Source organism: Eurypyga helias, unplaced genomic scaffold, assembly GCF_000690775.1.
Source record: "Eurypyga helias isolate BGI_N326 unplaced genomic scaffold, ASM69077v1 scaffold7898, whole genome shotgun sequence".
In the NCBI taxonomy this organism is placed as follows: domain Eukaryota; kingdom Metazoa; phylum Chordata; class Aves; order Eurypygiformes; family Eurypygidae; genus Eurypyga; species Eurypyga helias.
In genome coordinates this window covers 1-72,089 of record NW_010264999.1, presented here as the reverse complement: position 1 = coordinate 72,089, position 72,089 = coordinate 1, and the positions used below count along the sequence as shown (strand labels likewise).

At 42.5% G+C, this 72,089-nt stretch overlaps 1 protein-coding gene across 1 annotated transcript; it reads right to left on the bottom strand.

Moving 5' to 3' along the window:
* Positions 1–25,073: 25,073 nt before the first annotated feature.
* Positions 25,074–65,141, bottom strand: VEZT (vezatin, adherens junctions transmembrane protein; the record flags this gene model as incomplete). The annotated part of the gene is made up of 11 exons (XM_010156573.1): positions 25,074–25,648; positions 29,567–29,774; positions 31,512–31,612; positions 37,714–37,907; positions 38,475–38,806; positions 41,749–41,896; positions 46,893–47,030; positions 51,852–52,127; positions 55,085–55,260; positions 57,725–57,814; positions 65,001–65,141. Coding segments are annotated over 11 exons (2,379 nt in total), but the record flags the coding sequence as incomplete, so codon positions are not given.
* Positions 65,142–72,089: the final 6,948 nt, after the last annotated feature.

Below are 72,089 nucleotides of genomic sequence, written 5' to 3'. Positions count from 1 at the left end.
AGACGTTAGTGGAGCTGCACCGAAATGAAAATGTGAAGAGGATTTGAGTCTGCATAGATGCAGCTTCAGTACCAATTAAGGCATTAAAATGACTTCTTTCACCATGTCTTATTTATCCATTCCTTGAGAAACTGCTCACACAGCAACTATCAGTTCTGATTTGCGTTTGAAAAAGTTAGCATAGAAGGGGTCAAATCCTGGCCATCGCGAAGTCTTTGGGAAAACCGTGCAGCTCAGCACCAGCAGGATTTTTAGTCCCAGGAGCAAAGGCTGAATCTGAATTAAATATCTACATTCTATATGCAGAGAAGAGGAAGTAAGTAAGGGTGTTTTCTGACCTAAGTTTTCAGATTGTTCTTTCCTCCTGGAAGCCTGACCCAAAATCCTATTTGGGAAATCTGTGGAAAAAATGCATGTGTATTGCCTCCCTGTCTCACAGCATGGTCCTGTAGTTGGCCCCAGTCCGCTAATGGCAGGAGCACAAGATTTCTGGAAGCCAGGATTCCAGAAGATTATGACAAATCTATAAGGAGCTTGCACAGTGACTAGCCACCACCCCTATTCTTGCAACTATGAAGTCTAGTTTTATAAATTAAGGGAGCCGTTTCTTTTAAGAAAAGAGAAACAGCCGCAAAGAGAAACTGAGAAATTTAGAAGCCTCTGTCATCAAACTTACAGTGTAAAGAACCATTGCGACCTCCCCTGAAAGAGAAAGATAATTCAGCTGATTTCTTTAGGACTTGTTTAGAAGAAACGTTACTAGATTAATCGCTCAGGAAAAATTTACCACCTATTTAATTATGTAATTGTACCTCCCTTGTTGCTTCAGGGTTTAATGGATTCCTTTCGCCTCCTCAAATATGATATCGCTTCTGCAGATCGATTTACCGATCATAAGGGCTCCTTACTGGAAAAGAGACATAACGTAGCTCCTGGGATGTTTTTGGTATGTAAAAACCATTACAGTCAATTATTGAACTTTTAGTGCTGTTACTGTGATCTGATTACAAATGTGTGACTTTGGGATTGCCACACGTCATGGGTATTTGGGCCATCAGGAGAGCAGAATGCTAACTTTCCTGCTTCAGGGGTACTGACTGTTGCCCCAGCAGCCCCAACTCTTCTTTATCTATTAGCAGTTCAGGATTCACAGTGCATCAGGTCATACCCATTCCACCTGCAAGGGGCAAGAAGCATATGCTACTTGCCACATCACTGGAAAAGGAACACAATTTCTTCCTTGGGACTTTGTAGGTTAGATCTAGCCTTTTTCCTGCTTCAGCTGTGGCAGAGTCCTGAAGCATATCACAAAACAGCAGGGTTCAGCCTTTAGAAAAAGAAAAGACCTTTCCATTTCCAACATTCTGAGAAGTCCTCTTTGCAAATCAGGAAGAAGGCTGGGATGAAACACACAGTGAACTTAGTTTTAAGCACCCACATAGATTTCATATGTGGTCTTGAAACATTAGAATTTCTTGTAAGAGATGAATCCATAGGTGATTTGTTCGACTGAAGCTTTGCATGCAAAGCTTACGTTGCATGTTTTGAAATACATTTTTGTTGTAACACTGTGAAGAGAGGATTCTCCAGGTCTTGTTCACTTCTGCTGACAAGCTGTTCAGCTCTGTTGCAAGCTGTTATTAGGCTAAGAAAATGCAATCTCGTTTTGCATCGCACATAATCGCATTATAATTGGATTTTAATAAACCTCACATCTTCCTGTAAACACCTGCACAAACACTGTTTTGCTTGGTTATTGTTACTTTCTCCCAGTGTGAGAGAGCACCCACTAATTATTGCTTGGTTATTCTTTGTCTACCTACCTCCTAGTAATGGCGAGGAACAAGCACGGCTTCCTGTGGTTGCTCTGTGCGTTCTTAGTAGTGGCCAGGGCATCAGAACAGAGCACCTTTTAAATATTGTCTCATCTGAACTACTGTAAAATGAAGGCTATTCCTGCCAGTTAGGAACAAGCTATGCTTGCAACAAGAAAAACTTCTCTACATGACACCCACCTGTGATCAACTTCTGTGACCACTGGGTGACACCAGCAGCCTACCCGACATTCCTTAGCCGTGCAGAGTACCACAGAATATAAGTCTGAAAAAGATTACATTCTTTGCACAGCTTCTTTATTCCTGGTAATATTAATAACATTTTCTTTCCTCTCTGGTGGCAAAGTGATAGAAATAAATAGGAAAAACAAAAGGCAGAAAACCCCAAACTTCTCCCAAACCTACCACATGTAGTTTGCAAAGCTGAAGGAGATGAAGTGGGAAAACACCCTGTGGAATACACAATGAACTGGGGGCCTGTTGTAGAAAAGGGTGATGATGGCTTGCTTTAGTATGAACGACCCGCAGTTGATGAAAATGATTGTTAACAGCTCTGAGGAACTCAGGTAACCAATTACAGAGGTGCAGTCTGATTCTGTTCCATGTTACCTTTCTGCATTCCCATATGGAAATTATTTATTATTTTTGAAAGAAAAATCAGGACAACAAGCAGTTTTCTGTGGCTGCTAAACTGATGAATCCTTAGAACAGCTCATAAAGTATTTCTGTTTTAAAAATCATTTAAAGATGTTCTGTGGTATTTGTACAGCATTTTGGTTTGGGGTTTTTTATTTACTTCACCTGTAATTCACTGCTAGAAAGATTAGCCACCAGTACAAGCTCAGTTCCAGTCAGTACCTCGATACAGACAGATAGATGTGAAAGGTACAAAGGGAGCAAAACCTGAAACCTAACTAGCCTGTCAACATGGTCTTAATTACTGTTTTTAAAAACAGAACTGATAAAGGCAAGGTAGGTAGTTCTTTTGCTTTAACAAGAAACTAACCATTGTTTAAGGAAGAATGGCATTTGGTTTTGGGAGGAATGTGTTAATGGTCCTTTCTATCAATACACCTAATGTCTCTCAGCTGACAAATAATCAGTCCAAGAAAACAAGAAGTCCCAAGGTATGAGCCTATTTCACCTGGTTACAACCCCTATGACCTTTCAAAGGATACAGTGAACATCCTATACAGACAGAACCTTCTCTGCTGTTTCCAGGGAGGTATTGACCCCATCCTCAAGCAATTCCTAGTCAGACTTATCCAGCTGTTCCCGTGCTCAGCCAGAGCAGTTTCATCTACCAAGCGGAGCAGTAGCAATTTGGAAGTTTCACGCGTCTGCCTTTGAAGGGCCACACTTCACCAAAGCCGTACTGCAGGATACAAGCATTCACTGTGGACTGGGGGGCACTAAGGAAACCTGCCAGAGGTAGCAACTCCAGCTCTCCTTGTGTCATCTGCGTGCAGTGGTGTCTTGCAAAGGCCAGGAGAAAGATAAGCTGTCAAATGCAACTCTAGCCCAAGGCACAAATTGGAAAGGGTCAAAGCATTTTATACAGTCATTTCTAGAGCAGCTCAAAAGCAAAATGATAAATAATATTCAGAAGTTCTGGAACCTAGAACAGGCTATGGTTCTTCTTCTATTCTGTTGGACAACAGCACAACCTCCGCTGAAGAACTGGGACTGGCCTGATAGCAGCTTGGGCATAATAATCATTAAGAATGAAATGACTACATTTAGGGTAGAATGCAACTCTCATCTTTTTGCAGTTCTGAAAAATCAGCCGTGTCAGAGATGACAAAATTCCAGGTCACACGTGATTGTCTGGAGTGTTCAGAGCTGATCACAGAGCTCCAGAAGGATCGTGCAATGCTCAGTAATTGATAATCAATGGGTATATGAAATTCACTGTCAGTAAGTGCAGAGTAACTTCCATGGGGAAAAATGTCATTTATACAGATGCAAAGATGGACACAACAGCTCTTAACACTGAGGTGAGAGATCTAGGACTCTCTGTTGGCACATGCCTGAAAACTTCTGATCCGTTCTCTAACGGTCATAATGCAAGCAGAATGTTAGCTAGAGGGTAAATAAAACATTCTTGAGATTCTGGTACACAGCACGTGACTGCCTTCACCACATCTCAAAAAAGGATATCATGTGGAATGGCTGCTTGTATAAGGAAGGACTACATAGGGTAGCTTACGGAAGAGGCTAAGATGAGATACGAGAAAGCAAAAATGGTGTGGCAAAGGAATAATTAATTATTCATTATTTCTTAAAACACACGACTGATCAGGCACCAAGGAAGAGATAAGCAGCAGATCTAAACCAAAAGGAAGTTCTTTTTCTCACAGCACATCATTACATTGTGGAAGTCTTTGCCACAGGATGTTGTGCAGGCCAAAAGCGTCAGTGTGTTCAAAATGGAGTTAGATACGTTCCTGAAGTTTGGCAGCTATCAAATGTTATGGCCCAAAGTTTTTGGTTGAGGAAATCCCTGAATTGTTAACTGTGCATGGCTGCTATGGGTCACAAAAAATAGGTGTTTCTTATAAATGTTCTCCCAGTCCCCCCCAGCTACCAGCCACTCGCAGGGATGGGATCCTGGACAGGTTAGATGAGCCTTTGGTGTAATCCAGCAGAGCTGCTTTTATACCAGTATGTGCAAGGCTGTTGCTTTAATTTGGGTGAAACTTTAATCAAACGATTAGGGAGGATGAAAAATGCACAGAGTTCATGAGAAGAGGTTCTTTGCCTCTGAAATCATCCTCACCTACACATATCAAAGAATTCTGTATATATTTTAATTTGTAAAGCTTTGGTAAAGCAAAATGAATGTTCCCAGGTAGGGAAGGTCTCTCTCGAACTACATAAAAGTAGGATTAAAAATTTACTTTATTTTACATGTTTTCTTCTTGAGGCAGATAACTAATTTCCTCTGGTCATTGGGAATTTTCTCAGATGATCAGGAAAGAAACTTCAAAATGAAACACAGTTGTCCTCTGTGTCTAATGAGTCAAAGGCTACCCTTAGTACCCTTGGATGGACAGCATCCACCCTTAATTTCCTACTAAAATAACTTGTCCAGCTGAAGAAATACAAGTGAGTTTAAGAGAAGGAATTGATGGCTTCGAAGAATTAAGTTCAAGTTTTAATGAATGTATTAGGCAAGAAGGAAAAATTGTATGATATGAAACATTTGGTTTTAGACAGCTTTCTATATAGTCTTTTAGATGCCTGAAGGAAATCTTTTTACAGAAGCATTACAATAATGCAGTTGCTCCCAGGGGCAGTTGCTTCTCTCTGTTTGTGGCATGTATTTCCTGCCATACGGACAATCCCTCTTTCTCTCCCTGACTCCCATCGAAAAAATCTCCAGCCAGAACTTAATTCCTGTGCCTTCAAAATATTAGGGAGTTGTGTGTTTGAGGGGCAGGAGGCAGAAGGGAATAAAGTTTGTATTTTTCTTTGCAAGAAGTGACTTTGCAAAACCATTGTTTGTGCTGAGTTAAAAAAAACTTGCTGTTTGCTTTCCCGTAGGATTTTCATCCCTCCTTTTTCCAAAGGAGATGCCTTTTCTGTGTAGTTTCCAAATTGCTAATCATACGTTCTTTGTTACGACCTTACTGGGATAACAGACAGAGGAACCTGGCAATCACAAAGCACGGTGTGCTTACATACATACACACACTCACACGCTGCTCTGCCAGTCTAGGAATGAACTTAAGCCAATACACTCGCTTTCATCCAGCAGCGCTGCGCTGTAGTGGCATGATGGTAAATACCGCGAGGGCTAGCGGAGGGAAACTGGCACCAAGCGATTACATTGCTAGATGTATGATTACCTCCGGATCTGACTGCCTCAGCCCTAGCAGCACACTTACAAGGTTGCACTGTCCAATTTCTGGAGCATGCCAGACTGACACTATGATGCAACGTGGAGGAGAAGGCAACCTGAGGTCAAAACCAGATCCGTGGGTCTGGAAACGTGTTCCTGCACTTGAAGAATGCACCATGAGCTGCCAGAGTCACTTACGTTCACTGGGCTTTCACTGGCAGTGTGGCCACGTAGTCACAGGTGGAAGGCAGCACCTTTGGATTTCAATCCATTAGTCCAGGTCCTCTGTTTATCCCAAACAACAAAGGCAACTTGGCCCCTCCAGCAAGCAGCAGTGTGCCTGCTGTGTGCCACTGGTAACCTTCTGCGAAGTGTGAGACGCCGACAACGTCCCCAAATGTGCAAGGAAGCTAGAAGAGGAGAAACAAAAAGGAAACAAAGCGGGAAGTAACACCTGCTGCATTTGCCATTAGTGGTGAAATCCACACACACCTATAAACAGACAGCTGCAGAGAAATCAGCTGTCCAAGCATAGATGCAAGGCCTAGGGTGATGAGCAGGAGAATCCGCATTTTCTTCCCCCAGGATGCGAATATGCACAAAACTTCCGGAAAAGGTCAGGTGAAACCACAGCCTGACCTTAACCTGCCCCAAAGTTCCCAGCCAGTTCTGGCATGCATGTTTGAGGTGGGAAATGTAATAGAGATTTCATGAACTCCACTGGGGACTTCTTTATTGCTGTTCCCAGGCTACTGCAGGTTGAAAATCCCGAGACAGCGTGGTGGGAAGGGGCAGTACGCATTTATAACTGGTTGTGCAAGTCAAGCTAAGCTACCACTGTGAGAAACTTCACAGGGGAGGTTTTCATTATTCTTCTCCCTTGAAAAACAGGGCACTGCCCTGAAAAAGGTGAGGGAAAATCACACCAATCCATCTCATTCCAGCTGATCTTAGGATCCAAAGCTCTTTAAAGGAAGGCTGGGTGCTGTAATTGCGTTTGCCTTGCAGCAGACTAAAGCCTTGCCAGCTTCTTAAGTGCGCTCATTACAACACAGGCTGAACGCTGCGAGCTGATTCTGCAGCTTGTCAACAGCACGGAAGGAATTTGTGCTGCATCAGGCTCTTGAGTGAGCTTGGACTTCTCTGGATTCAAGAGCTGAATGGGAATCTTCTGGGAATATATTTCAAAACCGTTCCTGCCATTTTCTGCTGCAGATAACAAAGATGACAATGTTTTTAGTCATTTTTCTCCAGAAAAATAATGCTTATGAAATGACCCCAGGATGTGGAATCCTCTATTTATCCACAGAACCTGACAATACACACAGCAACTGTTTGTACAGTTTTCTGTTTCACAAACGTTATTCTGGAAAAGGACACAGCCAGGAATTTACAGGGTAATCGGTCTCCATACTTCTTCTACTCTTGACTTCTTCAAGAATGCTGGTTTGCTCATTGTGTGGCGACGAGGTACTTGTTTGCTTATTAACAATTAAACTCTTCATCACCTCATTCCAAATTATTCAGCCAAGCAGCCATCAAACAATAATAAATGTCTGTTACTGTCATCCTACCGAACAGGCAACTTCTGTTATCAGTTAGTCCTTTAGTCAAGGCAGTCCTCCTGCAGCGACAGTTCTTCATAGCCTAGGAGCAACCTCAAGCGGGCATCCAGCCTCGCCGTCTTCACCGGTACAAAATCAACTACATCAGTGCCATGACTGACACCAGAGATGGTACAGTCCTTTACAGACCTTTAGACAGCTGCCTGAATCGGTCTTCTAGAGCCTTTCACAGCCCCTGTATAAAAAGAGGCACTTTGATGGTGCAATTCATCTCCTTCCAACATATAATGGGAGTGGGTCAAATGAATCCCATGCGGGAAATGCCCGTCTCCCTCCTGTGGGATCCAGCCATAGGTTAGATAGATTCCACTCTTGCTACTTAACCTGTTGATAAAGACTTGGTGACAGAGAAGCCGTAATAGCCTTACAGGAGTACATCTGAATGCTTTATAGTCATATTGCTTGACAGCTTTTCCCATTTAATTTTTCTTCCTACAATTAATCCACTACTTCCAGCTCTGTTTACCATAGACACGGAAGACAGGCCTTTCTCTTTCTGTAGCAGGTAATTTCTTTTATTTCCCTCCTGTCTTCTATAACTATACTCCCACACTCAGTCTTCCCATCTGTATACCAGAGCCCGGTTTAGGCGACCTTTCTTTATAGGTCATATTTTCCCCTTGCTTTCCTGCAGATTCTTGCTGGTTCATACGCATTTGGCCACTCCAGCACTGCTGAGCTTGCAAGTTGTACTTGATATTTGACAGGTTAGATTCCTATTTGCACACCCTGCAAGGGTTCAGAGTTGTATGTCATCATCACCACAGATAATCTGTAACATGAAATGGACAGCTCAAGCACCTTGTTCATACATTACCAGGCCAAGAAGGGTGATACCACAAAACACTTTCAGATAACAAAGCTTTCATTAAATGCATTTCAACTCTGATGATTAAATTTAAATAAGATTTAGCATAATCAAATCTTTTTTACTTGAACATCTGAACGTACGTGCACATATACACATGAATTTGACAAGTTGCTTTTTTCTAAGGGGCAGTTTGAATCAACAGAATTGTTTCTATAGCATGAACATGTGAAGTTTGCTAATCTGCTTGAAATATTCCTAGACAGAAGGAAGCAGGAAATTAACCTCGAGAATGACCGTCTCGGTCAAAAAAGCCAGGCAAAGAGAACTTGTGAGGACTTGAAGACAGCCCAATTTTACTCCTCCAGTCAGCTGGAAAGACGCAGAAGGGCACATAAGGGGAAAAGTATGGGCTGCACTCCCAAAACCCCTCCTGTGGATTGCTTAATGTCTGTGTTTAATATCGAAAAGTTCACCTTCTCTGAAAGGCTAAAAGGAATCAGGACGGTGATATATATGCTTATAAAACCAACCTACTGTTGCCAATAAAAAACCCACATCTTTTATTTTGACTTTTAAAAAAATGTTCTGACATATTATTGCTCTGAAGTTCAGAATTTCATTAGTATTAACGTTCATCTTTGACCTTTCACCTTTTTATGTGGAAGAATTAGTCAGGGAGAAAAAAAATTTCCTCTTTGCCCTGGCTTGCTTATTATGACTCCCTCAAGAATTTCAGTCTGAGGCCATTTGCCAGAACTATGTTTAGCTCCGAGAGGAGAAAGAACCTCCCCGCACTCTAAAATGCCACCACCCAAACTTATCTCTTGGCTTTCACTAAAGACTTGGGGTTTAAAACGCTCTGGATTAAATTTACCCCAGTAGGGGTACAAGAGCTTTGCTATGCCAGTTTATACCTACTGAGAAAAGTTGACCTTCAGAGCTGCTTGCTAATGAACCTTCTTATTCTATGAATTCCTGGTGTTTTGGGAGTGAGCCGAGCCAGAAGGACACCCCCTGTAGAAGATAAAATTCCTACTCGTGGCGTAAGATACCAGCCTGTGAAAGTCACATGCTACAGGAGGCCATAATGAGGGTGACAGGAATTTGCAAAACACTGGAAAACTTTGACTGGTAACATTTACATATTATGCAAGCAAAGTAAAGCTTCAAGCATATTTGAATTTTATGCTTGAAGGCACAAATTGATTGCTCATGGTGGAAGGAATAATGAAATTCCTCCCTGTCATAACATCACAGAATCAACCAGGTAAATTGTTAGGGAAAGGGCTACATTCCTCTGACAGCGACTGGGATTGCCAGAGGCAGCCTTCTCATTTGTATTCACTTAGAAAGGTTTGAAGGCATTGAGTATTCATGCACCAGATCGCCTTTGGATCAGATTTATCTACCCCTCCTATCCGCCTCTCCGTTTTGCACAGCTGCAGAACGCAGAGGTATCGGAGAACAGCAGTCTCGTTTTCAAAGCATTCTGCAGGCAATCCTGCAGTGGCAGAGGTCCCTTCCCTCTCTGCTTGCTCTGGTTCTCATCATTAGCCACCAGGACACAGAGCCAGGGCTCTGAACAGAGCAACAAAACCTGTAGGCACCCCACCATGTTTCAGCGGTCGGACAATGCCAGTGGTTAAACGAAGCCGACACGGGAGGGGAGTTGGGTGTTGCTTGCCCATCCACGTGGCAGTGAAAGGTGCTCAAACTGGACAACATGCAAGGGCTTGCAGCAGCAAGAGGAAGCTAATTCAGATTATCTGTAGGGGGAAACCAAAGGCCAGAACAGACCAAGGAGTGGTGACCAAACTCCTGGCAGACGGAGTAAGACAGTAAGCTGGGCTGGAGGTGGCTGGAGGTTTCTTCTCCTGTTCCCCATGCTCCCACTGTAGGCAAGGAAAGAACATGCAGAATTGAGGGAGAATGGTAACAGAGATACGGAGGAGAAGTAGGAGAGGCTGGATGTCAGACTGGAAGGATCTGTGTAACGATAACTACTGGAGGGAAGGGGAGGTAAGACCAGTTACGGGAAGCAAGATGAGGCATTGATTGTGAAAAGAGTGAGAAGCAAGGAAAGAAACAGATGTACAAGTAAAGCAGGAAGAAGCTGAAAAGAGAATAGGAAAATCAAGAGAGCGCCAGGAAAGTCAGAACAAATGAACACAAAGAGTTTGCCTCAAGGGGAAAACACACACAAACTTGAAGGGGTACATATCGCCAGAGAATCAGGAGCTGAGCCCAAATGTTACTGTCATTTCCACCTGCTGACACACACTGGAACCGTACTCCGAGGAGAGCTGACAGGATTCCCGTTGTTATGATGCTGACACTGCTCACAACACCGACTTTAAGGAAGGGAGCGGAGAAATGAGGACCTGTGTCACAGTGTGCCGTGTTACACTGCTCATTGCTTCCAAATCTGCACTCGGGTAAACTGGGCTCTTCACAGTAACGGGACAAGCTACTTGACTGAAAGAAAAATGTCCGACTTGAGTAAAACAGAGGTGTCATAATAACTTTTGCCTATAAAACAGCAAAATGCATGATAGAAAATGTTTGGTTTTCCCCTCTCAATTACCCATAAGCAAAAGCAGTGTTCTGTGTCGTGTTGGTTACTGGTTATACTACACCTGTAGTAGTATACTTAGTATATGTATAGTATATAGTACATACTATACACCAGAATACATACTGGTGTGAGCTTAAGGCAACTGGTCCTCTGCATTTCCTCCTATGAATATGTCCATTGTTACTTCAGTATGCATTACCCTGAAGCGTTCAGGGTCTTCACTTGGAGTCCTGCATGCTGAGAGCTTCCATGAGGTAAGCCAGATGTTTCCAATTGTGTAACACCGGGAACATCCCACAACACAAGCAGCTTTGGATAATACATCAGCTTAAATGATTCTTATAGTTTTAAATCCAATGAAGCCTATTTTCACTTAAACAAAGGCTCCTTTACAGTGCTGTAACAATGACACAGGCCTTCATGTCAATGAGAATTTGGACCAACTGTGTCACTGTTTCTTTACTGACCAGGAACAGGCTGATGGTCTCACCTTCATTCTTTTTATATCTAATATTTCAACAAGCTTTTCTTCAAGCCCTAATTCTGAGATCATAAGTTATATCTGTGTGGAACAGTCTCTGCAACATGTTGAAGAAATATTTATCTTTTCTTGAACTTGCTCTGGTTATTTTGAGTCTGAGGACATGAGAACTGAAAGGCCCAAGCCAACAAATGGATCCAAGCCCCACAGAAATACTCTAAAAATCCAGAAGGCCGTCTCCTTTCAGTTGTTGAGATCTCACCTCAAAATGCATCATTAATCTGACTTGTTTAAGACTTCTAAGTTCTAGCACAAACCAGAATTTGGCTTTTAACTCGTGTTTTGTGGAGGATGTCATGACAGGATAGCCATCCAGAAATGCCAGCTTTGACATGCAATGACTGGGACATCATGAAATATACTTCAAAATCAAAAGCAAGTTTGAAACGGTGGAAATAAGAGTTGGAAAATGTTTCTGGATCTTTCTGAACAGCTCTGAATTAGCCTCAGTCTCCTGGTTTACTTTTCCAGGGAGGAAAAATTGCTGAAGTTTCAGACTTCACTCACTTTGGACATCAGGCCTAGTTAATTCCTGTAGGTTTACAATCGCTTGTCAAATGGCCTTGGTCACTTTTCTTCTCCAAAAAAACATTTCCAATGAGATACAGTATTTAACAGGAGAGTTCATTGCTACTTATGAAAGTTTAGAAGCAGGATATGCTACTTCTACTCCTTGTTAGTAAAAACCAAACCAAAACAATCACAGAAAAAGATGTAGTTGTCATATGCAAAAGAAAACAAACAAACAGATGTTTTTTTCTTTGTCATATGCAAAAGAAAACAAACAGATGTTTTTTTCCTAACCCTGAGGTGTTTGTCTCTGTCTTCAAATATGTCACATTATGCTATACCTAAACTGAAACGTTACCTGGATGGATGGTGGTCGGGTTTGGTAGTCCATGAAGCAGCATGCAGAATGTTGTTTTATATACTCCAGTACGCTGTGTTCTGAAATCCTGGAGGGACTAAAAAAATATGAATTTTGTTTTTTAATTTCTTAAATGAAACAAGGTATAACCAAGTCATGAAAGGTGAAAGCTGTAAGCCACAATAAAGTTCTAAGGCTACCTAACATCCTTCTTTGTTTCTCAACCTATCATCTTCATGTAGAACAAGAGGTTGCTCTTGCCAACTCCGCTTTTTTTGTTCTGTTCCTTGGCAGATGTACATTCAAGGAAAGCTGCTCTTCGCCAACTGTATGTTCAACGGGTACAGCAAGTCAGCTAAAGACCTTCAAAAACAAGTAGCTAAGGCAAGGAGTGATTATCTCATGGGCTACTGTCTTCCACGTGATTTCAAGTTCAGGTATTTTGCTTTCCATCATCAGGGTTTCTAATCACTTCATTCTGAGACCTTTGGCTTCTTTGTTCAGTTTCTTAAATACAAAGCACTGTGGCTCAGAGCAGCCACTGCAGCAGCCTCAGTCTCAACGGATTTGCACCTTTTTTAGGTGTTTACAAGTTCTCCATCTTGTATATTCCTTCCTGTCCCATTCAGCAGTTGGGACTGTCTAACCCTTACTGCTGAGCAACAGCATTGTTTTGAGCCAATCCTGCCAGTTACCAGCAATGAGGAAATAAGAAAACAGCGGTGAAGGTCCTGGGCACGTCCCCCATTTCCCTTGTGCATGTCTGACTAAGAGTCACTTGGCTTATGGGCTGTTGGATTTACATTTTGGCATTCTCCATCAAGATTTCCTTGCAATTAAAGGGCCCGTTACTTTAGTCAGGTGTCTCCCAGCAACTAGCTGCTTTGTTTAATTAACAGTTGGAGGGAAACTTCAGAAGCATAACCTGGAGGAACAGCGGCAGATGCTCAGATACTTGACAGCTGCGTTCCGAGCATACAGCTCATGGAGGCGGCAGGCCGGGAGCTAAAGTGAATGCTGCAACACTTAGCTCCCTTGTGGAAGTTTCCAAAGCAGAAACAATACATCTTGCAGGGAGTGATAATGATGATCTATTAAACTACTGTTAGCCACAGAGAAGCAGCTGACAGCAGCAACAGCAAAGAAGAACACAGGATACAGCCCAGAATGAAGCGTGTGGTCTTTTGCCGAGCTGCTCTTAGCTCTGACGGGTGACAGAAAGTCTGTTCCATTCTTGGATTTCTTTTTTAGCTCAACAAAACAATGTACGCCATTTATATTGACCAACAGCAGAAAACAACACGTGCAGTTGTAGTCCATTCTTCTCTGATGGAAAGCTTGTCGCTGCATGTGTACACAAAACAATTACCCGACTAGTCGAGAAGTCAGGGATTAAATATGACAGGTAATTAACAGCAGCATTTTCAAACACATTAATTACTGGCATTACCGTGCTTTCCCTCCATGTCAGTGGAAAGCTTTCTTGACTGCAGTCAGGACAGATTAACTTTAGGCTGGGTGTTTTTGCACATGCTTCTCTGAGTGACTGGAAAGGCTGCACTGGCCTGTGGAGTCCCTGTGCTGGTTGCTCTCTACACTAGAATTCCCTTACACATTTCCCACTGTGGATTTCTTGGGAGATGGCATTTTCTCGTTTGTAAAGCAGCTGTTTCTCTAATGGAAGTGAGCAAACAGGTCCTGCCCTGTATTCTTCCTCTTCATCTAGCTGGAAGAGGAGTGAAGCATGGAGACAGCATGGAGACCTGACTGACTTCAGTTGAAGGCCACATTTCTAGAATAAATGTGCCTTTAGATTCCTCTTCCAAATCTCTCCTCAAAACTTGCCTCCCTCAGGAAGACCAGAGGTTTTCAGGAAGAGCCACCCACAAGACTTGGGGACTTCATTTCTCGGCGCATTTTGTGTGTCTTGCCCATTTGTTTATACCATGGGTATCCCACTGTAGGTTTCTCCTTCACTGTCTTACAGAAGTGTGGACTATGCTGCAAAATAACCCTCAGGAAGCTTAATACGCTGAAACGGATTACGTGTTGGGGTCAGCAGAACTGTGTAATAGAAACCTGAATGAGCGGCTTTTTAGGACTGGTCTGGCTCCATCTCAGCCGAACCCGCTACACTAGACCAGGTTACCTGATACCGTGCAAGTATTTCCGATACGAAGCAGCACAGTAGAAGGGTGAGAAGAACAGGTTTTAATGAGAGAAAGGAGAAGTACAGCAATACAGCTGATACAAAAAAGTACACAATGTAACACAGGGGTCTAATAAATTAGCAGAGAACTTGAGAAACAGGAAGAAAGTTTCAGATGGTTGAAGAAAGAGGCTTGCTCAAAAAGATACAATCTTAAGTCTTCATAGATATATATATACATTCTTGGCAGTATAGGAAACGTACAGTTCTTACATAGAAAATATTGACTGTCTGAAGTGGTAGTATCAATTCCTGAAGAATATTTGCATATGGTACATTATGAAGAATACAGACAGGCAATTCAGTATTCAAAAGATCTCCAAGTAAAGGAAAACATAACGGACCCCTCTCAGTAGCCCAGCTTCTCCTCCTAAGAGCAGCAATTGGATCTGTTCAGTATTCCACACGAAAACAAACCAACCAACCTGGAAATAGCAAAGAATAAGCAAGACCTTTTGTACTGCACAACAAATTATGCACCGATTTGGCAGCGAGATTCAATACATAAGAATACTTGGGCCTCACCAAGCTTCTCCTTCCCTTTCAAGCTGAAATTGTTTCCCTTCTTCCCCAGTTCAAGCTTTCCGTCCTGGGGATATGAATTAGGTGAGTCGTTCCTAAGTGAGAAAAGCGGCCAACAGCTGTTAACCTTAAAACCAGTAGAGGGAAAGTTTACAGGAAGAGGCGTGCATCAGCCACGGCTCCTAACAGCAGCAGAACACAGCCTTTGTCTGATAATGAATCTACGCATTACGAGGGAGCCACAAAGCTTCGGATGAAAGAGTCTGTACTGCTGTCGCTATTTTGGCACTTCTGCAGCATATGGAGGAAGTCTGTTTCTTAGGAGTCGCACAGCTAGGCAAGCAGAAGACTCTCCTGCAGAGCACCTAAGCCCAGTTTCTAAGTTAATGATCTACCCACTACCAGTCTCCCCAACTGGCACATTATTCTCTTCCTAAAGCCCCACCTACCTAGCCATCTACGTGATGCTAAAAGGGATTTTGGTGATAGTTGCCACATGGTTGCACAGCATCCAGACCTCTGAAAGATGGTGGGAAACTGCAACTGGAAGCACACAACACACATAAGAACATTCTTTCTTCAGTCATCACTTATTTAGACAAGAGTAACCAGTGTTCATTACTAAAGTGCTTGTACTAAGGAGCCAGCAAAACATCCTGCAGAAAGTAACTATTGCCAGGATTGCCTAAAATTAATTTCATCTTCAGGATGAAAGAGGAATTATAAACAAACCTCTATAAAAAAGCCAACAAAGTGCTGATACAGCATTTACGCATCTCTGTAAAAGCATTCCCTATTCCATTCAATTATTACTAATTAAAGGATGGATAAGCCATATATCCACACCACCTAGGCAGCTGTCAGGGACACAGGTTAAGTCGAAAAAGCGATCCGTGCAGTCGTGAGGCAGAATTTGACTACAGATGCTGAAGAAATAATAGCAACCTCAAAGACTTTGAAAGTGATTAGCATTACAACTGAGAAAACTACTTCTGAAACTGAGGAACCCAGCCAAAAGATTTTTAAAAATGGCTTAAAAATAATGCTAGTGATGCATATCACCTAAGACGTACAGAAGACTTCAGGTGCTGATTCATATCCATGGGAGAAAGGAAGGAGGTAAAGTCGGGAAGTAAGAAAAAGAGAAACAAAAGGGTTTAGGCAAGAAACCCCAGCACAAAGAAAGGGCAGAACGCGAGCATGCCGTCCTGCTACTCCCTACAGCCAGCCCAGAACTAGCTCCTGGAGCCTTGGCACAGCCAGCGCCAGGCTTCAGACCTGCTTAAAGACTGCTGATCTAAACGGCTCCAGCCCCATCTGACGGACCCAGCTTCCAGCAGTGTCAGCAGCGGGCGGGGAAAAGGCTCCCCCCAAGGGGGGCCAAACCACACGGGTTTTCAGTGCAGCCTCGGGAGAGGCTGGCATCGACCAGAGCTTAAAGGCCGATTGACATGCAGCTCAGTACACCAGCACGGCAGGACTGCGTCTTTTCGTGGAAACGAAACGTAGATGAAATGAAGGGGTTTTAAAGAGCTGCTGAAGACTACCAGTCTGGTGAGCATTTCCTGCCTCCACACTGCAGAGAAACTGGGGATCCTTCCCCATGTCTGCAAGCGTCAGAGGGTATCACGTGTGATCTCCTTCTGTAGCCCTGCCAGAAGTCTCTTGCTGCGGTTTGTTCTTTTAAGCATTTCCTCTTATATTTCAGCTCTCATTTATTAACCAATTAAACGGCAGCTTATCGAGGTTCTTTCCTTTCCCTGTGGCTTCCTTGGCAATCTATGCTGCCCTTAGGGCCTTTTTTGGGAAAGCTATGACTTAGCAGGCAGAGAATGTTGAGGAACATGTATCTGTTTCCACGTTTAAGACCGGGCAGGTGGGCATACAGGCACTCGCAGCAGCTCAGGTGCGAAGCCTTGATAAGAGAAACAATGTTAAACAGCTTGTCTAATTAAGGGTGTAAAATCAGTGTGTATTTTAAGTACCTCTACGCAGCCTGCCTGGTAGAACAGAATTCGGTTCTTCTGCCATTAGATAGCAAGAATTAAGTTTTTGTTTACCTCCTGAGTGAGCAACTGGAAGGTTTGCTGTAAGAAAAATACCATCTCTTTGCTAGACAAGCTTTTCAGTGTGATCCCTGGCAATACACTGGTACAGGAGGAAGTGTGCATGTGTGTGTATGCATATAGACACAAACCCCTCAAATTAAGAAACAATCCATTAATGCTGCTCCCTAAAAATTCAAAACTGTTCGGTTCAGGGGAGATTTAGTAGTAATTGTATTTTGAAAACACCTGCTCTTTGACAGTGGGAAATTTAAGCCCAACTGCTCGATCCCGGAGTTTCCAAAGCTCAAGGCTAGGCAGCTGTGGAGCCAAAGCACTTTGGCACTGCGGCTGGAGAGTGTGTTTCCAGCCCCTACTGCCGGAAGAAGCAAGCTTATCTAGGGGATCACAGGCTCAGCCGTAACTGTGCCACCCTCCTGCTGGACAGAGCAAGTAGAGAAAGAACCATGTAATGAGGAACGTGTGTTGCTGAGGAGACATCAGCACCTTATGATCACTAAGGAGGGAGGTTTCTGGAAGTGAATATTCTGAAGTCCAGGAAGGAAGAGGAGGGCCAGGCTGAAATGGAGCTCAGAGCTACTTGGAAGGGAAGTCAGGACAGACAAGTTACCAGCCCTAAGAATTCTTTTCCTTATGAGTTTTGGACTGGAATGTGCAGCACCTCGGTGCGGGTGCCCTCTGACCTGCCGTTTCACTAAGTTTAGCCAACGGGTCCAGAAATGAAGGGAAAAAGCGAAGAGCGAAAGCCTGCAAAGAGGGAAGAGACCACTGAAGGAAAGAACAGATGTAGCGAAAACGAGAGCTCTGAAAGATGACTCTGCAGAGCCGTCGAGCCGTTTGTATGGTCCATGAAGAGGAAAGCTGAGAAGGCAAAAAGTTTAGGAGTGGGACTGCACACGGCATGGGTGCTGCCATAGAGCAAGGCAGACACACTAAATCCAAAATCCTCTGAGGCATCCTGCTCTTCTGCAGGTTATGCTCAGCGCTGTTGCACCATCTCTACGAGCTCTGCAGGCCTCGAGCACACAGGTGCACGCAGACTGTCCGTGAGCGCTCACGCTGGAACGTTATAAACTTGGAGTATGATGTCATACTGAGCAGTGCAGGAACAGACAGCATGAACTTGTTTAAATTTGACCAGCTGTGGCTTTGGATGAAAGATCTGGAGGACAATTAATTGAATTCTGGCTTTTATCCCATCATACATTTAAGGCCTTTTATTATGATTTATCATTAATTTAGAAACACAGATATCAAACATTATAAACAGCCCTCATTTATGGTGCTTCTATTGAGATCAAATGCATGATTCTCTGTTAGTAATGACTACTGAAGGTACTAAGCACTGACTTTTCTCTTTTTGTTTATTTAGGAACGGAGGTTTTTTTAAGAGCACAAAGTAACGGAAAGCACTGGTCACTCTATTTGGAAATTTGAGATTATTTTCAGTTCTCTTCCATGAAGCTGGAGAATGTCAGGAAGCAGTCTTCAAATATTAAGATCTGAGCACGAGTCAAGCCAAAACATGACTCTTATTTTGGAACCTTGTACTAGAATTGCAGTTATTTCTAAACCCCAACCGGTGTTTTTCAGTAAGTCAGAATTACTTATCCAAGCCAATATCCACCAACAGGTTGGTATAAATTTGGGCTGCCATACGTTATTATTTCCGTTTTGACGGCAGTACTTCCTGTTATGGTGTCGCCCTTCTGTTTCGGTTCTCAAGTCAACCGTGAAAGTCTGCACACATTTCCTGATCTAATCATTCCAATGCTGAAGGTACAGAAGAATCCAGCTGTGTTACAAACACACAAAAAGAACTGCTGTGTTATTTTAAAATCTGAAACCTTTCAGAGCGGTGGTAAAGGGAGAGGACCATGGGCGTCACGGGGACCAGAAAGGTGACAGCAGTAAGCAGAAAAAAGGACGTGCATGGTAATTTCAGTTTAACTGGCAGGGTAATATACAGCTCAGAGACTCTATGGAGTTAGACACAACACGTCTTGGGCAGCCTAGGCCTGAAGAATGATAAGAATGGAGGAGTCAAAAGGATTGAGGAAAAGAATGAGTGGGATCATCCTGAACCAACAGCAAATACAGAGAGATGAAGGAAGCAACATATGGAGTTGAGTTTATCCCACTTCAGTACAGACACTAACAATGCAAACTCACAGCACGTAAACATTAATTCAAACTGCTACATTTGAGCTATGGCATTCTTCCTCATCGCCCAGGAATGTATTCCCTCCTGCTCCCCTGAGATGCTACTAGTGCTTTTTCAACCACAGGATGACTTAGCTGAGGGAGCCAGCTGCAAGTTGAAGCAGTGGTGCCTTTTCAGCCAGATCCATGTCCTGAATCACTGAGCGGTTACAGAAGCCAGCCTAAAGGAGGGGCTGAGATCACATGGCCATGGCAGGGCCATGGCAGCCTGGACCTGGGTTGGTGTGAGCTGCTGTAGGACTGCATCCCCTAAAGCAGACTGTCTGTGAGGCCTTTCAGACTGAAAGCTGAGAAGGTATACAGGTGGAGAATATGCTGATCATGTGCAAGTACGCAAGTTTTAGTCCTATTCAACCCTTTTAAAATAAGCCACTTTGTAATGGAGAAACAAATGCTTTTTCCTCACCTACTATACTGTCGTCATGTTCAATTCAGAAAATGTAAAATGGGCTAATGGAGCATTCCAGTTGTTGGGTCAAGTTTTATTGTGACAAACCTGCCAATACCTTAAGAGATGGCAGTGTAAAAGGTGAGGCGCAGTATTGAGAACGTGCTGACCAAACAACGTTGCTGTATCCATCTACAAAAGCCAAGTTCACGGTGGGTTGATATTACCCCTACCTATGACCCTGTCTTATTATCACAGTTCCAGTGCCATTACCACTTGTCTGCTTACTGCACCAATTTCCAAGTCAAATAAATCAAGGTGTATTTTTTGGCATTTAAAATTCAAGGTTGTAAAATAAAAACATACATGTGAGGGATTAAATATCACAAGAATATGGACACAGCACTCCTCCAAGCATTTTAAAAATTAGCCGCAGAAGCCTTCAGTTTGATCTCTGAGATCCATATATCCGTGTTCTTGTGCGATAATGTATTTTGTGATACGTGCTTATTCATCAGAGATGAGAACAGCTCTGAAAATCAAGCTGAAATTCAAACAAGCCTTGTTTGGCATCTTTAGTTTGTGTTAGACCAGGTGGCAGCTGTTGGAAGATCATTTTGATTTAACAACTTTTTGTTTTGTTAGCAAAGGAAAACATTGTTCAGCCAAATCCTGCTGACAGTGAGTAAATATTTCTCCTCCACTAGACCAAATGTTTTCATTTGTCATCCTAATAGCTAGGGGTAAAAGATCTGAAGAGATTTTTTTCCCCCTCTATGGACTCGAGTGTATTTGAATGGCTCAGTGTTTTAGGGATAGTTCCTCCACACTCAGCGCTGCCGAGGTTCCGTCTGCAGCACTGCGCCACACTTTGGTCACTGTACTTCAGAAACTGGGCAGATTTCTAAGGAAAGCAACCAAAAGGTGGAAAACATGACCTCTGCGGAAGAACTAAGAGAAGTGCTCAGTTTAAAAAGGGAAATTAAACCACATTACTGACGAATCTTCTCATCTGTAAAAGACTGTAGGAAGATGAGTGCACACTGCCATTGGGACTGGTAATAACTGACCAAATCTGGGGCTGAACAAATGTATGGAAGGGAATTCCATCAGGACCTGCTAAGGTGACTGCCACCACCACTGGCTCAAGAAGCCCCTGAGCCACATGCTGTTGGGGAGTAGCCTGGGGAAACATCACTACCCCATCTCCCTTTTCTCATACTCTTCCCTCAGCATCTGCTCTTAGTCCCTGTCACAGACAAGGTCCCAGAGACCCTTTACACTGACCAAGTGCCTTTCTCACGCTCTGCCCACTTTTTCAAATGAGACAGTACAGAAACCTGTTCATTGTAAAAGTAATTAGCCCTGGGAACAAGCCAGTGGCACAGCACCAGCAGCCCGTCACTAAATACTTTAAAGAACAAGGGCAGTTTAGTATACTTGACCCCTTGTTTCTGTTAAAAAAAAAACCCCACACACAAGAAATAAAGGGATAGGCTGTGAGATGACAAAGTTCAGTGTGGGCCAACAGCTCCACACAGTCCACCATTCAGATGGTTTTTTACTACCATGGAAATGAGTAAGACAGTTGCAAATTCTGCACTTCAGAGACATAAAATTTCTAACACTGTGAACAAGCAGTGGGGTCACACAGAGATAGGTGTGCTCAGGACAAAGTCTGAAACCTCAGGAAAACTGGCCACTCCACCAGATTCCACCTTGTATTTAGAACACCAAGTGCAAGACTCAGGGATGTCTCATAATCCCCTGTCTAACTACTGCGACTGACAGCGGAAGCCTCGTGTGTGCAAACCTTGCTTACAGCTGCCACAGGCACATTTGACTCCATTTGACAGGTGCTCGATTACCTGGAACTCTCAAAATTCGCTTCCATTACACCACTGTTCCATTTCTGTCACAAAGAGACGCACTTAAAAAAAGGGACAAGTAATCTTCTTACCACAGATCTTTGCCTCCATTTAAGCCTTTACCTAGCTCTGCTGCTGTGGACTTGAGTGACATTAGAGATGTAGCACTAGACTGCACTTGGCTTTGGAGTGCCTTCCAGGCAGGACAGGAGGAGAAGAAATTCTTTAACCCTATATAATTACTTGCTTCTTTACAACTTCACAGAGCGGCTAACTGGAAATGGAATAGGGAAAACGCATTTATTGTGAGTTCTGCTCTTCACAAAGAATTTTGGCTGCTGATATCCTTTGGCATAACCCATTAGTATGGATTTCCTGATTAACATGTTTCAAAAAGTTACAAAGCTCTAAGAAGTAAATGTTGTTTTCACAAAAATCCCTATCTAGGGTAATGAGCCAAAGAACACAGGACAGCACTTAGACTTCGACAGGCTCAATATATTAAGACAACTCTTCAGTGCCAATGCACACTTCAGCGCGTTCATACGTACTATTTTAAATGCAACAATAAATTACAGTTGCCAAAAAATCTGTCAGGGTCTTGAAGGGCTCTACAGCACGTACACAGAATCCTTTCAAAAGACATAATCATGAGGAAATCTGGGTTATAACAGACTATTTGGATGTAGATGAAACCTGGTTATCAAATCAAGGGAAGCCATGCATTGTGTGCTGTACTCTGATAGCTGTATTTTTTCTGCAGGGAGAATATTAAATAAATCAAAATAAACAGCCTGATGGCTGTTAGATAGAGTGGTGATAAGAGGCAGCGAAAGCAAGTGAACCCAGGTGTCCATCTGTGCAGATCCTAAGACCACATTAAGTAAGACCATGGAAATCGGTTAAAATGCTTGTGGAAAACCTGCTTGTTCAAAGTAGGATCAGAACTTGCTCCAAAAAGCCACCCTTTGATCATACTCACGTCTAATGACAAGGCTGTAATTTCACCCTACACCATCTCTGCCAACAATGCAAACGCGAGCAATCCGAGTCTCAGGCCAGCAACACGGCCTGTGCTGACTCAGCTGTTGGGAGGTAAATGCTGTGAGCTGCATCGCTGCAATAAGAATGATGAAAAGTAACCCCTAAAAAGGGTGGATTTTTGACCCGAGTGGACTCCTGAGCTGGTCTGTAATATGGCCACCAAAACCTGTGCAGACCCGGCTGATGGGTGAAAATGAACAGCAAGGGATGGACGGGGTTTCAGAGGCCCGTTTCATCGCCAAGACCGGTGTATTGTAAAACCGGGTCCCAAGTGAGCCACCAAAGGGGGTTTTCCAGGTCTTTTGCTAGGGACTGCAGCAACGAAACAACAAGCTAGCAACTTTATAAATGTGAGATCTGAAACCCACTTCAGCAGCAATGCAAAGCACCCAGGCCGCTACTGACTTCATCCAAAACTGGGAGGACAGTGATAATTCATTTCCTAAATCTCATTGTTCTTCCAGGTTGGTATCACAGCGTACACGTTGTACACCAAGATTTGGATCCCATGGGAAAAGTTCAGGAGTATAGCTCTGGGATACGCAACATCATGAGATGCTGGGGGATGAGTTCATGGAAAAATATTAACGGAACATACATTTAGGCAGTCAGAACAATTACCTAGGAACAGAAAATATCTGGGCACTTTGTGAGCTCAAGGATCTCAAGTCAAAGATGAGGAAGACTTCTTTTTCAGAAGCACAGACAATGCTTCAAAGACAATTTATCCAAAGCAGTTGTTCTAGACTTGATAAAAAACCCCGCTTACCACAGAGAAAACACACCGGCGTTTCACCATCTTAGCCTAAGCTGTACAGGAGAATATGCTCTACCACTAAGAGGAGGCTTGGCTTCTGAATACACCAGGAGAAGCACCTTTTTGAAGCCTTTTACAAGTTCCCCAAGACACCATCCATTGAGCTTCCAGTCACTTACACAGAATTGAGGGCACAGAACACAGTGTTACTGGCTACGGAAGAATGGCAAAATTCCCAAAATCTGCGTGTGAGGAAGAAGCCAGGCGTTACATGGTGAAAAAACAGTGTAAGTCACATACTCCCTCCTCAGTCGATGGATATTCACCTCTACGGTCCGTGAAAAAATCTAGGTATTTAACAGCGTTCATACAAAATCACTAGTGGGAGAGAGGGAGGTTGAAAGAAAGCACTTGTTTTCTGACACAGGGCCAAGGGTTCCACCCTAACCTGCTCGCCTTCGTTGGCTTCCCCACGTCTCACGACAGCATCTTAGGGAAGATATCGCTCCAAAACCCCTTCATTCTACGGAATCAGCAAGAGACAGTAACTCCCCAAGTAACTGATGAGGTGTTTTGCGGCTGGAAACGTATCCAGGACCGAGTGGAGTATTCCACGCAAAGAGGTGGGCAGCCGTCCTGCCACGAGAGACGCGAGACCTTGGCTTGGTTTTGTGTCAGAGGGCAAAAGGAAGAGAAGGCAGCGAACCCATTAACCTGCTCCTCTGTCAGGCTGCGGCTCCTCCTTACACCACTGCAGAGAAAAAACCAACCCACATGACCTCATCCCAAACATCCAGACGCTGGTGTCAACTAAGTTACAAGACACACCTTAGAAAACAGGCAATTCTTGTTCTCTCATGGATTCTTAATCACACAGGTTACAGCTGTGAGCTAAGGGAAAATGAAAGAACGTCAGCAAACAGGACGAATGCTGTTTAAAGTTACTCAGGTAACTTTGCTTTAAGGAAATTACTTCAGGACATAAAAATGTACAATCAATCATTATATCAAATCAAACAATTATATTAAGGTTCAATTTACAAAAGGTTAACAAATAATTAATAGCTGTTTTTAATAAATAGGTATTTACTTCTCATCTATCATCAGTCCGACGGATAGCTTCTAGCTGTCCACAGTACTTTCTCCTGACGCGCTTACAACCCTCCCTAACGTGCCGCACATTACAAGGCATTACAACATCCATAAATCATTTATTAACCCTTCATAAAATTCTAAATAAACCTTAATATGAAGCATGACTAACTTTATACTATTTCAGCCCCATACCCCCGGACACATCAAATACTAGCTCTCTTGAGTCTTTATTTAAAATTCTACATCTTAGCTGGGAGCCACATCACTAGCCACAGAATCACAAATGCCTACGGGTGGCTTAGCCAACACACTGCAGACACAAGGAGTGAAATGGAAGTGGTGGGGGAAGATCACAGGGAACAGTTCAGGTTCTTCCAAAAGAAATGTCCTGGCTTTTTGTTGGAACAAACATTGACACCATGACAACACAACCAGAGAGCAAAAAACCGGAGTCTGTTGTAATTGAAAACATTGGTTTTCCTTCTTTTTAGAAAAAAAAAATTCCCATGATACATTATAATATAAATAAATAAAACAGAAAGCACAAAGGTGAATTCCAAAACCCACCACCAGGATCTTAAAAAGGCAACAGCCAACTATTTCTCGGATGCAGCCTAAACTTCTCTTACCTGCGAATTTTCAATATACTCAGGAGTCCTCTTTAGTGAATCAGACTTAGGGAACAAGACGTGGCATATCTAGGTCTCCTTTTTTTCCACCCAGGATTTTCATCTTCAAACCCCCACCTTAGGTTTTTTCCATGAAATTACCTGCTGTTGGTTTAACAAAGTTCAGCTCAGACTTAGACCTTTCCTTCACTTTCAGAGCCTTGCTCTTTATTTTCAGAGTCCTCCACAAGGTCTTCATGTTCCTGTGTCTCCTCCTCCTCCTCTTCCTCCTCCTCATCTCCAAAAGTCTCTTCCTCCATTGTAGTAAAAGTGAAAGACCTGGCAGCAACTTGTGCAGCCAGACCAGATGTGAAGTTTAAATCTGTTGATATGTGGAGCTGGGCCAGCCGATGCTTGATTTTTGAACGTAATGCATCCTTAGAGGGAGACTGTGAAACCTCCGCTCCATCCACGCTGCTCGTCTTGAGCTCTCCACCTCCCCCTTCATGCTGGTAACACCTTCTTTCTTCAGCCCCTGCAGGAACGCCTTCATTGGTAGTACTGTCTTTGCTTTTCTCCATCTCAGGATCTTCAAACCAATACTCTGTCCTGCTTTTACCAGCAGCAGTCAGTTTTGGATTAGTGTCGTCTTCTTCAGGTTTACCCCAACTCTGGCTGCTGTCCTGCTTTTCTGTGTCTGAGTTCGTATGTGAGTCCAAATTATTTAGTAGCTTCAGTGGTTCTACAGGAGACAAGGGTTTCACTGCAGCTTAAAGAGGGGGAAAAAAATTAAAAGATAACTAAAAGCAAGCTGCTATATGGAAATAATTTATTTGTGTCTGAAAAGATGCAAGATTGATAGGGTCAAAGTGGCTTAAAAAAAACCAACAGAAACAAAAACCACAATGAAAAAAATTAAAATAATCAGTGTTTTCTAATCACAAAGCAGGTGAAACGTGACAACTACTTGTTGTAGCTACTCCTTAAAATCTGTGACATAGAGACAGCACAAAATTGGTGATGTTTAAAACCAGCATCAAACACAGATGATGCATCCAATGTCGAAGTAAAAAACAGTTAAAACCACTGCACTGCATACAGATTTTAACTGTCTTCGCTTTAAACAACAGTTTAGCTAATCCGGTAAAGACAGCCGGCACGTGAAAAAGTCCTTGCAGGCAACATCTGATCTCATACACCACAACATGCAGATACGACACGTATTCATACAGTCGGGTAAGGTGTCCTCGCAAACAAAGTCTGCTTTAATTTAGCCTCTCCCGAAGTTAGTAGCAGCAGCGAGTCCCATTGCCAGCAACGGGATGCTTGCCAGGAAGTCTCTCCTCCCAGGGTTAAGGGTTAGTATAACTCGGAACAATCACTTCTTGAAGAACAGACGTCTTTCTTTTTAAGAAAACGATATAATGTCCATTTCCAAGTAACAGATTCCCTAAACTGCAGTAGCTCCATTAGAGTAGCAGCACGGACATAAATGAGAGCGGCAACAGCAGATTCCCAAGTAGCATTTCCCTTTCTAATTCCATTCTGACTTTACCCCTGTAAGCAGAGATGAAAATAACTCTGGGAAATACACAAACTTTTCATGGGAAACACAATTTACGGTATTAGGACTTTTCCATTGCATCCTATTTCAGCAATATTTACTTTAACTAGCTGAAGTCAGGCGCGTCATTTTGGCTGTCACAATGATCATTATTGTCATCGGCACACTAAAACCCTTCAACTCTGTATTGCACTGTGTGTTTTAAAACCTTACATAACGAAAGAGCACTGCACCACACTCATCTCAATTGTTAGTGGGGCGGTTCTTTCCCAATCTGGTAAAAAACAGGCTGCTGCTTGTTTCTGCCCATTTGCTTGACGAGGCAGGAATACGCACGGTCACCTTACCATTTAGGAGCAAGCTTGTTGACTGCTCCCTCCAAAGAACACTTCCAAAGACAGTGTTTCTCAAAAACCAAATATTGGTAGCTGGCCAATTTGCTGAGTTGATTAGTTAAAAGCAAGGTGGAATTCATCAATTCCCAGAGTGCAGCTTTCCAACTCTGTGAATCAGCTGCATAAGAACTGTTGGATGGACAAGGTGGACGACAGGGAAACGGCTGGGTACAACACCACCGAGGGGGTGAACTTTTCTGGGGGGAGAGGTTAGGGGAAAGCCTAGAAGTGAATTGGCACCAGAAGAAAGTTGTTTCACAGCGTTTGACACAGTAGAACGAAGCCTCTAAAGCCTTCACAGACCTCTTCAGGAGAGCTCCCGTTTTACTGGCTCAACAGGACGCCAAAAAACCGAAACCATAAGCTCAGCTCCACTCTCACAGGTTACCTACTGCCCAGACCGTAAGAGTCTTACCACGATGCTGGGCCTGGACAAGTTTGCTTTAGTCTGGTGGTTTTCTGAGATGATGGTTTTCCTCTGGAATCCAACCTGTCATCTCCAGTTGACTTCATGCGGTGTTCTTCATCAGCTTGTTTGGAGCCGACTTGTATATGGAAACCCTCACCAGCCCCTCCTTCAACAAACCAAAACCCCTAACAAATTAGAACGGCTGCCTGGGTGCCTGGACTAACACAGTAAAGCCTTTAAGTGTGTCAGGCTCTTTTTTTTTTTTCCACAATAATCACAAGTTAGGAGAACACGGGATTTCTGCAATACCATTGTCCTGTAAAAGCAAGATCGAAGATGGCTATGGAAAAGCGTGACATCAAGGCCATGCACTGGGTTGGGCCAACGGAGACAAGAATATGAACCTCGTTGGGTTTAAATCTTCAAGATAAAGCAAGCCACAGATGTGGAAAGCACAGCTCACAAAAATGGTTCTTCAAGGAACGACTCATGCGCAGGGATAAAGTGAAGTCTGCAGCAGCAGTATGTCCGTTACGTCATAGTTAACTGACTTGTGTTTCTTTTGAAGAAATAATGAAGAAACTCCTTAAAACCCAGAAGACGATGCTGTCTGCTGTCCACGTCCATCTTTCAGATTAGACACACACAGCCGCTGAGCCAAAAGGAGACAGTATTAGTTACTTTCACGAACTGCCCTCGTGTTTTCCAGTTTTGTGCAGGATGGAAGTAATCCATGATTAGCCCTGGGCAGATGGAGGAAATCACACTTTCCTCCCTCCCCACCTCAGAATCTCTAATCCTAAACCAATGCAATATCTCTGCATGGGAGGGAAAGGAACCAGCATGAGCCACAAAGGCTTTCAGGTGAGCAGTTACTGGAGACTACAGGAGTCAGCTGGCTCTTTCCAGCTATGCCCACAAACGGCCCGAGGATATACTGACGTGGACAGGTACCAGCTGCTAAACTGGATAAGGAAATATCCTGTGCAAGCTCTCCTGACAAGAGCTCCTTCCGCAGAGTCAGTGGGTCTGGCAAGACTTGACCTGGAGATAGGATTCCTTCCTTCTCCCTTCAGCAGGGAGGAAAGGAAGACTTGAAGAGATTGATGTGAAGAGTTGTGTGGTGTCACATCTAACACCAGAAGGATGATACAGAAATCCTACTCTTGAGCAGACTCTGATGTAATCTGATGCCTTCGGGTTTTTACCTCACCTAGAAGAGAGGTCAGTTCCAAAGGTGATTTCGTTTACTAGCTGTAGCCAAGTGGACGTAAAGAAGAAAATTGTGAAGAGCAGCTATTTGTGTGGGTTTGATGTCAAAAGAAACAGTCTCACGAACAGGTATGGTCTGCTAGCATGTGCTCTGACTAAATTACGGGAAGACGCAACCCATGGTATTTTTTTTCTAGTAGCCACTGGCAGGGGCAGAATCCTTGGATATGTTGCCAGACTGCAGGGTTGTTTTTCATAACACAGAACATGAAATTTTTTAGGGGGCTTTTCCTAATCTGTCTTTAAGAGGAAGGAATGAAAATGGGAAAAAGGAAAAGACAAACTGCTGCCAGTGTTAAAGATAATAAATCAAACAGCTCAAGCAGTGAAAGGAATCAACTTCTTACTTCCAGCCTTACTGCTGAAACAGAGACAGACTGTCCTGTTGAGGCAAGAGAAATTTTCACATTCCTGCCTTCAAGTGGAAGGAGCTACCCAGCAGGCCTCAGGGTGAGTAAAGGCGAGTTTGGAAGAACTCTTCTTGCTGGGGTTTCTTGTTTGTTTGGGTTTTTTTTTTAAAACACATTCTGTATACCCACTCTCTCGTGGAAACAAAAGCCAGTCTTACTCTTTCATGAGCCTCTACTATTTCAAATTCTAGCTCTTCCCTTTAACCCATACATTTCTGTAAGTCTGGGATAATTTCTGATGATTTCTTTAAATCCTGAAAAATCATTTATTTATGAACCCTCATTAAAATTAATATTTACTGGAAAGACATGAAAGAAAGCCAGTTCATTTTCCATGTTTTACAGCCTGAAAGTTCTTTTTATGCTGTCTTAATATTTTTGTGTGTTTAACATTTTAGCTCTGTATTTTGTTTAGAGCCAAATCCCCATTTCTCTGAGCACATAACGTATAGTGAAATAATTGCTACAAGGAGTATAGAGATGGGCTAGCAAACGAAGGCCACAGAGCTCTATCAAAGATGCGACTACAGCTAAGCACTGTCCGAATTCTAACACAGTCAGATGTTAGTCGGCAGGGTTGGTAGGCAGACACCTACCCTTTCTTAGAGAAGAGTTCATTTTCAAAAGCAGTGCTTACCATGGTCGCTGAATAGCAGCTGTTTCCATTTCTGCCTTTCTATTTCCGAAGCTTTAAATCCCAGTACAGATTTCAGCTCTTGTAACACCCTCTTAGATTCCTGTCTCTCTCGTTCTTGTCTCTCTCTCTCTTCCTGGGAAAAGCAGTAAAAATCTTCTATTTTGTATTCATTCTCTGTATCTGAATAATCAACATATGCTTCCAATTCCTAAATTAAAAAAGAAAGAAACAGATTTTAGGCTTCACTGTCAGTGTAGACCCTCTCCCACACTCAGATGCACGACCAAATGGATCTCAAGCCAACCATGGTAACGGGATGGAGCCCCGTTGGAGCAGAGTCAGTGGATCTGACCCTGCTCCCAGTCTGTCATTTTGGAGCAAGTCCACTCATTTAACATTACTGTAGTCACCTGAGATTTACTGTCATACTCAAGCATGATCAAGTGATACACCTGGAAAATGGGAGTCCTTTTCCCCATAATGACAGGTGGAAATAAGCAATGCCAGCGTGGGTTTCTTGGGGTTTTTTTGGTTGGTTTTTTTTTAATTTCCACTGTAAGCAATTCTTCCTCAGTCAGGCATCTTGCTAATTTAACTTATATAAATCCTTACTAGGAGGAACTGGAGAATAGCAAACTCCTTCAATTTTGACTATACTGACTTAAAAGCATGAAAAACTGACGTAACAGCCAGCCAGCACAGTTCTTAGTCCCAGCCCCTTGACATGGAAAATAATCTAGAGAGACTGTGCATGGGATAGGCTTGGGAGAAGGCAAGGGAGGGACAGAACAGAGTGCGGGTGTTCAGCCTGCTTTCAGAACACATCTGTCACTCAGGTCTGTTCAACAGCCCAACCATCACACACGAGTTCCCCAAGCCACACGAAACTGATCCCTGTCACTGCCTGTTTAAGGTATCCAAAACTGCAGAGATTACTCAAACTGAAGACAGCCTGGTTTGTTGTGGAGCTTGTCCCTTCTGCAGCCGGATCAGGTCATCTAACAAGAAGTCTGTTTTATATACTACCTTTTAGCAATTCACCTTTTTTCTATACTATGCTGACTTGTGTTGCTGCTCTCCTTTTGTCACTTAGTTCTAATGATATGTATGAGAAGAGGTGAATGCTGGTGCTCTTTTTTCCAGGATGAGGAATACCTCCCCATGGAACAGCAAATGGAATATAATGTTTTTTCTGTAGGTCCAGTTATGAAATGGCACTGGCTACCTACTTGATCTGCCTTGGCTAGACAAGAAGGTCACTGCACAAGCGACTTGTGCTGGTTTTGGCTGGGACAGAGCTAATTTTCTTCACAGTAGCTAGTATGGGGCTGTGTTTTTGACTTAAGTTGGAAGCAGTGCAAGTAATATAGGGATGTTTTCATTCCTGCGGAGCAGGGCTTTCCTGCTGAGCAGGGCTTACACAGGGTCAGGGCCTTTTCTGCCTCTCATCCCACCCCACCAGCAAGTGGGCTGGGGGTGCACATGAAGCTGGGAGGGGACACAGCCAGGGCAGCTGACCAAAGAGATGTTCCACACTATGTGACATCATGCTCAGCTTTATAAACCTGGGGAAGAAGGAGGAATGGGGGTCATTCAGAGTGATGGCATTTGTCTTCCCAAGTAACCATTACACCTGATGGAGCCCTGCTTTCTGGGGGATGGCTGAATACCTGACTGGCCATGGGAAATGGTCAATGGATTCCTTGTTTTGCTTTGCTTGTGCTCACAGCTTTTCCTTCACCTATTAAACTGCCTGTATCTCAACCCATGAGTTTTCTCACCTTCACTCTTCTGATTCTCTCCCCCATCTCACTGCAGGGAGTGAGCAAGCAGCTGTGTGGTGCTTAGTTGCTGACTGGGGTTAAACCACAACACAACTGCAAAAGGACTGGATACAGCAAACAAGCCTCAATTATTATTTTAAATGGTCCTATTTTTTTTTTACCTGCTCCTCAGGGATTGGATCTTTGTTTTCTATGTATATGGCAGGCTGTGTTAAAGGTACTGCAGTACGTTGTAGGTTGTCGCTGGAAACTTCAAGTTTGCCTTTAAGGAGAAAGAAGAAATGGATTAAAAAAAAAAAAAAGATTGAGCATCGAATAATGTTTTTGAATCACTCAGGCAAGGTCTTGGCATTTGCAGGAGTGGCATACATGAGAACAATGGTGAGAAGGCTGGTTAGAACAGACTGCAACATTGTGTTAGGGAGCACTTTAATAACTCAGCTACTTTGATTTAAGCTGGGGCTGATGAAATGGGAGGTTTAGATTAGATATCAGGAAGAAGTTCTTCCCGGAGAGGGTGGTGAGGCACTGGAACAGGTTGCCCAGAGAAGCTGTGGATGCCCCATCCCTGGAAGTGTTCAAGACCTGGATGAGGCTTTGAGCAACCTGGTCTAGTGGAAGGTGTCCCTGCCCATGGCAGAGGGGTTGGAACTGGATGGTCTTTAAGGTCCCTTCCAACCCAAACGATTCTATGATTCTATGAAACTCAGCTTGAAATACTTCAGTGCACAAATCTCAAAATTTTTACTGATTTTGAAAACCTGCAGGTGGCAAGAAAAACTGGTAAAACCAGAAAAGAGACCTGGTGCCCAAGATTAAAAAAAGAAGCAAAATAGTAAAATTATAGCCAAATCAACATTAAATCATTGGAACATACTGGAAGAAATCATCAAGCAAAATTTACAGGAAGCTATTTGGAAGGTAGGAAGGAGGCAAGTGACAGCCAGCGTGGGTTTGTTGAGAATAGTTGTCAAATCACTCCAATTTCATTTTCCAATGCAGTAACAGGTCTTATAAATAGAAAGAAGCCAAAGACATTCTGCATTTTTCTTTTCAGTACGGCTTTTGACACGGTGTCACGACCTGCTCATAAGCAAAATGGATAGGCCGGGAGAAGTTGCTCTTAGGTGCACAGAACGGTCTCTTGGATAATCAGAGTGTAGTTATCATTTTCAGACAGGAACAATATATTGAGCGAAGACTTGTCTCAAGTCCAATAGTCTTTAATATTTCCAGTGGGTGAAAGAAAAGTCTTTCAGCTCATGAAATTGGCTGACACTGGGATAATCTGCAAAGATACTGAAGGACAATTTGAATCAAAACTAATACTGGAAAATCAGAGATGCAGCCCAGGAAGAACTGGATTTCAGATGCAGCAGTCTGGTGACAGTGGCTGCAAATTTCTGTGCTTTGGAACAGTCAAATGCACAAATATACGACAACTGACTGGGCAGCACCTGTGAGAAAAAGATGCGAGGAGCCTTGTAGTCAACTACCCCCTGCTGCAAGCAAAAAGTCAAACCACATGCTAGTGCATACAAACAACAGCACTGGCTGTTAGACACGTGAAATTACATTTCTGCTCTGGCACAGGTCAGGCTGTGGATGGAACACAGCGCCGGTCTGGGGCTCCTTCATTCAATTATTTTGTGGACCAACCAGAGGGAGTCTGGAGGAAAACAATGGAGATGACCAGAGGACTAAATAAAATAGAGTCATCAGGGTCATGTAGAGAAGACAGAAAGAAACATTAACTGTCTTCAAAAATGTAAGAGCTATAGAGGAAATGGATTTCCATTGTGAGTGTATCAAAAGTGCCGCTTTTAAATTGCAGTAAGAGATATTTATACCCAGTAATAACTTTCTGCTGGTAATGGAATTAAGTGCTGGAATAGATGCCTGGAAACACTGTAAAATGTCCCTGAAGCAAGGTTCTTAGGAACAGGTGAAAAACATTTACTCACAAACACTAATTTACCCTTGAGAAGGGAAATGAGCTAGATGACCTCGCCAAGCCCCACCTACCCGTTTTCAGTTTCTGATCTATATATTGAATACTGAAAGTAGGGAGTTCACATTAATGAAAATTTTAGTGGTGCTCATTTACCTGCTTTTGCAAAGAAGGAAAGCATGTCATTCCCTAGGTGCCTGGGCTGAGCTAAAGATTTGATATTCCAGAAGTATCTAGATGCAAAGTTTTATAAAAAGGTGAGGGATGTAGTGAAATTTGATGTAAGTGGAAAACTGCCGTGAGATACTTATTTAAAAGATATCATCCCCCTTGTCCATTGCATAACTCTGCCTTGTAATAACAACAATACCAAGGACAGCAACAACAGAAATATGCTCCTGAAGGTATGAAGACATATTTGGAAGAGTATATGGAAGGTGCCAATTAGAAACTTGCCTTCCCAAATCTGGGGAGTAAACCAGTCGCTCCATAGGTACAGGCTGCTCTGTTTGCCACCTGTATGGGGCGATGCCGTTGCTACGGATATGCTTCAAGACCACGAATCCACAGTGCTTACTAAAACTGCTGCTGCAGTTCCTCTCCAGTGGACCAAAGGACTGCAGGATGCAGGAGCTTGTAGCAGAGCGCTGTGGCCTTGCTCTGATAAATAGCTTAAAAAGTTATATATGTTTGCAAAGGTAGAGACAGTGTAAAAGGAAAAAGGATGGAACTGAAACAGTGTGTGGGATATTATTCGAAAGACCGTTAAAACATCACTGTAACTAGTCATAAAGAGTATTTCATCCTGTAAAAGTAGCAGCAGATTACTACATGCCTAAACTGTTGAGGCCTTAAGTGGCAAAGCAGTTTTATCAGGGATGAAAAAAAGGTAGAAGAATAAAGAAAAGATGGCTGAAGTCTAGAATCAACCCATGTTGGACATGAGCAAAGATCTACACGTAGATCAGTGATGGGGAAGTCTGTCATTGCCCAGTGAATTTAAATAGAGGTGAATTCCTCTCAAGGTGCTAAAGCCGCACTTGCTCTCAGGCTCTGTTCTCTGTCTGACAGGATCAGTGACTGGCGGCACTGGTTATAGAGATACACCATGTCCTGTAAACAGAGCAGTCAACGGCGTTCCCTAAGGTAACCACGTACTGTAATACACGCTGGTGTCACTCGCACGAAAGGCCGATGGGACTGTACGAATGCTCAGTCAGTCAGACTTGAAGGCTTTGCTTTGACAGCGTTTGACACAATGAAGTGTTTCACGCCGTTGTAAGAAACCTGCTTTGACACAGAAGGATGTAGGGCAAGAAGCATGCAGTGCCTGCTGAAGGAGACTCCTCTGTACAGAAAACAATTAGATATGCAAAACTGCTCTGAAAATAAGGGAGAGGCAGCTCCACAGGATGCCACAACAAGGATAGCCTACAGTTCAAAACAGCTCTGTCATGGTTGGAAACCTTCAACTCCTGGTTTACCAACAGCATTCTGGTGTTGGACAGACTAAGGAGTTCCTGGGTTCTTCCTCTCCATGGAGCAACAGTGGCCCTTTGCTGCTCCAGCTGCTGAGCTGACTTCTACTTCTCACGGAAGGAAACCTTCCTGTGTGAGAGCAGTAGGAGCCAAGGAGGCCAAAGATACATTTTTGCTCAGTATATAAACGTGGTAAGAACAAAACCCAAGCAAACAGGAAATTTAAATACTGGGTACGTTTTGTATTTATAGAAAATAGAAGCAAAAAAGACTGACTTTGTTTAAAAACTAAGCACAACTACGAGATACTGCTAAAAACATTTAACAAATGTAGTCAGCTTTTATGTAATTAAGTAGTTAGAATCATAGAATCACAGAACAGTTTGGGTTGGAAGGGACCTTAAAGACCATCCAGTTCCACCCCCCCTGCCATGGGCAGGGACACCTTCCACTAGACCAGGTTGCTCAAAGCCTCATCCAGCCTGGCCTTGAACACTTCCAGGGATGGGGCATCCACAGCTTCTCTGGGCAACCTGTTCCAGTACCTCACCACACCCTCTGTCAAGAATTTCTCCCTGATATCCAATCTAAACCTCCCCACTTTCAATTTAAATCTGTTACCCCTTGTCCTGTCACTACAGGCCCTTGTAAAAAGTCCCCCCCCAGCTTCCTTGTAGCCCCTTCAGGAACTGGAAGGCTGCAATAAGGGCTCCCCGGAGCCTTCTCTTCTCCAGGCTGAACAAGCCCAACTCTCTCAGCCTGTCCCCATAGCAGAGGGGCTCCAGCCCTCGGAGCATCTTCGTGGCCTCCTCTGGACTCGCTCCAACTGGTCTATATCCTTCTGATGCTGAGGGTTCCACAGCTGGATGCAGAACTCCAGGTGGGGTCTCACAAGAGCAGAGTAGAGGGGGAGAATCCCCTCCCTCGACCTGCTGGCCACACTTCTCTGGATACAGCCCAGGATACGGTTGGCTTTCTGGGCTGCCAGCACACACTGCCGGCTCATGTCCAGACGGCACTTACTCTCAATACTGGGTTCTAAGCCATCAGAAACAGCTCCCTCTTCAACAAGGTTCATAACTGACACTGAAAATGGTATTCCCACTGCCCTGTTGGCTGAACTAAAGTTGAACTAAACATCCATTGCAGCAAAAGCGCTGGGCATCCATTTGGACAGAATGTTCTCCTACCATGGGGTACTTGCTACAGCTCTTGTCAAAAGATGCATTCAGGTTTGGATAATAGAGCATAAAGACAAAGGAAAGATGCGCTTAGCTGCTGTATTATTTCATCAGGAAGGTATCCTCTTCCAAAGAGCTTTCAGGAAGCATTGGAAAATCCCCATGATACTTTAACGAAGTAATTCACATAACCATGACCAACAGACCAGCTGTTAAGACTTGCAGAAAGACAGCGGAAGAATTAGACTTGATTTCACGCATGGCTTGAAAAAGTCATCCCACAGAAACTGGGCTGCTTCGAGATATATCAGGAAAGTCAAATGTAGCCTGATAAAAATAGTTTTCAATGACCAACATAATTTAAAAGTAGCTCCTGTGGAGTAATTCAGTAAACTTGTTGCAAAATAGAGATTCAACCCCAGCACATTTCCAGGAAAGTCTCTAGGCAAAAGTGAAAGTGAAGAATTTCTGTATTTTTTCATTTCCCACGCAATCCCTCCCTTCCAGATCGCACACGGGGTTATTTTTGTACTCAACTTTAAAAGGAAGCAAGTTATAATAAAAGTGCCTGCTGTGAAATTTATACACAAAGTAAAAATATAACTAAAGTAACTAAAAATATTGTGGCATGCAGTCTAGAAAGGGCATCTAAGGGAAGGGGAAAAAAAAGATCAGTAGAACTGCTGGTTGTGGAGGGCATCAACAAAACACAGCAGGCTAGCACATGCAAATGGATCACACTACATCTAATATCCTCGCAGGCTGTTTTACGCAGCACCGAGAGGGAAGCTGTTAGACCAGACTATCCAGCAAAGCACACACAGATTTGGTTATTCTGTGCCTGGACCTGCACGGGTCATGCATGAGGCGTCCCAGTGCTCCCAGTTCCGATGTACGCACGAACAAGGTCAGCTGGCGTGACTCTAGGCCCACAGCGATATTCATCCATTTCCCAGATATCCCCCCCATTAAGAGCTTAGCTGACTAAAATTTGGATTTCTGTAGCTAACTTGCCGATAGCCCAAGTCATAATTTTTCTAATGCAGCCTCCATTACCAGCATTTTTCAGATGCTGGGCTGTGCCTTCCTAAAAAGAGTGAAAAAGATCCTGGAAAAAAAGAAAGATTAGAAATTCTAGGGTCAACTCCACGCCAGGAGAGCCTGAGTTCACTCCCTTCACTTACGCTAGCTGTGATCCACAAGGCGAACGGCATGGGCAGTACAGGGCACTAAGGAGAGGCATAAGGCACAGCGCTGGAGTACGCTGCTCAGTGCGACTTTTAAGCACACCGAAGATGAGCTGATGGGTATTACGTGCTTCATACAGCCTCTGCAGTTTAAAATGTTCCAAGAAAGTCACTGTCAAGAAAGTTTGATGATACCACCATGGTCATTTCAATTAAATATGTAATTTTTATGCAGAAAATAAATGAAAACCTCAGGGATGATTCATCAAAATCCTACCCCTCCACTTGGGAGTCACCAATCACAGACAAAAAGCCACCGTCGGCCTGCACCTGGAACTGCAAGAGTCTGACCCCACGGCTGTACCCGACTGAGTTAACACGTTTACGTCTTTTGCTAAAAGAAAAGCTTCAAGGCCGTCACAAGGAAAACATGTGACACGCAGGTAGTTTTTCAAAACGTATGGTTCTAAGACCTTCTTCAGCTGCAATTCCGTCTTTGGTCCATTGGAACATTTCGCCTCTAAAGCTTATCCCATTAGTCTCTAAATGAATCTCTCACATTTACCTTTTTTATTTGGGTTTCTTCCACTCATTTTTTCCACCTGAGAAATGGCTTCTTCCCAGCAGCTGTTGCTTGCCTGGATATGAGGCTGAAGAAACTTTAGCTTTTGTTCCAGAACCTGATGGGCTTCTGTGGTCAACTCGGGTGCCTCCTTAGTGCCAACAAGTTTTTCAAGTTCATCCTCAAGAATTATTACCCTAAGTGATGAACAGAAATAGGTAATAATAAATATTTTACTTCCTCATTCCTTCACGTATTTCATCAAATATCCTGTTATTTTCTTCAAGTTTTAAGAATCTCACTCAGCCAACTCCTCAAAGTTGCCCCAAAATTTAAAAAAGGAGATCCTTTCCTCCACATCAAGATAGACTGCTCACCTGCATTCATCACAGTAATTCTTATGTTTCAGCTATTTCACCAAGGCAGTGACGGATCTTGAAAAATATTTACCAGGTAGTTACTACGAGCTGTATTTTCTTATTTGGTATCTTACCAAATCAATGCAAGATTAACTATGGTTTCAGATTTTTTCAAGGGAGTGACAAAAGCGAGGCAAGATCTTAACACACTGCTTAGCTCTGAATTTTCACCAGGTACTTAAATAACCAGGAAACAATATAACATTCTGTACTGAACCACGGATCTTAGACCCCGTCCTATGTGAAGACATGCCCATGACTGCAACGACTATACACATCTGTTGAACAACTCATCTGAAACCTCCTTCCTACGGGCGTATTCTCTTAATTCATGTGTAAACTTACTCATTGAGCAGTGCCTTGAGATGAAGCTGCAAGCTGCGTACCGCTGTCTGAAGACTGTTCAGCTCTCTGGACTTCTGCTTTGTTCTGGTTGGCCGTTCCAACCCCGGCTGGTGCTGAGTTTCAAAGTACCGATAAAACTCATAGCTCCGCTTCAGCTCCTCTAGGCAGGCAGCATGTGTGTGAGGTAGGCCTTGAGTCACATCAGACAAGATATGATGAGGCAGCCGTTCAGGGGAGACCAAGGGCTTGGGGGACGCGTTGGCTGGGGAGAGAAGCAGCACCAGCCTCCTGAAGAATTCGGAGCTCTGCCCTACCCAGAGCTGAAAGAGGACCTGCAAAACAGGGTAGGGTTAGCTCTGTGCACCTGCGAAGGCAGCTGGCTTCCAAAGTAAATGTACAGATACACCATTGGGAAAACATGCCTCAGCCAGCAACGGGAACTCTGCAAAACCATGAAAATCTGCTGAATGCTTCTGAAGGGTATCCCAGAGCACGTGAAGCGCAGATCTGGTGAACCTTAGGTGACTGTTTATTCTTCGATGAAGGATATTATATGCAATTAGCGTCAGAAGGTTGTCATAGGCCTAAAAACTCATATTCTTCTCAAGCAATTTCATTATTTGCTATAATCTCCACATACTCTAGAGCTCAGAAGGGCTGCCAAAATTCCAGTGGCAGGAAAGACATTTTTTTCCTTTATAATGCCAAGGTATCCTTTCTACCGCCTGCTGACTACTGCATTGCCCTCACCCAACTCTGAAACACAAGCCCAATTGCACTGTACTTCAACAAAAACCATTCTACATCTGAAGAAAGCTGAGCTGCTAACTTTTGGTTTTTCTTCAGCTGAAGTAAGAAATGTCACCAATACCACTAGGGAGGGAAAGGCTGGTAAGAAATGAATCGATTCACAGCGTTACACAGGGTACAAAGAGTTGAGTCCATCTGGGAGCAAGGAAACCTGCAATTTCAGTTTCTTGAGACCTTCCACGTCCAAAGAAATGGAAGGAATTGTTTCCTTAGTTTAGAGAAGACTGTTGGCTCAGTAGACCATGACAGAACAGTAGCATCTTATCTCTCTAAAATGAAAAGGAAAGATTGTGAGACTTGCAACACTGGCCCTTATCAAAAGGGATCAACTGCCGGTGACGACGAGGTGTAGTCTGAAATCTGTTCCCAAGCGTTCCAGATGGAGGAAGACAAGGCGACTATGTTTTTTTCCAACCCCCTCAGCTACAGAACAGGACTAACGATTTACTACTTCTGAGATTTTGGATCCACAAGATTTGAAATAGTATATTTACATTTTCGTACTCTTACTGCTATGGACAAGCAGCAGTTTTTTTCAGCGTGCAAACAATCAAGAGCAAAACATTCAGAACAGTAACACAAAAAATGAAATGCCTTCAGATAGATGTGGTCTGATACACCCCAAGGGTATAACAAAACAACTTGGATGCAAACTGATAAAATATTCCAAAAGAAAACCAGAATTCTTGGTTTACAAAAGATGGTTAGGAGGAGGAAGAACACAGAAGGCTATGAAATTAACGTGGGGAACACATGCAAGACTCTGATTTGGCCGGGTGCTACAACACAAAAACAAAGAGGTGGGCAGCAATCACCCAGTGTCCCTGAGGGGGTGGTGCCCTGAACAGGAAGTCAAGAGCTCAGGAAGCACGAAAGACGACCAATCCCTTCCACCAGATAGAAGGCAAAAGCAGCGAAAATGTAGCACACACAAGTGGTGGACTTCAGGGATTGATAACAATAACAATACAAAACCTACCTGAAAAAAGGCACAACGATGAGAGAAAAGGAAATTCCAGGTGTATTTAGAGTTGCAAATAGCTTTGCCAATGAGTCCTGGTGATTTTTGCTGACACTTAAACTTCACCCAAAACATCCAACTGGCTCCCCTCAGCCTGATTCAGTACTTTTTATGCCAAAAATTTTCACTCTTTCAATGGGTTTACTTCAAGGGCAAGGTAGGCAAAAGACACAGGCTACTGTTGCCATTTGGCCTAGGCATGGGCTCGAACGAAAATTAAAATATTAACCAAACCTGGATATACATCTGTATTCTGTCTGCATTTTAATATAAGGACAAGTTCTCCCAAATTAAAACAACCCTACACCACACCCAGCCTCCAACACTGTCTGAGTTAACGTAAACTGAGATTTACTAGCTGCGAGCTCCGCTGTACCCAGAAAGCATCCCAACCAGTTTAACTAGAACACACTTCAGTTACGTTACTGCAAACTGCAGGTAAACAAAGACTTAGCTTACAAGCGTGGGCACCTCTGACTGGCTTCCTGTGCTTAAAAAGAAGTGGGTAAATAATTGGTCTTGCATGGTTGCAATTAGAACAGCTAACGAAAAGGCAAGAAAATAATCCCAAAACCTTACATCTGATGTAGCTCCCAGCTTACCACTCATGAGACAAAGCCTCAGCAATCACTCCTGCTGGTAACATTTACTGTCAGAACAGAAGTCAAGGTCCAGGAAATAAGTGTATAAAATGCAAAAAGAACCGACCCCACATTAACACAAAAGTCACATAATAATGGAATTTTCCATTAAAAAAAAAAACTAAAAGGGAAGTGCCTCAGCAGAGAACCACTAAAGTGCAGAGGGCTTGCATTCAAATTAGATCTGCTTTCCAATTGCAAACATTGACTCATGCAAATTAAAAATCCCTAACATCTCAAACAAAACAGATAAAAAAGCCATTGTATGGTTGTAACTCTTTTGAGTTAAATGTTTTTCAAAGATGAAAGAACCACACTGGCTCACGGCAGCGGGGGTCCAAACTTATGATCTCTACTCCTCAGTGTAACTAAATGCAGCTATTCCCTTTGGCAATTACACCTAATTTATGTCTTCTGGTGTCTCTCTCCAGTCAAGTCAAGAGATTAGCTTAAAAAAGATCTAGCTACAAATCTGGAAATTATCTTATTCAGCTGGGATCAAGGCAAATCAGAGAGCAAAAAATCCTGTTTAAGAAGGAGATTGATCAAGCTGATCATGAAACACTGACTTGAATTTACATGATTTGAAGAAGAAAAATCATAACGTTGTACTGTGCAACTTCTCCTCAATTACACACAAAAAGAAACCACCTAAACGCTGATAAATGTTGAACCCCACGATACGAGACTGACACACCTCCCGAGCTGACTGTGCGACCACAGGCTCGTTTGTACGAGGCACAGGGCTTCCTGGCACCTGGAAGAGATTTTCGTGTTGAGTGTATCCTTCTGGCGAGGTTACCTTGAGCGCGGGCAGGCTGAAGCCATCGGTCAGATTGTGTGCCTCCTCTTCGGAGACCTGCTCTTCGCTCAGTCCCAGACCCAGCTCCTTAAAGGGGACCACACAGATGTAGCTGGTCACGTTGTCGCTCTCCGAGTTCAGAGGGTAGGTTCAGCTGGAGTTAAGGCAGTTAACAAAGCAACTCTTGCATTAAACACGCAGAAAAGGAAAAAACACTTAGTAAGGTTTCTTCTGGCAATTTGAGGATATCCATTCCACCCAAATCCACCTGAATCCTGTTTAATTGAATGTTTTGCAATCCTTACACAGAACACAAGGTTTAAAGCTCTTAGAAAGGTGAGAGATAAGACACCGACCAAACACCTCTGTCTAAATACAAACACAAAAATAAACAAAACAAATGGATGAAAAATCCCTGCATCCCTTTCAAGTGAGAAAGTATCTTTCTGTATTAAGTTTCCAAGAAGTAGCTCATGTAAATCTTAAACCAGAAATCATATCTTTAACAGAGGAAAGAGGAGAACAGTTGTGCAATTTTAAGTTTCAAAGGCAGCCTATGTTACATGCTAAACTCAGGATGACGGGCATTTCCTGTCAGCTGTGTCTGAGGAGGGACCGCTCAGAGATCTCCACAATACCTGCTCTTTGACATCTCAGTACCGTGAAGAGCTAGAGCTCCCCGACTGCCATACCACTAATTCTATTGCTCGCATCGCTGTAAGGCCACCACCGCCTTGGCAGGGACAGCGGCCAACTGTGATCTATCAACACAATTCGGCACATTTAAATTTTGTAGGAAAATGTGCATTTCCAGTCCTCAGGAATGCTTAAAAAATAGGAAGTAAGCACAATATAACTGATACCAGAAGACAGAAAAAAAATAATTCATAGGCTAGGGAGCATTGCTTTTAAAAGTGCACTAATTTTAGGCTAACCTCATGCTGACAAAGGGGGAGGAGGAACAGTTCGGGATCCCTGCATATTTTGGATACTTTTCCAGACACAAAATAGTAAAATGTGCTTTAAAACAGAAACTTGCAACTTAGTGTCATGAACACATTTGTTCCACAAAAAAAATATATAAAAATTTGTAAAGCATTCATGAAAATAAGGTCTCATTTAAACTATGGGTTGTTTTCATTTGGATTTTGAATGAGAATGCTCTCATCTCCTGAGGCACGGAAAGCTGATTAGAAGCACTTGTCTCTTGTCCAACTATTTTCTGGGGAAGCTACATGTTCCACCTGCTTTCACTCCCAAATTTTCCACCTGATAAATTCTCATAGGATTGAACTTGTAGAAGTGATTTGCTCAAGGAAACTTCCACCACTTCAGAAGAACTCTGCATTAAAAAATAATGTTGTGTCCCAGGAAACATCAGTGCAAAGTCTCCAGGCTCTAAGCAAACATTTCTCCCCAAAGTCCAGGAAGAAAGTAGCCTATTAAGTGTTCAGACTAAAACCTGCAATGCAAATTAATTAGGACAGAATATTGTCGTTGCCACCAGCAGCTGCCTCACACAGCCATGTCTGTTGTGAGTTAACACGAGAGCATGCCCAGCAGAGGGAGCACACGGGATGGGGATGGTAGCTCCATCAGAGCCTGAAAAGTCAGGTCAAAACCCTCCAGGACCAGATATCTCAGGGACTAACTATATTCCTTTCCAACCTTCCCCTGCAGCAAGACCTTTCCAACAGCATGAACACCACAGAAAGCAGTTTGGACACACGTGAATTTTTAAGTCATGCTAAAAAAACCCTCCAGGCAACACCTCAAATGAGTGGCTTGACCAAAGAAGCCGCTCACCGACAACTATGTCTCAGCGAGGGATTCCCAGTGGAATTCCTGCCTTGCCCTGCCCTACTGTAGCCCTCCCACTCCCATTTCTATGGGTTACATGACAGTGGAGAACTGATCCCATGTCCCCACGAGCTTCCCACTGACTAAACCTTTATAAAGTTTAAACACAGGCACACAAACATATATGCAAACACACTTCCTTCATGTGCTTTGCTCTAAAACACGTCTTTTTAGTGCTAATATTGTCTATTAAAGCCAAAATACAGTAACTAACCTTAGGTTAGTTAAATTTTTCTATGTCTTTGTGGAACTATTTCATCCACCTGTTTAACTTACATTCCTTATTAGCTTGGAAGAAGAGAAAGCAAAGCCACTTAATAATAAATTGCCAAATCCAGAATAAAATATCTGTACAGTGAATGCCTAACCTCTGTGAGGAGGTTGACCTTACCTACCTAAGGCAAGAACACTGAAGTACCCCTGTATGTCATAATTTAATATTCATACTTTGCTCTTCAAAAGCACATTCCCATTTAAAGGTCTAACAGGAGGGCCTCACAATATCCCTGAGAAATCCAAGCTTCTCTTTTATAAAATTCTCCCCTGCTGAGCGCGTGGGAAGGGATGAGCTCAGCATGTGATGAACTGGCTGGTCAAGAAAGAAGCAGGGCACTGAAAAATGCCCAAGTATCTTTACTTCCACCATTGCATTTCTGATTTATGACCCAAAGAGGGTGCTACTTCTTGTTTAGCTTAGTCTTCTTGTGTGTTTTCTCTTTGCCAAGATAAAAGGTACGCGTTTTTCTGATGCAGAAGTACATTTCTACAGAGGAGAAGGAACAATTTTTTACTAGACTTACTAGAGGAAGCGTGTGAGCTTGCTTGTGCTCAGCGCGTCTCAGAGACACAGAATGCATTTCATATCCATTCCACCGCAATGGGGTAAGATAACATTCAGTTTAAAATACCGCTGTCCAGGGTCTGGTTTTATAGCGCTATTTGTGCTTTGCCATCAGAGAACAGCACCTTAAACCCAAATTCAGGGGTTTTCAGTTTATGTGGTCCAAGGCCCGGGTCCTACCTATCAATGTCGTTCAATGGAAATGGGGCATCACACCGTCTTGCACCAGCTGAGGATGAGATTATTAACATCACCCAGTAACAGGCTACAAAATTTCCTCCACCCAGCTTGCATATACTTAAATCAGTGAATAATCCATAGATTCCCACGACGCAGAACCCGCAAGGCTCTTAGTATAAAAATATTAATCAACCAGCACGCCGACCGAAGTACTGCCTGAGTTATGATGCAGTTCAGTGGAGCACAGGGCAGGGGTTTGTTGAACTAGGAGTGACTGGTCTGCACAGCCTGTAAATACTTAACCCAAAATGCTTAATTTCTGGTGTAAGCTTTTGGCCACTGCACCCTCCTACACCCTTGCCTTCCAGATTAAAAGAGAACTGCTCTTTTCTCCTTTCTGACTTTTTCTTCTATAATACTGAGCAACATAGCCTTGCTGAGAGGAACAAATCAGAGTGAGAAGAGCATGAGGAAATGCTGAACTGTTTCTCCAAGGACCCAACTGTCCCTTCACATAAAACATAAGGAATATGACTTTCCATCTCATTAAATTACTGGTCCACCGAGTTTGATACAAACACCTGGTATAAGGCTAAAGTATAGTTGTATATTATTTCTATTTTACATGGGAAAAAATTTGAACTAGGGCACTATTAATTTAGTTGACTCCCTGAAGGCAGCTGTCTAGCTGAAAAGGGGGCACACTAGCCGCAAGCAAATATGGCTGAACAACTAGTTTTAGTGAAGCTAGTAATGATAGCATATCAAGTTAATGCAAGTTGTGTTGCCATGAATTAAACTGTGAATTAAGATTTCTAATCCTCTGTAACAAGTTCATCAGACAGCTCTCCCTCTAACACAGAGGAGATACTACTACTGTGGTAGCTGCATGACAGTTTGGTGTGGCAGAACTTCTCTATTCAATTTTTTCAGAGACAGATATAAATGTCAAATTATCCAAAGTAAACAAAACTTTCTTCTCCTCCATTTCCTAATTTAAAAGCCATTCCATAAGTTTCATAGCTACAAAACCAGTGGACAGTTTAACAGGCACCAATGAACCTGTAACCGCCACAGCCACAGCAACGACCTACCCACCACTGCTGGACTTCCCTCCCTCATGCTGGAGGCTGTTTGGGAAGGCCATGTTAACTGATCCCATTCTCAGATCAATTCCCATGTTCTCAAAACTGATTCTTGGTTATTTCCAAGCTAGGTTTCAGTTGCTCTTTATCAGCATGTCGGAACCAGTCAGGGCGTTATTTTCTTTCCTTACACAGCGAATCCCCCCAACTCCTCAGCGCTAAGCGTGCAGCCCTGAGCCCAGAATGAGGCTGCCTATCCCTACACACGTCATTATTTTGCAAACAAACACTCGTTTCCTTCAAAGTGAACGCAGGCACTCCGGCTTTGTGTGTGCGCACGCGTCATCACTCGATACACCCATTCGTTTGCCAGGCCAGATACCTTAGTCAAATATTATGTTCCAGGAAGACAAAACAAGTAATTTGTCATGTCATATTTTCAACACTTGCATTACTGCCAGCTTTTGTTTCCCTGCATGGGTTTTTTTTTCATATCAGGAACATATCTATTTCATTTTTTTGCTATAACTCAGGGGGAAGACATTGTTATTTCCTACATAGTAGAATAAATACAACAAACGCAGAAAAAACCCTTGAAATGCTAATGCCATTACGGAAAGTATACAATTCACCAACAAAATACCGCTGATGCTTCACAAAATGGTATCTGAACTAAGTGTTCTGCTTTGATTGAGAGCAGAAAACTCCTCGCTCTTAACACAGGCCTTTTGGCTAATTAATGTAATGAGAGTTTCACCCAGCTCATCTGAAACAGGAAATCAACTTACCTCTGAATACGAAAGGCCATATTGCTCGGGGGAGTGGGTACTGTGGCGCAAGGGCAAAGAGGCGTTACAAAACAACACCTCGGAGTACTCTGAAACACACCATTGGCACCACCACCAAAGGCATGGGTGTCAGTGGGGGGGGTGGGGACAGTGTTTTCTGTGCACAGAATCTTCTCTCGCACTGCCCACTACACAAAAAGACAAAATGTTTCAGAGCGTTCCAAACCAAGCGTAAGCCCCAGCCTACGATGCTGCCCCTCCTTTCCCTTGCTTGGCAGTGTGATCAGCTACCGCGTGTTTCTCGACACGCTAACTCTGAGCATCGGCACAACCACAGGTAGGTAACACCAGTGGAGTATCTGAACCGGTGGGTTTTTATAAAAAGGATATTTTTTCAGCATGTAGAGAGTAGCCAGTCTTGAGGCTCGAAAGTTGGCTCTGACGGATCGATAAACGGCTTTCCGGAGACCAATAAGATGTTGACTAGGATGCTGTCCAGCTTTATTAAATGGGCAAGCGGCACTGACCCTGTCAAGCAAACTTGAAAAGTAAAATGTGATACAACTGTACAGATGTCCTAAAGTATTTTTAAAAGACAGTACATCAGACTTCTTATTGCATTACTTCGAAAACTTGTTCAAACCACTCAGTAACTATGAGAGCAAACAAAAATATTCCACCACAGCCATGATATGTTTAATCAAAATGTTAGCTGAGCAGCCAGGGCTCCTCAGCGGGTACCCTCAGCCTGATCCTGTTCTCATCTGAGCCGTGGCAAAACTTCTGAGGACATTTGCTTTCTCCAAAGTTTTCCAAAATGATACACTACGGGTAGACAGGCCATAATACAAAACAATCACAGGCCCGCTGTAAGCTTTGGAAGTTCAAACACACAGATAATTAACACAGACCTCTTTACATGCAAATTTGTTCTTTAAATAGTTTGCCTTTTTTTTTTCCTCCAGAAAAAATGTGCTACTGCATATTGTTTTTCATGCAAAACACTACATTCTTTCAACCTTCTCCATCCAGAATCTTCTCTAGGTCAACAGAAATATTACTGGAGCGGCGACTACGATTTTATCCGTCACGCAATGAATGACAGCTGTGTTTTTGGGAGTCTGGCAGGTAAACATACGAAATACATGCAACGGTACAAGCACATTTGAATACATATTTTTGTGGCCACATACTCAGGTGAATATACCATTTAAAAGAAACTGTGCCATTTGACTTTTAGTATTGACTTCAGAAGGCTTTAGAACTGTAAGAAATTGCCTCATCTGGAAATTGTGAACTAGGTGAATGTTAAACATGTCTGCGTAACATCAAGCTGTAGAAAAGGAAGAAAAGATTAATATCCAATTATATCTATTCATGCACAGTCTGATGCCAAACCTATGACTGAGACACTGAAAACAGCCCAGCTGGGACTGGTTTTACTGGAATCAACTCAGGAATGGACGTAGCGCAGACAACAGCGCGATGAATTTTTGGGGTACTGGCAGCCTGCTTTGCTCTCACCTCTCCCAGGGCACGCTGAGGAGGTGATTTCATGGCAGAAGACACATAAAAGGGGAAAGCATACAGGGTACCTGGCAAGACGGGGCGGGCTGCTGCATCAGTAGCTCTTTCTCTAGCCCACTTCCACCCAACTGAAGAGCTGACTGAACCAGCAGACCTGACCCCACCAAACAAATGCCGGTCCTCCTGCCTGGGCTTGGCTGGCCCATGCTGCACCCTGGCTGGGAGGGGAAACAGCTTATTGCCTCCCCTGGCAAGTATGAAACGCACTGCAGCCCACCCAGTGAGCAAGGCTGGATGGACACCAGTACGTTAGAGACGGTTAAGGCGAGGAGAGTCATGCCAAAAAGCAGCATACTGAATACTAAAATAGCTAAAATACCACATAAAATAACTCCATACCATATTAAATTATGAGTGATATTAAAATTTATGTTTAATAAATAAATAAAATTATGTTTATATAACAACTCATAAAGTACTTTCAGATCTGTATAAAATAAAACCAAACTGTTGTAATTTCAAGTTCTAAATGTAAATTTAAAATGCTTGTCTTGCCATAGGTTTCACTAGGAAACACAGCATGGAACGTAGTGCATGCCAATCTCTAACGTTTCCCTAGCTTTTGAGGGTGACAGCTGGAAGTGTTTATGGATAGACTCACAGGAGGCTGCAGACTCAAGCCCTGGGTGAATTGTCAGAAGCAGGCTTAAAGGAAAGAAGCAAAATTCTTCTACTGTAAAAAAGAGAAGAATATCTATGTTCTGCTACAGTGATGTAAGCATTTCCAGCTCCTGTACAGGACAAGTACAGCCCAGCCCGTGCACCACATGTGCTGCCAGTATTTACCAAAACCATCTGCCTTCCTTCTGAGAAGGCTTGTTTCAGTGTTTTTTATAAAATAATTCTTTATTCCAGTGATCTTAAATTACTATAACTTGCTATAGATGTCCTTGATACATGCCATATCCCTAACTTCCTACCGTCCCATTTATCTTTGATATATTTTAATTGGACTTACAACATATTATCAGCTTTGCACATCAGCTGCAAATGGCAAGAAGAAAGTAAGTTAAAGGGTGAATTTCCTCTTTCCTACTGCTCCAAACCCATTTTACTTGTAAAGAACAGCGACTCATTTCTCCATTAACCTCACAAGCTAAATTTTAAGCAGGCTCTCAACTTCTAACAAGGTTTTATAGACATATTAATCAAAACCTATGAAAATTAACATAAAATTAACATATTTGACATATTAATCAAAACCTGTTTCACTCCAACATGAAAGCAGTCCTATAAAGGTGCTATGTACATCGATGGGTGCTCGTGGGGCTTGAGTCCTATTTAAAATGTAGTAGAAAGGAAATAGTTTGGAGAAAAGATAATTATTTCAGTGTCAGACAAGGAAATAACTACTTGCTGCTTATTGCTGCAGCCTTTCAATACATATTCCTAGTTTTCCTTTTATGATGTGCAAGACAACGGACATACTCTCATTAGCCAGCACCAATTCCAGGCTGCCACCCGTGATCAGGCTTTATTCGTCTAATTGCAAATGAAGCAATTAGAGAGAGATACTGCCATTCTGCCTGGGCAGAGCACTGGCCTACCTTGGCTCTACAATTTCTGGAATCCAATCCACCCTGGTGAGGAGTTGGGCCTCTCCACATCGCAGAGCTTGGACCATGCTGACACACCCTAAATGCCAACAGCAGCGGTAAACACGGCTGAAGAGCATTCTGAAATCAGAGTGTCCAGCTGCCTGTGACAGCATCTAACATGAGAGAGGCCTGGTGGTTGTCTTAGTGCATTTTCTAAGTGGCTGCTCTGTTTTTTGGAGTGGGAGTGGGAGAGGAATGCTCGCGTTGGTTAAGCACAGTGCCGTCACTACCCCGCAGCAGTACACCGGTGAACCAGCGGAAGACTGACTGAAACCTCACCAAGAATAATTTACCTTCCCAAAACAGTCCAGTATCAATTAACAAAGGGCAAAGAGGGTGTAATAAAGCAAAGACAGATATTTCAAAGTGTATGTAAATCAGCCTAAGAGAACGTAGTGATAGATGGTGCAATGGGGAGAAGAGCCAGCGGTGGGACGCAAGGGACTTCAGGCCAAAGCTGCGGACCTTGGCTTGCCATACCTGGGTTTAGCCAAGTACAGCCAGCTGAAATTCCAGCTCAGTACGGTTTAAACGTCAGCCTCAGGATCTTTCCATTCACAGCACAGCTAACGCACGCTCCAAACCAGGCTGCGCTAGCAGTGTGTTACAGCAGCAGCAGGCGGATCACCCAACAGGGTGCTGTGCTACCTGGCTGAAATCCCGTTCCCACAAGGTTGTAAAACGACACAAGAAGATACTCATCACCTTTTCCGATGCAGCCATTTCTACTGCCATGTGACTCTTTCCGAACAAGCATTAAAACTTTGACAGGGTAACTACAGGAGAACATACCAAACTGTTCTGCTAAAGTTTATTGTAGCCAGATTCTGGAAGAAGAAAGGGGTAGCTGGTGTTTCGGATCACACATGAAACGCTGTCTCAAGCAAAGAATTCCATGGTGCCCCGTGCAGCAGCATCTCTTGCGTAAGTGGATGCAGAAAAGGAGACTCCAGGCTAAACCAAACCAAAACCTGTACAGCTTTGAGTTCTTCATACTGGACAACTGTTCCAACAAGGATGCTGGCACAATCAGATTTCTCCCACTCCATAAGTCTTTTGAAAAGCTTGCCAAAGTTTTAAGTGAAGAGGCTATTAGATCAAGCATCAGCTAAAGACCAGTCTGGTTTTTGTTAATCTGTTATCTAAAACATGTAGTAAAAGCACAAGGCACCAGCAACGTAGACACTGACCACAAGTTTGTTTGCTTGAACTTAGGAAAAAATCCAAATGTTTTTCTCATCTGTAATTTGGACAAGCCCTAACAATAATTTCTTCTAAGAACCCGTTTGCAAAGATAAGACTGCCTATTGCTTAACAATACGCTGCCTCAGCGAAAAACCAGACCAAAGCACATAGCGAGGCAGGCTGAAGGCATGCTTGTGCATTCCAAAGGGAGAACGAAACATTTCTTCAAGGAAGCATACTGAAGGTATCTCAAGCTAGAAAATGAATTCAAAATGTTAAGTCTACAGTTTCAAACTTGCATGTAAAAACACGTGCCTGAGTGCAGAGTAGTTGCTCTGGCCCAAACAAACAATTTCTTGGTGCACACGGGGGAATTTTTTATTGTTTTTAGAAAGAAGTCGACTGGATTTTAGCTGTTGGCATTTCCCACCTCCTTTACCCTTAAGTCTAAGTGGCACAGGTATGTATCTAAGCATCGGTTGTTACAAGGGAAGAGCAAACGTGGCAGCGAGAGTGCACAGCAGAGGGCCTGTTGGCTTTGGGATCGCTACATGCACCGAACATGTTCTGATGTTCCATCACAAAACAAATACGCAAAAATTACCAAATAGATAATGAGCTAAATAACCAGGAACACCTTCTCATCCCTTAAGTGGGCGAGAGGCAAATTCAGCCTCCTCAAAGTAGTTAACTGGTTCAAAATCCATTTCTTCATGTATTGCATTGCTAGCAAAGCATGAGATTTGGAAGGCATAAAAGTTTTGTGAGATTTAATTCTCCTTCAGGGAGAATAGTGAGTTGATAGAATTGATACTTTTAGTATGAATGGTAATTATACTATTTTTTGTAAATGAAAAGCTTTAAGTATGATGTTTTTCAGTAATTCCACTTGTTATGGTAGACAGTGTGACAAGACAATTTTATAAGATGCCTGCCTTGAATGGATCTGTGCATGAAATAAAGTGAAATACAGACTCACAGGGTAAATCCTCTGGAAATCACTTCAGTCTCCTGAATGAGTCGCAGAGCTTTCCTCACGAGATTAGTGAAAGCTCGGCTATTGGCCACTGTTTCTTCCAGCTGGATACAGTATTTTCGCAGGGACATTTGCAGCTTGGCTGTCCTCCATGTGCCCCACACTCGAAAGGCTGTGTAGACAAGCAGAACTAGTCCCCACGGCAGCCACGAGGATTCCTTCCACCACGAAGGAAGCATAAGCAGCGCACTTACGAAGGCAAGCAACAGCGAGACATCCCTGCAAACAGAGAAAGTATCAGCCACAAATTCCTGAGGTCAAACAAGCGGGAAAATCATGAAGCTTTCAGTTGCGCTGGAGATTACGACAGCTTATTATGGGCCTTTTATGTAGGTCCTGAAGGGAGCTGTAAACACCAAAAACTACCCCTAGGGGCAGATTTAGATGCATTTGCACATGATATTACTTGGTCGGTATACTCCAAGGAAACATTTATCCGGCTTTTTTATGGCACGAGTAAAAGAATAATGGACCACGTTGAAAGGTCAGTTTCTCTTACACATATGGCTTAAAAAAAAATGAAAAGAAAATAGAAAGGGAAAAAACCTGACTACTCAGCATTATAAGCCAAGGTCGGTAGGAACTGGAATATCTGTACTTCCAGGTTCAAGAGTACAGTAGGGAAGGGCATGTTTCTTTTGGTAACAAAACCCTCAAGTAATGCCAGCTTTATTTTTTCCAGATTATGACTCATTTAACTCGGACACCAACACACCACTAATTTTTAACACATTTTTTTATAAAGATGGTTTGAATAATCATTTTAAATAATTTGACAGCTTTTGAAAATCCTTAAAGAACAAAGTTACTAGGATCTCAGTTCAGTAATTTCTCAAGGACATTTAAAGCTGCTATTTTCATCTAGAAAAAAGCAACAAAAGTAAGTAGCTGCTAGAAAATACAGTGTTCCATCTATACTGCTCTAGTTGCGATTCTATAAAATTATGATAGTCTTCACAAAGATGGATGGGACATGGGCTTCAAGGGGTATAACAGCTTTAATTTTTCCAAATATTTTGAAAGAAAAATATTAACTTCCTTCATCACCCCTTAACGCTGCATATCCTGTGTTTAGCTTTGGAAGTATCCACAAGGAATATTTTCTCAGTTCTAAAATATTACATGATCTCTGGGTTTCTGTTTTCTGGACAGTTTTGTGGTCCTATTTCAACAAGCTTTACAAGTGTTAACTCTTCAGGGCTACCAATATGTTTCAGTAAAGGTCTAGGGTTAAAATATTCCAGTTATGGAATTAACTTTAGAAAGGGCAGACAGTCTATAACTTCCTTATTACATTCAAAAAAAAAAAATCCCCTCCCCCCAAATGAACCACAACAATGAAATTCTGTAAGGAGTTTAAGAGCTCACTTTGTCCATTTTCAGTTTCTGGCTAATCCAGATCATCCCAGACAGAATGAAGAAGAAGATGGAGACTCCACCCCACGCAGGTAGCTATTGTAGCTATTGCAACTCAAAAGTACCTTTAGAGTTCAGATTTCCCCTAAATCCATTCTGAATCATTGGCAAATTAACTCTCACTATCTTTCCTCATATCCTTCTCATTTCTGAACAGAATCATAGAATAGAATCACATAACAGTTTGGTTTGGAAGGGACCTTAAAGATGATTCAGTTCCAACCCCCCTGCCATGGGCAGGGACACCTTCCACTAGACCAGGTTGCTCAGAGCCTCATCCAGCCTGGCCTTGAACACTTCCAGGGATGGGGCATCCACAGCTTGACTTGAATCAATGACAACCGATAACCACCTTCTATCTGCTACTGTAGAACACACTGTAACACTCTTCCATCCCACCTCAATTTTCTCCGTTTTGGCCAACCAATCCTAACACACTCTAATGCTTCCAAAAGATGACATTTTCTAAACTCGTTATCCTTGTTGTTCTCCTCCGGACTATCTCCAAAAGGCCTATGCCTCTCCAACTGCGGCATCCAAAACCAGATCCTGTAGTCTAACATAAGGCTTAACGAAACAGAGAGAAGAGAAAAGCCCCTGTGTCCTGCATTTAACATGGATTCTTGCGTAAGATTTCCCATCTTTTGGTAATTTGCCAACCCTTTCCATTTATGTCCTGCAACAATGCGCAGATCCTTTTCTGAACCCGTACTGCCCACCCAGTGATTCCCCACTTTGTTCATCTGATTTGCCCTTCCCGAGTGTAGCATCAGACACTTAATCATTATTGACTTTTCTATTATTTTAAGGTATTTCTCCAATTGGTCAAGCTACTTTTGAACTCCATTCTGCCAAAACACTTAAAAACGTGGCGTTATCTGTTAGCTGAGCAATATTCACCAGTTTTCTAGGTGTACTTTATCATCTGAACAGGTGAAGAAATAATGAATAGTGCTAGGACCCAGATTAATCACTGGAGAAATCTGGTTCGACAGTTCTCTTGTTTGACAGAGAGCATCAGCAACGACACACTACATCTTAAACAGTCTGGGGTTTTTCAAACTGCTGTGGCTTTAGAATAATTCTCTTCTCCTGACGTACACATGACAACCTAGCACTGGGCTGTTTGGTGAGGTATTTTTATCTATTGATTCTTGCCCATTTGTAGGCAAGTCACTCTGTCAGAACACCCACCCTCCTTGTTAACTTTTCAAATACAGGTGGTAGCTGCTCAGACACTGCTGCAGCTTGCTCCTCTGGTATTCTGGGGTGAATTTCACCAGCTTCTGAACGCGTTATATTTAAATATTCTTTAGTCTGCTATTCTGGTATTCTACATCTGTGAAAAGTAATTGTCCTCCCCTACTGTTAACATACTTTACGAAGACCACAGCACAGAAAACACTTTCCAATTCAGTTTACACAATCATGTCTCATTTATCAAAATCACCAGGGCATATAGCTTTGGAAATTTATTAATTAATCAACCACATTAGTTCCTCCTTAGCAGCATGGATCAGAGTTTCTAAATACCATTTATGTTCATGTAGCTATCTCAGGTTAAAACTCACTTTTTCAATAAAATGACCAAGGATACAAAACCAAGCATGCTTAGCCTTAAATTTGGGAACTAGTGGACCAAAGACTCAAAGACCTGAGGAAAAAAAGTGACAATTGTATTGCTGCATTTTATAAAAAGAACACACTTTTGTTTGTCTGTTTCTCAGTGAATATAATGGTAGATATTCTCTGTACAATACCAAATATTAGGAGTTGCTAGGGAGCGTAGTGTTGGAAGCTGTCCATTTTCCTGTTGCTTACACTGCCCTGCAGACAGGATACTGGGGTCAAGGAACTCAATCAGTTCCACATCCTCCTGCAGCAGAACTTCCTGTTGCAGGATGGTACGGAGTGTGTCAAATCGAAATCCAACATCCTTACCACAAACAGGCAGGAGAAAAAAACAGGCATTAGTATGGAATATTCTTAAAAGAAAGTTAGCAGAACAAGGAAAACACCCAGACACCCTACTGACAACAATCTGTTCCCAAAAGCTACAGAAGATTTCAGATACATCATAAGTACCTACTTCACTTTTATTAAACTTGCTTAACCCACATACTACCCAACAGTTCTGACTTGCAGGATGCATCGCGCTGACACTCTGACCTGACCCAGACAGTAACAATACCTGGAAACATGCCACAGATTATGCCAATATATATTTGCCTAAGAGTCAGAGAGGTGCTACATCTATCAGAAGATCATTAATAAAACAGCAAACACTGTTTTTTTCTTAATGTCATGACATAATTGATGTCATTAACAAACAAACAACAATTAGAGAGAGGGAGATATTACAAATCAGTTAACAAAAAGCCACCTGTGGACACTTAATAACAGTAGGGTCAATGCACTGGACTCACGCCCCCAGCCAACGCAGTGAAGTCCTCTCCCGCAGGATTCTGTGCCTTTCCCAAGGGAACTCAATCCAAACATGAAACAGCATGGGACCCTGAAGACTTCACACTTGCTAAATTCCAGGCCAACTTCAGGGAGTGAGCTACTTGTGGATTTGATGCCATGATAAGGATTTGCTATTGCATGCCCTACAGCTATAGCTCTTCCAGACAAATACACAGCTCTTGAGGACAAGCAGAGAAGCCATCAGAGAAGCGCCCTGAAATCTGAATTTGCATACTGCACCAAACTATAATTACTAAACACTTCAAATTAAGAATGTCATAACAAACCCCAGCAAACACTGAACACATGCATCTTTGCATCTAGCCAGATTACAGAGGGAAAGGAGAATATTTCTGTGAAACCTGCTAGGAGAAGCTGTTAAGAGAAGTATGACATTTCACAGTATGAAATCTGTTCAGTTCTGTCACTGACAGAACAAGATTCTTTAGGAAACCGTATGAGAGCTTAGTCAAAAGTTTAATTCCACACACTGATGTCACTTGAGCTAACTTGCATTCTACTTTTAATGGAAAACATTTGTTTCAGGCCTGTGTGCAAGAGGAAACTCTGCCCTCCTCCAATGCATCCTGTGTCATTTGGCTACTCTGCTGTGGCATGCAGCAGGAGAAACGTGTTTTCCATATTCTTTGGTTGCGTCTCCAACTCAAGAAAGTCAGGCTAAAAAAAGCTTTTAAGATAATACCTTTCCTTCATAGAGGAAGAGGGAGGAAGAAAAAAAGACAACCAAAGATCAGTAATGAGAGGTTTCAGAGGAAATTTTGTCTTCTTGAGATAAAGGAGAAGAGACAGCCATTGGCACAACAGGACTCTGAGAAATGGAAACCCCTAACTTCTTATGTTGTTCAGCATTTTTTTGAACCTACATTTGAGGACATCATAGTAGGGGGAAAAAAAAAAAATCTAGCTTTTAGATTCTGGAATAGTCCGAATAATGCGACATTCACAAACCAGACTAGGGACTTGAAGCAGCTGGATGCAAGTTACAGCAGACCCCGGACAAGGCCAGGCTGGAGACTGAACTGGCTAGAAAGCAGCGCTGCACAGAACGGGTGTAAAGGGTGCATAAAACTATTTTTAACAATCTGGGGTGGAACTATCACCCTTCAGGTCTGCCCCACACAGGCTGACTTGGGACCTGAGAGTTCCTGCAGGCTCCAGGAGTAGGAAAATACAGCTTCTGGTGAGAAACATGGGCACCCAACCTGCCCCTGAGCTGCTGAGCTGAGAGGACGTAGGTCGTACAGAGCTGTCCTTGCCTCTCCCTACAGCCAGAGCGCTGCACCCATGTCGTCTGCTCTCAAGGCCTCACGCTGCTCTGAAGCGTCGTAACTGAGGTGCCGTAGTTCGCTTCGCTTTGCCCAACTGCCAAAGCACTGTGGACAGCAGTGCAGAAACGAAGAGGCCAGCGTGGGCCCAGGGGTAGCGCATCTGCACCGCGTTTGTGCTGCACCGCATCTGTGCTACGGCTGAGCGAGAAAGCTGCCGCAGAGGGTGACGCCATGCTCAGGGAAGGTCTAGCGCCTTCTGCCTTGAGCTGTGCCTGCAAGGCACTGGCTGCAACACACGGACTTTCTCAGTCTCCACACCGCCTTCCACCGAAAGGGGTAGCTACACTGCCAGTTAACTCCTTTCAGCTTTCAAGAATTCCTGTCATTTCTCACACATTTTAATTTCTCTTCCACATTTTTAACATCTTCACGCTGGCGACTGACATTCTTCCTGTCCTTGTGTGCCCAATTTGCCCAGCACAGTAACTCTGAAAACCAGACTCAATATTATCTGAAGTAGTAAAATTCCTAAAGCCGAAACTAACAGTACAGACCAAAGATGGTGCTCAGTGGATGAGGTACAGAGGAGAGGAAGACTTGTGGATTAGGAAAGGAAATGGAAAAGAAAAAAAAGTGATCACTTACCAGTCGGTGAAGTATGTCATCATTTTTCTTATATTGTGGAAAAGGAAACCAACTTCTTAAGAATTCAGCTAGTTTTGACAGGATGCCTTGCTGAAGGAAACAGAAATTACTCCAATTAAAAAAAAATCACCAAAGCCAAAAATAAATAAATAACCACAGACAGTTCCTTTATTTCTGCATTTGCTTTTCTTGTTAACTCAGCCCCAGGTACCTGTAAGGAAGTTTCGCTTACTGTGTCTGGCCTAACTTCAGAGTAGGCGAAGGGAACATCTGCTTCCCGTCGGTCGGCCTGTACACAAGGGCTTTCAGTAACCCCACCTATTCGGAGCATAACGAGTTGTGATGTTGCGCCGTTAAAAATAACTGCAGCTACAATTAGTTTGATCTCAAGTTGGCAGCTGCTGCTTCGATATGAAAGACTTTCTCCCTCCTTGAGGATAAAAAACGGGAGTGGAGTTAAATGGCTGTCAGGGACTGAAGAAAAGCAAGAGAGCAGGAGAGGAACAACCTCTCCTTGGCAGCCCAGCGCAGCTTCAGGACAAGGCTCTGCAGGAACTGCGAACAGAGACAGGGAAGAGTAGCTGTAAGAAGAGGAACTGCCCCAGAAGCTCCGTCTCACCAGCCTGTGCCATCAGATACTTCGTCTCCACGCTGCTTCCCATGCAACCTAAAAGCACACTCATCTGAGCTGTAAACATTACTTCCTACGCCACTAATTACGGGGACTCCCTCTCGGTCTTCACACATTTTGCTCATGTATCTTCCTAAAATACGGTGCATGAAAGACTGTAATTAAACAGATGCATCATTTTGCTCCGTTCTGCAGCCATTCAATGAAAAAAAATGGAGGTTTTGACACACACTTTATATCTCCTTTCCTCATACTGAGCTGACAGCAAGTATTTTAAAAAATATTTACTTATATATATTTCATTAATTCTGAGGCCCTACCTCTTAACCTTCAGACTGCTGACATGTAATGCAATCAACTGAAACGTATGCCAAAACCCCATTAATTGTGGAGCACTGACATTTTCTGGCATACTGTTTCAAAATAAAAACACCCAACAAAGATCATAAAAGCCTAATGTACAAAGGGTGTCTGCATTAAATCAGCTTCCTCCTCTTCTGTTCTTTCTTTATTTTTTCCCCCCTTCAACTATAAGGTGTGAAACAGAAGAGTAAAACCAAGCAGCAGGAGCTTGGAGCTTTGCAGTCAGCCCTGTGATCAGCCTGACAGCCCTCCGAAAGGCAGTCAGACACAACTGAAGCAAGCCAGGGCAGAAAGGCTTTGAGCAACACCAAAAATTGTCACCCTGAAGCCCTTACGCTTCACAGAACTACTCTGGAAATAACTTACTTGGGCATCCATCTAAGTAACCTAAGTCATGCTTTTTTTTACGTACGCCTCATCTTTCTGTGTACAGTTAGAACTGCAGACCTACACCAAAAGGAAGCATTTTTGGGTCAGTGGAGACACAAACCAATAATGAGGGCTTCATAATGAATGATAGCTCTTCCTCCCTCACAGACGTCATCATGGTTTATTAGGAAGGAGGAGCTATCCCAGTAATCCATACTTCTTAGTCTATGGAATAAATCCAAGCAATTGTATTTGGATGTTGCTCAAGGGCACTGGCAGAAGTTGGAAGAAGAGGAGTGATACAAACTGCAGCACTAATTTATCCTACTCCAGTCTTTCTTCAAGTGGTCCAAAATAAAAGGAATTTTTCTGATTACAATTTGTAGAAAACAGATGAAATAAACAAAGGTTCCTGCTCTATGTCTGAGTCGCAGGCAGGTATTTCATTCAGAAGGGCTCTTCCCAGTACTCTGAAAGCAGTTGTCCATTTATGATTATAAACTATGCCTCTCGGAGCCTACCACTTTCAACTGCTCAGCTTTTGTAAGTCCTTGGGCTTTTATCATGAACATTTAAGCCTATACAGGGGATAATTTCAAACTGCTACCAGCAGACTACACTAGACTGTGGAATTACTGGGGAAAAACAAACAAACAAACAATCTAGTGTACTAAGTAAGTAATCTTTTGGGTTATTACCCATGTTTCAGTTTAAAAATAAAAATCTGAGCTTGCATAAACACTAAACAGGCATGTCAGTGCTTGAAAATGCAAAACAAGACAACCCTCTGTCTTGGGCTGTGACCCAGTAGAGTGCAGTAACACATTTAATTATTCAGATCCTTGGAATAGTGTCTCACAGCTTGCAGTCTCATTGGGAGTGTTACTGACAAGAAAAACAACTTTCGTAAGCACACAAGTCAGGTCATGTTGCCAATGCTTCTGGAGTATTCTTCATACAACTTTAGAACACTGCTCAAACTCTCTGTAAACTGAGTAACAAAGATGTGTAACTCCTAACTATTAAAGAAAATATATATAGCAGAGGACATGCATGTTTTAGGTACATCAATTTGAATCTAAAATAACATTCTTAGGACTACTCTTCTTTTGTACAGGATGAAGTAGAAATGGCAAACCAACAGGTACCTAAAATATCCTCATTCACAGTGGCACTATTCAATTCTGTGCACTTCAGAAAGAAGATAATGCTACATATTTAATCCCTTCCAGATACCCAGAGCTAGCATTAAGTGGGACCATGGCAAAGGACCAGTTCCTCTGCCTTTGCACATCAGGTCACCTGCACACCTGCTGAGGACTAGCCCCAACACCACCCTCAGTGCCTGCCTCCAGGACCAGCCCTGTTCTGGTGATGAAACATTATTGCATCTAAGATGGGATAAGGTGTGACAGTATGATCAGTTTAAACATTCAGATATGCACAGCAGCCTAGGGAAATGAGTGAGAAAGGAAAAATGTAAATGGAAAGAAATATATTCCTTAAAGATCAAGCAGAATTATCCAAATTGTACTCTTTGCAAGAGCTCCAGAAAACAGCTCTAGGAGCTCTTGCAAACAGTGCTTTTGAGTATCAAGTAATCATGAGACCAGAACTTTAGCTGTAGCTTTCTCCAGAGATTGGGACTGGGAGAAACACTGCAATTATTATTACTGTGCTAAATCATATCTCTATACTCCCTCGGATGGAAGCCTGGCATTTCATCAGCCCTTAGAACACAACCTGGCAGCACCTTTACAGCTTTTCTGCTCAATGTTCATTAAGACCATCCTCCAACCCTGCCCAGTAAATAACCACTTAAGATGTGCTTCAAATTCAACTCTGCCCCTGCCTTTCATTTAGCCTGAACCATAGGCTCTGCCTGGCAGCACAGAAAGATAACGGCAGCACTTGTGTCAGCCACTAGGAACCTCTTTCTTCTTCATCCAGATTTGTCTTTTCAGTCCCTGAGGATCTCAAACTAGATCTTTGCCTTGCCAAAATCTTGCTACATGTCACCAGACTGTATCTGCACAGGGTTCCTACTTGACTGAACAGGAGAGTATATACTGCAGCTTTTCTATTTTTATTAAAATTAAGTGTTTAAGGCATTAAGGCATTTCAGAACAGAAAGAAAACAATACACACGTACTAGGCATCACTCAGCATGCATCATCTACTCCCTGTGATTATGTTTTGCATTACACTACGCCTCAACAAAGCTAAATTTATATTAGTGCTGTGGGTAGGCACATACTCATAACTCAGAAACCACGTGTTTCCCAGATAGTTCATGATTTCAGTAGACTAAGTCAGCGAAGGCTGAGAGAAGGGAAGTGATAATGGCGTCATGTAAAAATGAGGAAATAACTGGATGGCAATGTAAATGATCTGTATGTCATACAAAAGTTGCAATAAAGCCTCAGATCCTCCAAAATCCAGTCTACTTCTTTAAATGTGTGGCCAGCTGCCTCTCCCTCATTCTCTTTCCTTTTGAGACATCCTACCAAAATGGGACACAGGAATCAAACAATAAAACCAGACTTTCCGACATCAGGTTACAAAAGAAAACTGTGAATGTTCTCAAAGTGGCAGGAAGGCTCAATGACATTTTATCACTAGAAATTACACACGCGTTTCTTCCTTATTTCCACAGCGTATCCTTGTCTAGACAGAGATGAGACAATGTGATTGTCATCCTAGCGCTGGTACACAATGGACAGCCCATCTTCACACACCCACTCCCTTCAAGTTGCAGGGCAAACCATGATGAATTACTCCTACAACTGACACAATACCAGAGGACTTGCTCCCAGCACAATAAAATGTTTGAGAGGAAGGGAGGGAAAAACCAGAATACTTGAGGCTTTTAAAAGCAGTGTATCTATCTTAATACTTCTGGGGTTCTTAACCCCACAGCACTTTTGTATTAAGTTCAGTGGAAATAATATCCATGAAGACAGCATCATACTGATTTACTGACTTTCCACAAAAGTAATTATGTAAAGTGATGCAGCTAACAAGTGATAATACAAGGCATTACTTCATAGCAACAAACAATCAGCCAATGAAATGTGTCACCTAATTTTCAATTAACAGCAGTTTAATTAAAGTCTTCCTGCACTAAGCCAGAAGAGGTATCTTCAGTGTAAATATACCACAAAACTGCCAATAGCTTTAAAGGGAAAATACGTTTTCAGGTAGTTTCTTGAGGGTTACGGTGAATGCCAGCTGACAATTCTGAAAAGTAAGGGTAGTGGAGCTAATATTTCCATGAATACTTTTAAAGGTAGTTTAAATGAAAGTATAAAAAATTGTGAGTTAAACCCTGAATTAAATTCAGCCTTGCCTTGTGACCACTGATGGAAGCAATCATTATTATAAATGCAGTAGCTATCCACATTGACAGCAACTGGAAATTGATTCATTAAATTTAAAATAACCTCACATTAGAGACACCAGCCAAGGAAGCATAGAGACACTGCAAGAATCACTTCTCCTCCTCTTCTCAGTTAATCGGCTTCTTGGACTCACAAACCTTCAACATACGAGACTGGAGTTCTGTATGAAGCTCCTTTGTAATTTTTTTTCTACACAGTTGCTGAACTCTTTGAAAAGCTGTAAACTCTGCAAGAGCACAGCTGACCAGTCCTAAACTTAGGGATTCTTATTACAGTATGATTATTTTTTACAGGCTCTGTCTAATCCATGTGCTGGGAGTGCAGTGATACCTACTGGTCTGCTTAGTGGATAGACACCCTGTATCTTACCTGCATGGTCATCTTTGATCAGAAAGTGGGGCATGAGGGAAGGGAGACATGGCAGCATCCACAGGACTGCAAGTCTCCGAAACTGGGGATGGAGGCTGTGAAGCCAAGCGCGCCATGCACCTGCCCAACCGCTAAACACAAACTCTGCCCAATCTGCCCACGAACACAGATGGACTCCCACAGGGCTGAAGACCAAAGCAAAACATTTCATGTTTTATTATCCTGCCTTTTCAAACGGACTAACGAATGTGTGAGGAAGCTTATGTAGTCTGCACAGAGCCTGGTTGAAATGAGTATCACTATATGAAAACACTACCCATCAACACTCCTCTGAATACTGCCAGATAAATAAGCTTCACACTGCACCTTCTAAATTTCCACTTCAAAGACTGTGCATGTCAGTCCTTGCAAGTACGCCATCCTACTGCAAGCATTTCAAAAACCACACATTCTTCCCCCAGATCAGAAAAAAACTGACGTTATCCACATCAATTCACACACTTCTGACTCCTACACACCTAAGATCCTACGCAGAACAGACTACAGATCCCACAAGAAAAAAATACTTCTGACCTAAAACAAAGGAGGAACAAGAGGGACACGTACAAAACTGAAAAAACCCTGTTGAAATAAAGCCCAACTAACTGCGACTATTATGTGGCTAACTCCTTGAAGCATCTGAGAACTGGGGAGCGGATATATGGCAAGATGGCATTATTTGAGAAGGGACTCTAAGAAAAGCATCAGCTTGTCTCCTTTGCCACATGATCCCCCACCCACCAAAACCTGCAGGGAGACCTTCTGGAGATCTCAAGGCCACTCCTATCATATTGTCTGTGTTTGGGAAAAATACAATACTCTCCCCAGTTCACTGACACCTAATTGGGAGGGTGGAACATTGTGAAGCAGGGAAGGGGTTGTGAACCTCTGATTTGAAGATGGCTAAAGAGGTATAAAGCAGGAAGGAACAGGAAAACTGAGCTCTGGAGGATGGGTAAAAGTCACAAGAATCTGATGACCTACGGTGCAGAAGGATGGAGGCTACCACAGATGGAGGGGAGAGAGAAGAAAGAAATGGTGATTCTTCAGAGGCAACGCGTCAACCCATAAATGCCTGTTTTGTATTCTTACCTGTGAGGTGCTGCCCTGCCCCGCAGCCTGCCCTGGCCAGGACAGAGAAGTCTGCATGGAGGCCTCTTTATCCTCCTGGCTTAGCACGTAGTTGGAGCATGTCCTCTGGAAACTCAACTCTCCACTGTGGAAGTGGAAGAGGTAGGCAGAAAATAACTGCTCTCTGCATGCTCCATCTAGGTGAGAAGACAGACTGACAACTGAATTTTCAATATACTCGTTGCAAAGAGATTCCTACATCAGCGGCCTCAGAGAGGAACTCACCCACAGTACAGCTTCTCACCTGAGTCACGTTGCCTGTACGCTACCAGTAACAGTAAAATAACATTTAGTTTTAATAAAGAGAAAAACAAAATATGTAGGCCATAGTGGGTGTTAAATGGCCAAATTCTCAGGCATAATACAAAAATGTTTTTAAAAAATCCACAAGCCTTTACTTAAAACTATAAAGAAATAGGAAGTCTGAGCTAATCAGGTGGTGATCCCTGTCAGTTGTTACTGTTAGAAAATCGCCATAACCTAGGCACAGTTCTACTATCTCATTCACATGGGTTATTGTAGTTATACTTCCCAGAAATCCTCTTTCTTAATACATTTTAGCACAGAGTAAGCGATATTTAGCAACTGAATGCTTGAGAAGGGCTTGGAACTATAAATATTCTGTTCCAGAAATTTACAGGTTTTGTTCCCAGAATGTCATGCTCAACTAACATAATAACCAATAAATAAAATAATTCACAACACTCAAAACATTCACTGTCAAAGGCTCTCACTTCCCTAGATTACATCAGTGCAAAATCTCAGACCATGCTGGTAGACTATGCATTTCCAAACACATTTGCAGACAAGATATGAAAACTGGTTGGGGCTTTTTTTGTTTGGGGTGTTGTTTTGGGTGGGTTTTTTCAATACAATACGAGATTTCTCTTTATCGCCTCTTATTTTGCCTATTTATGAAGTAATGCAGTTCTCTTTCAAGAAGATAAGTACTCAGGAACAGGAGACAGCTCACTTTCTGGGCAGCATGCACAGTCCGCTCTTTCTGGCTTTCCACTGCTGCACATTGCTCTGCCTTCTGCGACACAGATGAACATACTTCAAAATCGGTGTGTCCCAAATCCTGCAGATACTGGTAGAGTGGGGAATTCTGAAATAGAGTTAAAACAGAAAAATGAGAAAAAAATAAAACATTAAAAATAATTCCCTGTTCTCCACAAAACACAACTGTGAATAAGGCAACCACACAACCCACAACAAATGGATCGAGAGCAGCCCTGAGGAGAAGGACTTGGGGGTACTGGTGTATGAAAAGCTGGACATGAGCCGGCAGTGTGTGCTGGCAGCCCAGAAAGCCAACCGTATCCTGGGCTGTATCAGGAGAAGTGTGGCCAGCAGGTCGAGGGAGGGGATTCTGCCCCTCTGCTCTGCTCGTGTGACACCCCGCCTGGAGTACTGCATCCAGCTCTGGCGTGCCCAACATCAGAAGGATATAGACTGGTTGGAGCAAGTCCACAGGAGGCCACGAGGATGCTCAGAGGGCTGGAGGACCTCTGCTATGGGGACAGGCTGAGAGAGTTGGACTTGTTCAGCCTGGAGAAGGGAAGGCTTCAGGGAGACCTTATTGTGGCCTTTCAATAATTAAAGTGGGTTTATAAGAAAAAGAGACCGTCTTTTTACCAAGACCTGTAGTACCAAGACAGGACAAGTGGTAATGGCTTTAAACTCAAAGAGGGTAGATATAGATTACACATAAGGAAGAATTTTTTTACAATGAGGGTGGTGAGGCACTGAACAGGTTGCCCAGAGAAACTGTGGATGCCCCATCCCTGGAAGTGTTCAAGGCCAGGCTGGATGAGGCTTTGAGCAACCTGGTCTAGTGGAAGGTGTCCCTGCCCATGGCAGGGGGGTTGGAACTGGATGGTCTTTAAGGTCCCTTCCAACCCAAACCATTCTATAATTCTATGCAACAGGAAAAACCCAACACAGTTAATAGCAAAAAAGCCAAAATTTTGCTTTAAATATCTCCCTTAATTAAGTTTTATCCCGACCGTAACGGAAGAGGCTGCAAGACTGTCAACATACAAAACAATGTGATGAGAAATAAGAATGCAGCCAATCAACTTTTCCCACAGCACTATTTTTTCTAGGTTACCTGATAGGGTTCTTGGCTTATAACTTATATATTTTCAATACATAAATTATGTATTTGGTAACATATTTGAAAATATTATGTGAATCCAGAACATTTAATGACATTGTTTTCCCAAAGTTTATAAAAACTGAACAGATTATACTTCAAACCACATCTATGGAATCAAACTTTAAAACTAGAGCACTTTTCAAACTCCAGTAACTGAAGGCTCGGTGTAACCTGATTAGGTACTTACGGAGATGGAAAAACAAGCTAGAAAAAGGCTTCTGCTCTCTCCAAGGAGAGAACACCTACTACAAATTGTTACATTAACTATCAATAACTTGCTGGTGCAAGTTGCGAAGGCGGCCCATCTACGGTGACCACGTACCAACATGGCCAAATCTCAAATAACTGCTTGCCACACCATAAACCCTGGAAGCAATCATTAACTTGTTGGCACTAGGGATTTTTTTTTAACCCCATCGCCAAAGTGCTATTTTGATCACTCGTACCCGTTTAAAGCATGTACATTCATACATTTGAATGCTGTGTTTGAGTTACTCACAATGGATTCAGCGTTCTGTCACTACCTGAAACTCAAACATTCGTACCAGCTCACCAGTACAGCCAATCTCCCTCACCCACGATGACAATGAGTGTGCAAAACACTAGGATAGCTTAATGACTCATTTCCTTGGGGGAATTCTTCCAGCGTGACATCTCAATCCTATCTTTTTTCCAAGTACCCTTCCTCCATGGCTGAGCACTTTTTCAAATGCACCAAGTCTAATGACACAACGTGCTGTTCTGCACTGGCTGGTGAGAAGGTAAGTTTCTTGTTCTAAGAAGAACATGTCACTTTACCAGAATTACTAAATTAAAATGGGAAAGAAAACGTAATAGACTAGAATACTTCTCTTATTTAAGACAGTGTTAAATTCCCTTAATAACTTCAGGACAAAACTCGGTATACAAATGGATACGCGTAACTTTGTTCTCTTAAAACGGTTTTCATACGGAACCAGCCTGGGCACTGCCAGCACACCTGGAACAACTGGAACCCCCCCAGATGGGGGGTAGCATGGAAGTTTCCGTCATAACCAGCCAGAAGTTTCCCCATTTAGACAAAGATATGTGGACAAAACAGTGGGTGAACACAGACTGTTTCATTCACAATCAGTTTTGATGCTTGCTCTAGGCAGGACTCCAAGGAAATCCTATGTAGGCTCTTGGCAGACCTGTCCATCGTGTTGACCACGTGTGTCACAAGCAAGGCTGGCAACCATTTGACATATGGCTGCTCCTGTACTTTATTGCTCCTCACCTACATACAGACAGCTAGCAAAATACCCCAAACATACCAAGGAATTTTTCCACTAGTATCTCAGGGTGCACTTCGCCTTAGGCCCATGATGAGGTAATTTTCTACAAGCTGGTCAAGAAATACAGTCTAATGCTGCTTACACTGGTTCCATTTCCTCACAAAAATAGATGAAGGAAGGCAGAGGGAGAGAGACAGAGACTCTGCCCACCAAAGACAGAATTAGCTAAAATCCTTAATGCTACATTTAGTAAGTGAAATATTGCACAGATATGAGAATGCTCAATTCTTCCCTCTTACTAGGTATTTGGCAGCATCAAAGCCTTCCATCTAACAGAAGTTAGCACATTTTCTACTCTGCAGAAATAGTAGAAAATACACCAGCTCTCCAAATGTTAATGAAACTTTAACCCTAGCAGGGATGAATAATTTTATTTGTTCTTGTAATCAAGGCAGAATACAGATATCTTACTAGATTTTACATAAATTCTTTCTGATTAATATTTTGGAGGTTTTTACAGGGTCTCATTATGGGAAGATTCACATTTTTTTATCCCTGCTCAGAACTGGAAATCAGTTTTCTGATTACTGACTTAGCAAATGAGAACTGATTAAAATTTATCTTGAATGTTTATTACATATTCCTTCAAGCAGATAGGGGTTCTCCTCTTTCAGTTTCTCAGAAGGTACCCAGGTGACGACAAACCTCCTCTAACACATTTCACTTGCTCCACATGCTTTCTCTTTCCCATTCTTTTCTCAAAGATTACTATCGGGAATTAAGTGCACATTGGAAAACCTCATTTTTTATTAACTAAAATGACCAAGAAATATGCCATGACTAAAATCCCTTTTACTATATGTAAAACCCCCATTGTTCCCCTTCCTGAATCCATTAGTAGCATGTAAGACGTGGGTAAAGAAAACACTGAATAAGTGGGTTGAGGCCCTTGTGAAATGAGATTATGAAGAACCTTAACGAACCAATCATAAAATTCTTCCATTACGAGTGAGGTTTCTTGTGTAGCACATTCAGCTTTACATGTTGCTCAGAAAATTTGAAGATTACACCCTTCTTCTATTAGAAATATCACTGATGGCATACATACATTAGCCTATGCTAACATAAAAACACACACTATTTATTTATTATATTTCACATCCTAGATACTGCCCAAATATAAATGATACTGACAAGCCTGTCACTTGCAAAGCTGTGTGGTCTGTATAACTCACGACATCTCCAACAGTCTATAGCAAATTTCCCCCGTGACATATTTAAGTAATGGCTAGAGAATCTAGTAAAGGAATTTTAAGAAGTTGAAGGGGAGATTTTATGTATGTGAACATTCCCACGAAAGTTCCAATACTATCAAAGAATCAGAAAATTATTAATTATGCAACTCCAGAATTGCAATATGCCATCAAAATATCCCATTCTGTTTACTGCTTGTTTGAATATGAGACAGAAGTAGTATACTTAATGCTTACAAAGAATTTTTCAACTTCAAAAAGCTTTAAAAAGAATAATTAAATCTCAAAATGTGTCTGATGTCCCACAAACTGTAGCTCTGAATTTCTAGCTTACATGCTTACCAAACCTCTCACTCCTAAAAGTCTTCTTTACCATAAAAAAGGAGCACAGATAAGCACATATTCTTGCAGATGCACTTCTACTGTGAGGAAAGATCTTTGGTTTCAATTCATGGTGTTATTCATCAGCGTTGTCAGGCTCGGATGGTTTTTACCTGCAAATGCCACGACAATATTTTAAAAAATCTACTTTTGGATTAGGGAACATAAGAGGGATCTGCCTTTTTTTCCTCCTAATTCTCTTTGCCCAAAATTCATGCATTCCTTTTTTCAACAGTTCGCCGTCTAAAATAAATAAATAAAGAAGAGTGCAACTCATTTTACATTTCTGCATATATTACAGATACTACACTTTAGTTTAAGAAATTCAGGACATAATAGAAAGTTTATCCTTGCAAGCAGTAACAGGTTGTAATTTTAAAAAACTATAATTTAGACTTGAGAGAAAGCTTTTATGTTAGAATGTGAAGTAAAGGGACAACAGGGTTGTTTCAGTGGACAGCATGAAAAGGAAATTTAAAATACAAAATCTCATCTTCCTATTAATACGGCATCATGTTATCCTAGAGGACTCTATTTTCATGTATTTTTCAATCTTTACTTTCAACCACTCTCAATTTAGATAATAACTAGAGGAGCTAGTATTACTCGTGTTTGACAGTCAGGTTCATTTATTTATTTCTAGTTGTCTCTGGTAGAATGACATAGTAATGAATCATTTATAAAGAAGGGAAGAAAAAAATTAATAATTCAGCTTATTGTTATGTTACCATCATGCTACCAGTTACTGATGGGAAATACTATCCAAAGCAAATGAGGACAGCAAGACAGGGTTTTTCAGCAATACGCTGGATTTATTTCGGATGTTTCTTCTAAGTTCCTTCTTCTTCTACATCACTTTCTGAGATCACCTACATACGAGAGATGAGCATTATATTTACAGCCAAGACACTTTTTTGTTATGCTACTTGTCCAAAATATGTACTAGAAATGGAAAAGAGTTCCAGGACAGACAGAAGACAAAAAGCCATTATTCTTTGGTGCACTTCATAGGAATATAATATGCACTGAGTAGGAATATAAGTTTTGAAAATTTTAAGAATTAGGGTTTCTGGGGAGTCAGCAGAGACTGACAACAAAAAACTCACTTATCTTCCTATGACTTTCATAATTCACTAGTCAGTCATACTGCAAAGCCATTCAGTTGTAACTAGACATTTATAGTAGTATAGGTTTATATAAGCTCCTGTTTCCAGAATCAAGAAAATCCTCTCCTCCTCATTCATAACACCTGAGTATATTTATTTTAGATCCATACTACTAAAAATTATTTCACTCACATATAAATGCTTAATTACAACTCCTATTTTTTCACTGTTGAAAGTGGTTGAGTCTCTATTCTAAACCCAGGATATATTATGCAGGATTAAAGAACCGTCCACTAAATTAGTTTTGCTCTTTAACCCTTTCCCAATGCTAATTTTAATTACACTTGCCGTACAGCACTGACACTGCCCAAACTGAACACTAAACATCATGTTTGCAACTCTAAGTAAAAACAAATTTTAAAAGAAATTAAAACCAAGCCAAACATTAAAAGATAATGGAACATACATAACATTGCCTACTGCCATGTGATGGACAGGTTGTTACAGCACAGAATTCCCTGGCTTCCGATAAGAGTTTACTTTTGACAGATACCTACGCAAATACTTACATCTACTGCAGCCTTGCAAGCACAGTTATTGCACTTTAGTATGTGAGGCATTTTGTGTGTATTCTGAGAAGAACCCTTGCAATCACAAAGCCACTGTGAGCTTCCACAGTCTTGTTACAATAGCAGCTGAAAATCAAAGCCACACCCAAATTATTTTTGCTGATGCATCATGAAGTAAATGACTCAGGATTTCTCCGTTAGACACAGGGGCTTCCCACACCCAGCTTGCTTTACTACGATAAAATTTACTACCTAGTAAATCCCTGCTCTAGTTTCCAACCACAGCTAATGGAGCAGATTAACCTTGAAAACAAAATTTAATGCCATTGCACAAAATAAGAGGTTTAAAGAATATCTTCTTAAAATATGGACATGTTTTTCCAAAGCTGAGGTTTCCAGTAAGCCAAAAACACTGTGGGGAGCTCCAACCACCTCCAAATAACTACAAGTTATGAATTATTGGTTAAAAAAATAAAAAGATGAAACATTTCTATCACAGTGACAGCAAAGCCAAAGATAGGCTAAACAGGTGGCTAAACTCAGAACAAAATAAACAGTATTGAAATCTTCCCCCCTCTCTCAAAACATAGATTTGAAGAAGTTGAGCTAACACTCACAGACAGTGCGATCTTTGTCTCCTGGAAGAGGGTATTCCATTTTTCTCTTCGGTACTGCTCCCATGCACCTGACAGAAGCTCGCCCGCCTCCCTGTTTCTTTCCGCTTGTCCCTCCAGGATGCCCCGAGCCGAGGATGAGAAGCAGCCGTCAGTGTGATGGCACCTGTGCCCCTGCACAGTAGCATTTTCCTGACGGCATCAGCGGATGCAGTTTGAAACTTCCCAGGACTGTGTGATTTCTCCTGACTAATGTGGCTTTCTAACTGGGGGGAGGGAGAGGCGGATGACAGATTGCTAAAGGCTTTTAAAAAGATACTGCTTGAAAGAATTACTGCACATCGATCTTAAATGCAGCCATTAATAAGACTTTCCAAGCAACAGTATTTAAAAGCCTTGGTCATATTCTCCTGGCTGGTACCCACCTCCTCCTGTGCTGCGACTGACAAAGGGCCAGGCGCTGACAGGGCTAATATTAGACAGCATCTTCAAGGCAGCGAAAGAGACATTTACATTTCCTACTCTGTTTTCACTGCCACAGGAGCACAGACCTTGGTTTCTCCAGCCCTCGTGCACCATCTGATTTAGAAGCAGGCTCTGAGAACTACTGTGGAGCCATTAATCTATTACCATTCCTGGAAATTTTCTGATAGACAATAGATGTCTGAGTGGAGACTGGTGACATTCCTCAGGGGTGGGTGTAGGGACCGGTACTGTTTAAC